We start from the raw sequence: 72,089 nt of genomic DNA on the forward strand, positions 1-72,089 counted from the left end.
GCAGATCCACTGATGACAAGTTCATTTGCTTTCTTTCATCTGGGAATGATTTTATTTCACCTTTGTTCCTGAAGTATATTTTCACTGGATATAGAATACTGTGCAGACACTTCCTTTCTTTCAGCGCTTAAAAAATGTGTCACTTTTGTACGGTCTCCATGGTGTCTCTTGAGAAATCTGCTGCCCTTAGAATTGTTGTTCCTCGTAGATAACACGTGGTTTCTCTCTGCCTGCTTTCAAGATTTTTCTTTGTCTCTAACTTTCAGAAATTTGATCAAGAAGTGTCTAGGCAAAGATTTCTTTGGTATTATCCTGTTTTCAGTTTGCTCAACTTGTTGAATCTGTAGGTTTTCGTTTTATTTTTCACCAAATTTGGGGAGTTTTCAGTCGTTGATTCTTCAAATGTTTTTTTCAGATCCATAGTTTCTTTTCTTCTTTTTCTGGGACTCTGATGAACAGTTCGTTTATTAAGTTTTTTATTATTGTCTCACAACTCCCTGAGGATCAACTGATTCTTTTTCAATCTATTTTCTCTTTGTTATACAGATCACATAATTTTATTGCTCATTTTCAAGTTCATTGATTGTTTTCTCTGTTGTTTTTCATTCTAATATTGAGCCCATCCAATGATTTTTTTAAAATTTTGGTTATTGCACTTTTTAATTCAAAATTTTTCGTTTGATTCTTTTTTATGTCTTCTATTTCTTTGCTGAGATTTTCGATAGTTTAAATTTGTTTCAAGAGTGTTTGTAATTGCTCATTAGAGTACTTTTAATGACAGCTGCTTTGAAATCCTTGTCAGAATACTCCAATACCTGTGTCATCTCAGTGTTAGTGTTCATTAACTCTTTTCTCAAACTGAGATTTTGTTTGGTATGATGGTCACTTTGATGTGTTAATTTGACTAGAGGATAGTCCTCAGTTATTCTAACAAACACTTACCAAGGTGTTGCTGTGAGTATATTTTGTAAATGTGGTTCAAGTCCACAATCAGTTGACTTTAAGTAAGGGAGATTATTTTAGATAATCTAGGTGGGTCTGATTTGATCAGTTGAAAGTTCTAAAAAGCATGGTTGAGGCTTCCCCACAGAAAAAATTTCTCCTGAGGATAGCAGCTTCAGCCCACACCCAATAGCTCCAGCCTGTTCTTCCTGACAGCTTGTCCTGAGAATTTTAGACTTGTCTAGCCAGCCTCCACAATCAGGTAAGCCAATTCCTTGTAATAAAATTCTTAATATAAATCTCCTACAGGTTGCTGTCTGGTTAGATCTTGCCTGAGATACCTATTCTTAGAATGACAAGCAATTTTGCACTGCATCCTGACCATATTGTGTGTTATGTTATAAGACTATGGTTCTTTTGTGAATCTTCTATTTTAGTAAATACCTAACTTGCTTAGGTTCAGAATGCATTTCCTGGCTCACTTCTGTGGGTTATAGTTCAAATGTGGGTGGACTGCCATCTCATAACCAAGTGGGGTGGAAGTCGGAGTACCATTCATAGGATCTGCTGGGGAGGGGCAGACAGAAAATAAGTTATAATGGAAGGAAATAGAAAATATCAGGAATTAAGAAAGAGTAATGGAAAAGATAAACATATAAGTAAATGTAACAGACTATTCTCCTCTTGAGATTTTAAAAATGTGTTTGACAGTTAAAAGCAAAAATAATTATAAAATGGTTTACTCTGGCTCTCAATGTATGAAGAGGTATATTTCAGATAACTGTATCATAAAGAATGGACAGTAAAGGAATGTAGTAGTAATAAGGTATCTGCCCTCCATTCGAAGTCATAATCTACAATCTTAGCCATCACACTACTAGATATTTATATAAGTGAATTTAAAACTCATGTTCACACAAGAACCTGTACATGCGTGACTACGGCAGTTTTATTTACAATCTCTAAAAACTGGAAGTAACTAAGATTTCTTTCAACACGTGAATGATGTGTGGAATAGTATCCATACTCTTCAGTGATAAAAGGGAATCAGCTACTGATGCAGGATGGATCTTAAACACATTTTGCTAAAATAAAAAAGCCATACCCTCAGGCTACGTGTAGTATTAACTCCATGTACATGACATTCTGGAAAAGGCAAAAACAATGGGAAGGAAAATAGTTCATTTATTTTTTTATTTTATTTTTTATTTTGGAGAAGTCAAAGGGTTTACTACAAAAGAAATGTGCAGGGAAATGTTGAGGGTTCTGTATTTCCTCTGTATGGTACTGGGTTGGTGCATCCATGACTTTTTGCATTTGTCAACATCTGTACAATTTTATATCACAGACTGAAATTTAATGCAAGAGGAATTTAAAGTCAAGTTGGATGTTGGACAACGCCAGAATGGAATACAGACTGTTATAAATGTGGCGTATATTAGAGAGGATCTAGAAGCAGTGCCACCTTAGTAGAAATAAGCACAGCTGGTGCTCAGGTTTTAGCTTATAAAGACTCATTCTCCAGGTAAAGGAACCAGGTATTCTTGCCGAAATTACTAATACTAGGCCTGGAGCAAGGAAAATACATAATGAGCTGGAGCACTTGATAGTGCTAGAAGTTAATAAGTGCTGAAGCAGGAAAAAAAAAAAAAGAGAGAGAGAGATAGGTACACATCTAAAGACACAGAAAGCAACATGAAGGAGCTACCCAATGGCCAAAGCTGCAACAATTGGGCACCAGAATAAATAATAGAGTATTGGATTATAACTCAAAAGATTAAATAAATATCAATGAGTCCATATTGATATACACAAATGATTGAGTAAATAAATAAATGGTGGAGAGAGGGCAAATCTTCCTTAAAGAAGAATTCCAAATAATATATGCAGATACTCCTCCCACCAGGAGGTAGAATTTACTTCTGCTCCCTGTGAGTGTGGATTGGACTTACTAATTTCCAAATAGACTACAGAAAGGAGAACAGAGTAACTTTATAGTGGAGAAGTCTGACAGCATCACCTTAACCAAGGGATCAAGCTTACCGTCACCAGTAGTACTGTTGACATCGCGTGGTGCGTTAAGGCAACCTCCCCGTTGTGGTATTCTTCTTCAAAATCCATAACTCCGGTCCAATCATGAGAAATCATCACTCAAACTCAACTTAACGGACATTCTACAAAATACTTGGCACATATTCTTCAAAACTATCAAAATATTGAAAAACAAGCAGAGTGAGACACTGTCGTAGACATTGTTACTGTTCCCCGAGGACCCCGTAGTCTCTTTATTATTATATTACATCAGTCAAGAACTCTTACTAACTCTAAGTTAATTTTGCCAGGAAACACTTTTGTGTTTCTCAGCCTAGTATACTGCCTGGAATAAGTACTTTTTGTTTGTTTTAAATTAATGTATTAATTGCTTTTGATAATCAAAGTTACATGTTTGCTATTGATTTTGCATTCAGTCCCTGTCTACTTTTTCCTCTCAATTTACTGCTGTTAACCTTCATCTTGCTGCTTGAATTTCACAACTTGGTGCTGTAGTTTTTTCAACATGCGTTAGTGTTATGTAGGCTTAGTATAAAAGAACATGGAGTACACCAGGCATGCAAGAAACACACGCATACACACACTTTAGTATTCTCCCCATTACCTTTTCATCACTAGGTTTTGACAATCACCTTAAGGCAGAAGTGTTAGAGGGCCTCTGGCGTCTGCATATAGACTGTCCCTCGGTTCCTCCCATTATTCCAATTAATCATCTAGGGACACCTCTGCTAAGCCCTAGTCTGTATTGCCTACAGGCTTTTATGAGCCCTTAGATTTGTTTCTGTTATAACAAAGCAATTTAGAAACTTCAAAAACAAACTACTACCGTGGTTCTAGAAAATCAAGAAGATAAAAATATGTAAAAAAATGATTTTTTTCTGGAAAATATTGATATCAAAAGCATCATCTTTTTGTCTATGCTGAGGAGGTTTTTCTATAATTTACTTAAACTTGGGCAAAATATTTCCCGTAGATACAAGTCTGAGGTAAAGTGTTAACCAATAGTGTGCTGGTAAACCAGCTCCCTAAAACAAACCAAAAAAAGAAATGAACTGATTTGCAGCATTTGCAGATGTTAATGGTGTAAATACTCCATAGTGATGAAGTTCAGGCAACCAACACAGCATCACTGAATTAGAAAGAAAAGCAACAAATCAGTTATCACGAGCCAGTGTGAGCCAGCTCCAGCGCATGTGGGCACTACTCATTACATTGTCTTGACATGACAGAAATAGCAAAATGTCCCATGTTCCCTATGAACCCTGAGAAGACTGTGTGCTGGGGTGAAAGGATCTCAGAGCTTGTATTCAGCAGTTTGGAGAAAGTCTGTCCTTCAGTTAAACCTGAAGCTGGGCACTGTCAAGCGATCAGATTTTCCAACTGGGTGTTCTAGGTGAAAGCGTTAAATGTTAAATTTCGTTTAACCAAAATAACTGAATTTTGTTTAAATTTTAAAATGCCTTGTGCTGATTGAAGATATAATCAGGTTTTGCAAAACATGTTTATTTATTCGGCAACTTTAAAAAATTAATAGACTTTATTTTTTCAAAAACTTTTAGGTTTACAGGTAAGTTGCACTGAAAGAGCAGAGTTCTGATATACCCCCTCACTACCACCAGCCCTACACACACACACACACACACACACACACAAACACAGTTTCTCTGATTATTAGTATCTTGCATTAGAGTGATACATTTGTTACAATTGAAGAGCCAGTATTGATACACTATTAACTAAAATCTATAGTTTATATGAGGATTCACTCTTGGTGTTGTACAATATGTACACATGTATGTCCCATATATACACATATGTATATTCGGCTTTTGACAAGTGTATAATAATATGTATCCACCGTTACAGTATGGTACAGAATAGTTTCACTGCCATAACGATCCCCTGTGCTCCACCCATTCATTCCTCCCTCTTCCAAACTCTTGGCAAACACTGATCATTTTACTCTCTCCATAGTTTTGCCTTTTCCATAATGTCACATGGTTAGAATTCTACAGCACATAGCCATTTCAGATTGACTTCTTTCACTTGGTTATATGCATTTAAGTTTTTTCCATGTCTTTTTATGGCTTGGTTGCTCATTTCTTTTTAGTGCTGAATAATATTCTAATGTCTGGATGTACTACAGTTTATTTATCCATTCATCTACCGAAGGACAATTTGGTTGCTTCCAAGTTTTGGCAATTATGAATAAAACTGCTATAAACATCCCTGTGCGTGTTTTTGTGTGGACATAAGTTTTCGACTCCTGTGGGTAAATAGCAAGGAGCACGATTGCTGAATCATATGGTAAGAGTGTGTTTAGTTTTGCAGAAACTGCGACACTGCTTTCCAAAGTGGCTGTACCGTTTGGCATCCCTACCAAAAACGAGTGAGTGTTCCTGTTCCACATCCTCGCCATCATTTGGTGTTGTCAGTGTTTCTGATTTTAGTCAGTCTAATAGGTATTTAGTGGTGTCTCCTTATTTCAATTTGTAACTGTCTGATGACATATGGTGTTGATCATCTTTTCATATGCTTTTTTGCCATATGTACATTTTCTTGAAAACTACTTTTGAAGCAAGAACTTACTATGGAACTAGTTTAGTCTAAGTGTCAGGAATAAATGGAGAACAAATTAGGAAAATGTTTGGAATTAGTGTTGAGCTGGAGTAAGTGTTGCTGATGAAGATTACATGAAGGACATCTAACTGTTTTATGATCCTAGGACAAAGAGGTCACATTTTATTGATCTTAAGACAGAATCTAAGAGAAACTATGCTTAACATATCATAGGTGAAGTTGTGAAAGAGTAAAATCTTGCAGGCGCATATACACTGAACTATTATAATGAATGTTTATTCCCTCCCATTAGTCATCTGTGGTGATTAATATGATGACTCACATGAAAGAAGTAAGTTAAGTGATTCCTGATTCCATCTTATCTAGTATCCACATACTTTCCAGAGGTCAACTCCACAAATATGTTTGGAATTTGCACTGAAAATTCCTAGTAATTTTATTTTTTCATATTTGTAAAATAGTGAGGCTAAATCCTATCAGAGACCTAAGGGGAAATAACAGGTATTCTAACACATCAATTGTAGCAACAGAGAATACAAAGGAGCAGCATGAGAGCCACTGTGGAGTTGTCTGCTAGTCAAAGCCAGCGTGGCTATTGGACAAGGAGCCCTGTGGCAGACTCACATTCCCCCTGCTCCTCCAGTTTTTTTTGAATAAATAATTTTTTTAGGATGCTTTCTATTCCACATTTTTAAAATAATTAATTCAAAAGAGTATGTACATGCAGTCATAAAAGTAGAGTAATATGAAAACAGACACGAGAATATATGAAAGTGAAAATTAAATACCAAGTGACTCCAATAAACTTGAAGAGGATGTTGAAAAAGAAGGGACGATGTTGGACTGTTTTCACAGGAGAGAACATCAACTAGTGAGAGAACTCGTGCAGGTGTGGAAGCACCCCCTTCCTCAGAACATCCAAGTGGAGCAGTGATGTGGGCTACTCATAAAATCGTGAGCAAACTGGGAAAAGCTGTGAAAACACATAATCCTAGTCCAGTCTGTCACCTAACACAGATATTTACTCAGAGTCACACAGAAATCAAACTGCAGTTTTTGATCTAAATACAGAAGAATTAAACTAGTACTTGGAATTGAAACAAAAATTTCAGGTTGAAAGATTTGCTCAAAGTCTATGTCGAAGAAGAAAATGGTGCATTCGAAGGTGTACTTTCAATTATGTTAACAACATAGTCACTTAGAAGGGGAAAATCTGTTTATTCTTAACTATCCATGATTATCCGCAAAAATGAAAACATAAAATTGCATGTAGTGAATTTCCAAATGTGGAAGTTATGTTTGTGGATGAAGGATCAACAACTCTGACATTGTTTGCAAATCATGTTATTTTTAAAGTACATAATATTCAGTGTTCCCATGAGCATGACATTACAAATATTTCACAAGCAAGCACAGTAATAAGATGATGTGGTACAATTTTCAGAAAGGGCGACAAGAAAATAGACTCCATATCCTGGTGTTCTTGTTGGCCTATTTACTGCAGTAATCACAACAGGACTTCACCTGGAAACAATCCTGTAAAGTCTTATTATTTTACTTTCTAAATAAATTCACCAGAACGGTAATTACAATGTCATATTGGTGTGCTGATCTGAGACTTCTCTCTTAACACATGCATTTATTTATTATTGAATTCGATTATTTGCAATACAACAACGATACGAGATAGGACAAAGAATTTTATTAAGTATATATGAAGTTTAAATACAAATGCATGGAGAAAAAATTGACAAATTATGATCTATTCCAACTAGCGCGTAGTTTTAGCGTTCCTCACTGACCATGACTTACTGGTAACCCAGCACGTCTTAGCCTGCCGAGGAATGTGCATTTGTCTGGTCCCTCTCTGGTCTTTAGCCTCTTCTCCTTCACGCTGATTTAGTGGATCTTGCACCTGCATCTGACAAACATTTCTGCTTCTTGACCCTGGACAGTTTCTTCCTGATGTTAATGTCAAAATACTGAATCACAGAGCTCCGAGGCTCTGCCTGTCGCCAAATCTCCCAATTTCAAACATAATTTCAGAGATATATTGTTCATGGTCAGTTTGAAACTCAGTTAAACTCTTGACTCAGTCTCACTAAGATTAGAAACAAGGAATAATATCAGTTAGTACCTCTGTAATTTGACGTTAATTTATATGCTCTTTTAAAAAATGCAGTGAGAAAAGAATACGGGATTAAGTTTATATCTATTGGAAAAGAAGGTCCCAGTCTTCAGTGTTATATCTTGGTTGTCTATCTAAAAAAAAAAAAAACAGAACAAAAAGTGCAGCTCCTGAAGAGCGATCAGGAAAGACCCCGCAGGTTATAAAGCAGCATATTGTAAGATGCTTAAAGGCTTTCCCGCTCGGCAGCAACGACGGGAAACGGGGGTGAAGGCTGTGAGCAGGCCTGAGTTCAAGCCCACAGACACAACAAGAGGGAGAACACGCATTCTTTGAAAATCACAAACTACATTAGGTTTCAAAAGACAAAGAAAATAATTGCACAGGTCGTACACAGTATTTTAGTTGTTAATTTCACGAACGCTCTTATTTTACCTAAAAATTGGTGAGATTTAAATGCTTATGCTGGAATCATGGGTCAGCCATCTCCACAGAGGCATCTCTTAAGCTTAGATGTAGGGTACTCTTTGGTAATAAAATTTGATTTTGTTTTTTGACTTTAAAATAGTTTCCATAGACAAATTATTTCAATATTAATCAAGTAGTAAATAGAGAATCTGGCATAGGATAGATCATCTAGACAAGTTCCTCAATACCGACACTTGTACTAGGAGGGCAAGACAGAGATAATGTTACGTATACAGGAGATACAATAAATATTTACTGTAATTAACCAGGGGCACAGACTTCTAGTTGTCTCCTAAATCTGATTTCTCCTCTTCCATAGCATTAGATATTTAGCTGGTTACATGATTTTCCAGAATAAAGATAGCATTCCCAGTCTCCTGGCAGCTAGTATTAACTCCTAGTCAGTGATGTAAGACAGAAGTGTTATTTGGCAGCTTCTGGGAACCTTCTATCCTGGAAGAGAGGGTGGCTCCAGCCTGCTTAGATTTGCAGACTGCTTCCTCCACTCCTCGCTTCGTGATCTTTCTTGTTACTTAACGTCTCTACACGTCAGTGCCTTCATTTTTAAAATGGCAATATTAGCGTGAGCTTCCTTACCATGTTGTGCAAGTGTTAAATGAGATAACACAGGCAAAGTCCTAGTACAATGGCTAGCACATACTTGGTGCTGAGTAAATTTAGTCATCATATTGTAAAGGTCCGACTTCTCACTTTTGATGAGTTTGATATTTTTTTAAAAAAATGTTTAAATAGTGCAGCCTTTAAAAGAGTTATAACATTAATATCCTTACAGAACCACGACATAAAGAGGTCATATTATTCAGATGAAAAAGTTCTATTCTGCTGCCGTGCCTCCAAGTTCTGCCAGTAATCTCCAGGGCAGAATGACAATAAATGACTACAAGTTTTCACAATGGCCTTCCTTCGGTGTTTTCAATCCCAATTACTTGAGTTAGAATGTCTACGTTAAAAAAACAAACAACAAACAAACACCTAAAACTAAACAAAAACAAAGCAAAAAACAATAGCAATAAACCACATGTAGGCTTTTCATCTAGCCGTCTAGTTTGGAGTAGTTAGTCCATTCAACGCTCACAAATATCGAAAACCCTGTTGTCCTTGGGAGAAATGAGGATTTCTCTATTCCCTAATCTGATGTATTTAAATTTAGCTTTAGAAATTTTAACATTTAGAATGCACAGTGAAGGCCCTTGCTCAAGTGTAATCATCCGAAACTGAATTATTTTAAGCTTATTTCTTTGAAAGCTTTTCCTCATGCAAAATGCTCTCCTAAACGTAACTGGCTTGCTGGGAAGCATGGCCCTGGGCTGCTGGACAGCACCGCCCCTCGACTTCCACAGTTTGTCCTCTTCCAGGGCTTGGCTTTCTGCACCCACCTCAAGCCACAGCTTCATTGCAGCATTGGAGACTAAAGGGCACCCCCTGGCCTCTGTCTCAGGGTCTTCATCAGGGTCTTCACCAGGACGCCTCTCCCTGACCCTTGCCCAGCACTTTCAGCTCCAGTCACCTCTCTCCCCTTGTCTGTACCCTGAGACACGAGGTCTTCTACAGCTTCCGTGACATACAGAAGCACCGTCGTCACGCCAGGCTCAGACCAGATTGTCCCGACACAAAGCACAGTCCCTCCTTCACCGTGGCCCTGCCGCCCTCTAGGCGTCAGCTGTGAGACAAGGCGTCCGACCACGTCCAGGGCTCTACCAGGGAAGCAGACTCCTTCCTTCATAATCCGCCACTGCCTTACTTTACTCACCCACATTCTCTTGTTTTCCCACGAAACTAAGAGAATATTCTCCAGCCTCCCTAGAGCACGTTTCCCAAGCTCAGCACTCTTGACATTTTGGGCTGGATAACTCTTAGGGATGGAGGGGCTGTCTCGTCCATTGCAGGATGTTTACCAGCACCCCTGACCCCTATCCACTAGATGGCAGGAGTACCACCCCAACCAAGCTCAATGGTGACATCCATGAATGTCTCCAGATTTTGCCAAATGTTCCCTGGGGGCACAAAATCACCCCCAGATGAGAAACACTGCTCCAGAGAAAAGACACAATCCTCAAACCTTGCTCTTGAAACATTTACATATGCCAGGGCCCCTCTGAATTATTTAAAGCGCTTTAGTAGTTTGGAAACAAAAGTTAGTAAAGACTTGCAGAATATTTTCTGTTTTCCATCTAATTCGTATCCCTTACCCCGAGATAATGATTCCAAAGCTGCTTAATTTTTTTTTTTTTAAATGACAGAGGAGGGAGAGAAAAGGAGGCAATTTCAAGAGTAAAACAACTAATATTTCAAAAATATGACTCCTGTCACATGTATCTGTTGTCCTCACAAGTCGAGTCTTCTGCATTAATGGGAAAACAAAGGGTCTTTACGTTATCTGCGCTGGTTGGTGCCGAGGATCACGGGGTTACAGAGTCCGTCTCCTCTCCCACTTCTTTCTTCCATTTTAGTGACTTTTCCTTCCCAAGGCTCAGCTTCAGATGGGATCCTCGGTCATCTCGCTGACCCCGCTCCTCCAGCTGTGCATACAGCTGCGCCACCTGACCCTGGAACAGCCCTGCCTCCGCTCCATCCCTGATGCGCGCAGCTGTCGTCTGCCGAAGACCCCTCTGCGCCGCCTTCCTTTCACTGCCCGCAGGAGTCCTTGTCCCCCTCCTTCTCTTTTCCAACTTGTGAGGGTTTCTCCTCGCTTCATTAGTCCTCTATTGCTATCACCTTCCTCTTACTTTTTATAGTTTTTGGGTATAATTTTTGTTCCTCATTTTTATTTTTTTATTTACTTTATTTGTTCCTTTGAGAATCATCTGAGGTTATCCCAAAGTTTTAGTTCTTGTGTCCTGTAGAGGATGGTTCTGTTTTAGGATTCTCATTAAATTTGATTTATAGTATCTGGTTTCCATTCAAATCAATTTTTCTTTCTAAATTTGTTCTTTTGAATCTACAGGATTATTTTGCTCAGGAAATCATGTTAGAGTCATTCTTGAATCTTTTCCCTTACAACCTACCTTCAATCTGACAGAGAATTCTGATGGCTCGCCTTCAAGATGTGTCCACAAGCCAGTGACTCCAGTTTATTCTCCAAATTTCACAAGTGCTGTCCCAGTGTCTGGAAACAGTAGGTGCTCAGCAATATTTGTTGAATGAATGAACATATGGATGAAAATAAAGATGTTGTTAGCCAGGTACACTACTCAGTTTACATAGCTACTAAGCAAGTGTGTGCAAAATCAATAGCAATGCTAATTATGCAAGAATTTTACCTATAAGAAATAACAAAAATATTATAGTCATATTAACCACCATTTTATTGTTTGCTAAGACAATATTGGTAATATCATCAGATAACCAGCAATTATGGTTATAAATTCAAATATTTCCTTATCTCTTAATGAAAAAAATCTTACTTGTATACTGAAGAGTTCATCAAATTGGGCAACTGCTGCTGTAAAAACACAATTTAACACATTCTTCTCCAGGGTTATTTTTTATTAGCTTAAATAGAAGTGACCATTGTCCTTTCCAATGTTTTTTTGCTTTGAATATAAAAAGTGTGCAATTAAGCTCTTCTTAAGATTTTTTATTGTGACTCCATATAGTTTTTCAGAGTTACTTTTTTTTCTATTGTTTGTACGTATTAAACAAAAATCTGAACTCGGAGAATTTTCTGTAAAAATAGTGGTCTTGTTAAGCATTTTCGTTTTCTTTTTTTTTACTTTCCCCTCAGAAAACATGTTGCCTAAAACCTGGAAGGAAATAAATAGTGTTTATTAAATAAATTAACGAATCAGTACAATATGTGATTGACAAGTCAGACTTACATATTTGTGTACTTCTAGATTCTTTATTTTCCCTTTTAGATATTAAACATAAAGGCTGACAGATTGTTTCTTTGAATTATGCAAAACACTTTTCTACAACCTGGGTATATTTTTTTCTGCATATTTTTGCCCTTTTCAGTGTCATGGTCACTTACTCATAGGGACCCACTCTATCAGTTACATTTGACCTAATACTTGTTTTGGTCAGAGTGTGGTCCAGTTTGTCAGATCCCTCGACGTTGACATTTGCCTTGTCTATAGAGGATGCACTGGTCAACAAGATTAATCAAGCATCTGCTAGGTAAGCTGCTTTAGCTGCATGAGTGTCTTGGCAGAAGTCTAAGTGGGCAAAGTGCTCATTTGGTCCTCTTGGATTTGGCCCATATTGAGAACTGCATATAGAACTGATCATCTATTTACTTCATCAAGCCAGGTGGCTTATATATTCCTCAGCTTGTGCTATGCGTCTTACTCTCTCCTTCTATTCTCTGCAAAATGAACTTTGCCTCATTAGTTCTGTTTGCTTAGAGAGCTAGACACCTGTTAGGTTTCCTACATACTCTCCACTCTCAGCAAGAAATAACTTGATCTAATTGTGTATAGTTTCCTGTCCTGTTTAAGTTGTGAAGGTATTCTCACTAGCTATAGCTTTATCTAGGCCCTCAAGTAAATGCCAAGCTAAATTACAAACACAATTAAGTTTGCATTAGTAGTAACTTTTAATGAAAATTTCTTTCATACAAATATATATTCATATATATTAATCATAAAAATAAGACAATAAAATGATCAAATATCCTTTAGAATTAAAAAATATGCTAGTATTAATTATAGTCCTTAGGTGCTGAGGGAATTTAATCAACCAAGGTGCTGGAGAGGGAAAAAATATAACTGGAATAATTGTCCCACATTATTAATTAGAAATCATTTAAATAAGCAAGTATATAAAATGTAATCAAAATAGTTTAACAAGTGCTTTAATACTACTGAGAAAATTAATGACTTCAATGAGAACTGGTGATCTAACTTGCTTTTTCAAATATTTAAAATAAGGTTTTGTTCTGCATCCTCCAAATTCCAGCTAATATAAAACTGCTTCATTCATAACATTAAATAAAGTGCGGCTTATGCATGGTGATTAAAATACACAGATACATTTCCTAAGGTAGAAATATAAAGACCTAGTAAGAAAGAAAAGAAAATGGGCTTCCATTTGGGTATATGGGTTGGTTCTAACCCAACTGGAGCATAACTGTATGTTGTTTCTTTAAAATGGGAATAGCTTCCATAAGAAAGATACTTAAGGAGTAGATATCTTAAAGGTGAATAATGTTACAGTTAGTACAATAACCAATCACAGAAAGAATCAGAAATAAAGGTGAATTATTTTTCTTCATTAAGATGCGAGCAGTGCCCCTGGTGTTAATACCTAGTTAATACACGGCTGCATGATACTGCATTTTGACTTCCAAGCTCTATTTACTAAAACACACACAGTTGCTTATAAAATCTTCTGCATTTAACCATTATTTCATACAATGATATATATTTAGAGGTTTATTTTTGTTGAAGTGCTTTTCACTGCTAATTTTCAGTTTTTTAAAGGATATTCTTTTTAAAGGATTTTAGTTGTTACATTCTTCAAGATATTCCAGGTTGGTTCTTTCTGAGAGGAAACACAGTTGACAGGAGATGCTTCCTCTAAATAGCAAGGATGAATTCAGAGAATTTAATATCAATAAACATGAAAAAGACTAAAATCTACATCAATTTAAAAGGAAATAAAGAGAAAATTGTCCAAATGATTCAGAGCAAAACAGGACTACTATCAAAATAAACCTTTATTATCATTTTTGCTCATTTTTAATTTTATCAAATTGACAGTTTTTACATAACTTATACATATGCAATAAATATATCATGCTCATAAAGTCAAATTTGCTGACCTGCTAGAGTCATCCCATATACTTTTGGAGACTATTTGAAGTAGAGATTTGGTTATCTTTATATTTTGAAAACAAAAGAGGAATATGTAATCAGCATTTTGTATAATACAAAGAGAAGAAAGAAAAATATTTCTTTAAAGAGCACTTATAAGACAGTTTTAAAATGTTCAACAAAATATAAAACCCAAAAATACCTTGCGTAATCAATTTTTCTTTTTCCTCATGCTTGAAATAGAATGGTATCCCTGGCACAGGAAAAGATTTATTTTCTATGAAAGCTTTGCTTAAAGGTAAATGGTCCCCACACATTGCATGACTATTCTCATTAAATGTCTTAAATTATTTTGATTTTGACACCTCTTTTCACAATCTGAGGGTAATTCGTAATAGATTCTGGAAGAAAGTAATGAAAGGGAAAATTACGTATTATATACTATTTCTGAGTCACAGATCCGTGACATAACTCACCACGAACACACTTCCTGGAGTGGCAGTGGTGGTGGGATGAGGGGAGGTGAGAGACACAGTTATAAGCTTTAAGATTGGCTAAGAGTGTGTTTTATGGTCTAGCTATGTATTTGTGTGTGTGTGTGTGTGTGTTAGTGAATTTGGCTCCAAATCAGTTCAACAAGTTTTCATACATCAACGGGGATTCAATAGTTTAGCTACAGGACATAAAACTACACACTCTCAGGCAAAAAGAGAAGATAAAAGTAAAATGATGTGAATATTATTGAAGGAGGACTTGATTTCTTTAGTGGCCTTTCAGTAAGCAGACCGCTGAAATGTTGTACTGTCATATACGTGTAGATGACAATATTGAAATATTGACTTTTCATACTATTAGCCAGGAAATATTGCTATGGTTTCCTGAACAGAAAAAAAAGAGCTGCCCAATTAAGCAGGAAGTCCACAGAAAATATTTTGGGTTATCAAACTGTTCCGAGTGGTTAAGAGCCTGGGTGTGGAATCAGAAATTTCGACTTCTAATTGGCTCTCTGAAAATTGAGAGCTGTATGATTATTTTAGGAGATAAGTCAGTTCATATGACTTTGCTTTTAAAATATTAGCCTGTTTCAAACCTTATTATGTTAGACTTACAGTAAAACTTCCTTCAGTAATTTTACAATCAGGAAAGTAAGCCTCCTTTTGATAATTAACATAAAAATATACCTATTTTCACATATGGTAATTGGCATATACAAATTCCCACTTACAGTAATAGCAGAGTTATTTGTTGTGGAAACAATTCACCCACCAACGAAAGCTGAAGAAACTTTCAAACAAACAAACAAGCAACACCTGTTTCAAATTATCAGTGAGCTACCAAGCCATCCAGATGAGGGGGCTCAAACCCCAATGAAAGCTATGTGCCTCTAGATGAGCATGAAAGTTTGTCAATGATTTTTTACTTTGAGGGATTTGCTGATTTGTCACTGATATTGTGTCCAGAGAGTCAGAATCCAATAAACAAACAAACAAAATAACAGAGACCTGAAAGTAAGTACAGTCATTCTTCACTTAACAGGGATATGCTCTGAGAAATGCATTCTTAGGTGATTTCGCCATTGTGCAAACATCTTGGAGTGTACTTACCCAAACTTAGATGGTGTAGCCTACTATACACCTAGGTTATATAGTACTAATCTTATGGGACCACTGTTGTATATGCATTCTGTCATTGACTAAAACATTGTTATGTGGTGCATGATTGTCTACATTTCAGTAATTTTACAGAACTGGGTGACAAAATTTGGATTTCAGAGATTGACAAAGAGGGATCTTATAATACACTTATTTCTAGTAAATACCTTAGAAACACTATTACCATAGAAGTTAGTGCTGAAGCAGAAACTGGTCGTCTCTTACAAAGAAAGAAGCTCAATTTCAAACTATCTAAATCCCATATTACATTAAATTTATATGCAACTATTCTAATTTTCTATTATGAAGGAAAAAGAAATCCTCTCTGTTAGATGGTAACACCAGACATATCTCCAAATGAGTCCTATAAGTTTTTACATACAAAGTTATGAGTTCAATAGAAACATATGAGGAATGTCATAAAAACAGGACTAAATGATCAAAACCTGAGTGAAAAAACAAAAACAGTAGAAACAAAAATATAAGTGATTTAGAAACTGGAGTAATCAGACGAAGACTTTAAGTATCTTGATAATCATTCAAGATAGTGGTGAGTAATTTCTTCAGATATTGCAATCTCTGAGAAAAAACAGTCAAATGAAAATTCTGTAATGTAAAAATACAATGAATGAAAATAAGAATACAAGACTTAAATTTAACAGTAGATCAGACATAGCTGAAGACAGAATTGGTGAACTGGAAGATGAGAAACACAAAATTTTTGACTGAAGCATGAAGAAGGAAAAAGCAATTCAGAAAAGAGAATAGACATATGGGGCATAGTGAAAAATTGAAAATAGTTGATTTGGGGACCAACCCAGAGACAAAGAGAGTGAGGCAAGGGTGAGATTTGAAGAGATACTTTGAGAATTTCGCCAAACAGTAGACAACATCAAGCCTATAAATTCAGAAGCCCTATAAATTCAAGCAGGGAAACACACACACACTGCACGCACACACACACACCTTCAAAGGAGCAACTATAAGTCTGGCATCTGACTTTTTGAAAAAAAATATAGAGGCTAGACTAAAATGAGATGATGTATTTTAGTGCTTAAATAAAACAACTACCAATCAGTAATTCTAAATCCAGTGGAAAGAATGCAAATATACAAGTGGAATAAAGACACTCTAAACAAGCACAAACTAAGAGAAGAAATCAGCAGTAAATCAAATTGTCACAAGTGCTGTAGGAGGTTCTTTAGGCAGAAGAAAAATAAACCAGATGGAAAATAGCATTGCAGAAAGGAATGAAGAACAACAAAAAACGTGAATATTGGAGCAAATTTAAGCAAATATCAACAATTTAAAATAGCAATAATAACCTTAGAGGACTGAAGTATATGTAGAATTAAATACGTGAAAATAATAGTGAAATGTAACTGGTATTAAAGTGTTCTCAAGGTCATTCCGATGTTTGAGAAGTAATAAATGTACTAATGTTTATACTAATTTATATCAGACTTTAACAAGGCAAGGGTGTATGCTGTAGCCACTTGAGTAACGTGTGAAAGAAGAAATAATGTATAGTTCATATGCTAAGGAAGTGGAGGAGAAATTATAAAATAAAATTAATTTATTGAAAAAGCCAAAAAGGAGGAAAAAATGAGCAAAAGTCAGTTACTATGAATAGAAATCTAAAAGTAAAATGGTATATTTAAACCCAAATATATCAGTCATTATATTAAAGGTAAATATACTAAATATTCAAAATTAAAAAACAATGTTCAGATTAAATAAAAATAATCAATATATAGATTGCTTACAAAAGGTACACATTCAATATAAGTATTCAGAAAGGTTAAAAGTCAAAAACTTGGCAAAAGATATACCAAGCATATTCTAAAAAAAGAGAAGATGATATAGCTATACTATACTCATATCAGATAAAATAGACATTAAATCAAGAATCACTACTGGAAAAAAGAGGGGCATTTAGTAATAATAAAATGATCAATCTATTAGCAAGATGTAATGTTTCTACATTTGTAAATATCGTCTTAACAAATTTCAAAGGCCTTAAATAATACAGTATATATTAAGTTAAAAGCAATTATATTAGAAATAGTTAGGCCAGAAACAATAGCGAACATCTCCAATTTGAAGGAAATTAGGAAACACTCCTAAATAACCTCTGCATAAAACTATGAAAATTATAAAAAATTAAACTGAATGATAAAAATATAACATTTTAAAACACGGGATGTAACAGAAACTACAATTGGAGAAATAAGCAGTGTTAACTACCTTTATTAGAAAAAACGAAATGCTGAAAATCAATGATATATTCAATATAAGAAATCAGAGACAAAATTAAGCCCAAAGACAACAGAAAGAGAATAATAACGACAAGGAAAACACTTAACTACATATAAAACAATCCTTTAAGGAGAAAATTAACCAAGATAAAAGGTGGTTATTTGAATTGACTGAAAATTTTGATAGGTTTTGCAAGATTCATCAACAAAAAAACTGAACAAGGAAAAAATACTAATAAGAAAGTCAGAAAATAAGATATTATAACCCACTTTATGGCAATGAACTTGAGGTTTTAGGTAAAGGTAGACAAATTTCTAGAAAAACACACCTTACTAAATCTAACCCAATAGAACACAGAAATCTATTAAATAATTTGCTTCCATAAGCAAAAACCTTCCCATAAGGAAAAATCAAGGTTTAGGTAGTTTACCAGTGATTTTTATTTCAAATTTAAGTTCAGCTTAATGCCAGTATTACAAAATTTCTACCAGCACATAGAAAAAAGAAGGAAAATTTGTTGCATAATTTTAACATATATTTAGCGTAGAGGCTTACATACACTTTACATGAAAGGAAAATTACAGGACAATCTCCCTTGCAACACTGACACAAACCCCTGCATAAATATTTGGAAAATGAATCCAGTGATATATGTGAACAAAAAGAGATGGAGAGTCGGGGCTGGCCCCGGTGGCGTAGTGGTTAAGTTTGCGCCCTGGCTTCAGCGGCCCAGGGTTCTGAGGTTTGGGCACAGACGTGCACGCTGCTCGTCAAGCCATGCTGTGGTGGAGTCCCACATACAAAATAAAGGAAGATTGGCACAGATATTAGCTCAGGGCCAATTTCCCTCACCAAAAAAAAAAAAAAAAAGAAAAAAGATATATATAGAGAAACCATATCAAAGCATATTAATAGAATTATTAATAAAAAAAACTTTAGCTAAACAAGAGTGGAAAAGACCTTTCTCAGTCCAATAACTAGTAAAGCTAAGAATTGAATTTGTCTATAGATGGATACAAAATCAGCATGCAAAATTAAATCACAGTTCAATATCCTTGAAAGACTGAACTAATAAAAGAAATTTTGCAATTGATGTAGTTTGCAGGGGCATCAAAAACAGTTTAATACTTGCAAATAAATCTATGAAAAATATGAAGGATCCTTACAAACAAAACTACAAAGCACTACTAAGATAAGTTAAAGAAGCCTAAATAAATGGATGTATCATGTTCATAGGTTGGAAGATTTAATATGGTGAGCAATTTGGGGAGATTCTATATGTTCAATTATATTCCAATCAGAATCAGCTGATGCTATTTTGTGGAAATTGAGACACTAATTTTAGAATTGATATGGAAACAGAAAGGGCCACAAGCCACTACTACAATTTTGAAATATATAAAAACAAATTCAGAGTATTTATACCAGCAAACATTGAGACATTAAAAATTTACAGCAATTAAGAAAGTGTGTTAAGGTACATGGATAGAAAAACTGACCAATGAGAGAGAACAGAATCCAGAAAAAAATCCTCACAGATAGGGAAACGTGATTTAGGCATTAGAACACAGAGGATAACAGATAGTTTTGTTTTGGTTTTTCAATAAATTGTGCCGGATCAGTTGAAGTCCATACAGAAAAGAAATGAATCTTAACTTCCTACCTCACACCAAACATAAAAGTCAATTCCAAATGGCTTGTGGATCTAATGAAGAATGCTCTAAACGGTAATATAGTAGAAAGATTTTTGATCCAACATAGAAAAATATCATTTTATAAGCTGGGCACAAAAAGCATTAGCCATAAAGAAAAAGATTGAAAAATTGAACTACAGAAAAAGTAGGAATTTCTGTTCATCAAAATACACTTTAAGAGACTAAAAATACTATCCACAGAACTAGTAATACTATTTGCAATACAAATAGCTGACAAATAACTTGTATTCAAAATAAATAAAAATCTCCTACAAATTCATCAGCAAATAAAAAATCCCATCAAAAATTGTAGAAAGGTTTTAAAAATGGATTCTTCATAAAGAGAATATTCAGATTTCCTATAAATATATCAAAAGTTTCATATCATTAGTCAGAGAAATGCAAATTAAACCATAAACAATTATTGCCACACATTTACTAGAATGATTAAGATTTTAAAAGGCTGACAATAGTGTTTGGAGAAACCAGAGCTGTCGTATACTATTGGTGAAAGAGTCAATTGATACCTGAAATATTGGAAAACTGACAATATTCACTAAAGCTGATAATTCACCTTATAACCAACAATTCCAATCCTCAGTGTATAGCCAACAGAAATATGCATATATGTGAACAAGAAAAGGTGCAGGAATGCTTATAGCAGAACTATTAATAATATCCAATAAAGGCAAACAACCACTGTCCTTCAACAACGAAAAAGAATAAATACATTTGATGTATTTACACAATGGCACACAAAACTGCATGAACATGAACCACCTACTGCTGCACACACACAAATGAATCTCAGGAAAACAATTTTGAGAAAAAATAGTTTAGACTCCAAACAACAATTGAAGTAGGAATAAGTAGTTGTTCGCTTGGGGATTTATTAAAGAAGTACAAACAGAGAGCGTGAAGGGGATTTCTGGAGTGAGGGTAATCTTAAATCTCTTGACCTAGAGGTGGTTATATCAGTGCGTCCCTTTTGTGAAAATTCGTGGGCTGTATATTTATGATTTGTGTACTTTCGTGTATGCATGTTATACTTGTACATATAGGCTTTATTTTAAAAAATAGATATTCAGTTACCAGAAAGGCAAAGAGCTGTACAAGATCACCTTAGACATAATGATGCCAGGGAGCTACAGCACTGGATTGTTGACAGCTGTGAATAGTAGAACAGCAAGAAAGCATCCTATGTTAATGCCCATCCATGCTAATAGGGATTGTCTTGGAAAAGCCATCAGGATTTAAGGTAATGGGCACTAGTATGTGCAGTACTTAACCTGTCTGCAGAGACGAAGACATAACGTTAACCTGTCTAATGTCATTAAGCCTTTGGTCTACCTTATTTCCTTTTTGTGAATTCATTTTTACCACAAATCTGATTGTGATTTTACCTCCAACACGAATCTCAGATACGCACCAGGGAATGTATGGCCCAGGAGCACCTGTTCTGCCTGAAAGTTCCCCACCCATCATGCATCTCTGTTTTATCTGAAAGTCTAATTTCTCATGCTAAATTAATACATTGATATTTTGGTTTTATAAATTAATCTCAGAAATGGACACTAATGTGAGGGTACTACTTGGAACTTATTTTACTTCCAGTTTGCTAATGTTCTCAGTTTTCTGAGTCCACAGATCAATGTAAGATTTTTAACTTCTCTCTATTCATCACGGTCATGGGAAGCCCAGGAGGCGTCTAGGTGCAGAGACGTGGAGCTGCCTCCACTTAATCATACCGCCAAACTTCTGTGTGACAAGACAGTTTTCTTGTATTTCTGGAGTTGCTGCCTGCAAAATCAGTGTGAGGAAGAAATGAGTAAAATATAAAAATATGAGATCTGTCCCAGCATTCCAATGTTCTCCTCTCCATCTCCTCCAACCCTTACCACACACGGGTCTCCTTTTGTTTCCTTAAATTCACCACTCCTGCCTCAGAGCTCAGGCGCTCTTATTACCTGAGCTTACAACTCGTCCCTCCAGACACCCACCTGGCTCTCTCTCATCTCCTTCAAGTCTGTTCAGAGGTCACATCCTCATGAGGATTAACACGCTCGCACTATTTGAGTTGCAATCCACCCTCCAGCACTGCTACTCTTCACCTAACTGTATTTGGTTTTTTCTCATAACACCTATCACCATATAATGCAGTATTTATTATTCATTTACTTTTGTCTGGCTCACCTGACTAGAATGTAACCTCTTCCAGGTGAAGAGATTTTGTTTGTTCTGTTTGGTGATGTGTCTCTAGGACATAGAAGAATGCCTGGCGGACACCTTAGTAGATACTAAGTGAGTATTTTGTGAGTTGTGAAAATACCATGAATATTATAAAGTATTACAGAAATATATTCTAACATAATAATTAAAATAATATTAAAAATATAGTTCCAACCTTTGTATGAATTCTTTAAGTATTTTCAAGCTACATAAGATAAACAAAAAACAAAAAAGGGTCAGAAGACAAACATTGTATGAAGTCACTCATATGTGGAATCTGAAATGGTTAGACTGGTGGTTTAAATAGTAGAATGGTGGTTTCCAGGGGCTAAAGGGAGGGGAAAACGGGGGGGAGGGTGAAGGTCAAAAGGTATAAAGCTTCAGTTATGCAAGATAAATAAGTTCTGAAGATCCAATATACACCACAGTACTTGTAACAATACCGTATCTTATACTTAAAAGTTGCTAACAGGGTAGATCTTAATGTTAAATTTTCTTACCACAAAAAATAATACTTATAATTATAATAGGGATTAGGGAGAAAACTTTGGGAAGTGATGGCTATGTTTATGGCCTGATGGCAGTGATGGTTTCACAGGTATATACTTATCCCCACACTCATCGAGTTGTATACATTAAACATGTGCAGCTCTTTACGTGTCAATTATATCTCAATAACGTGCTAAAAAAACCAAACCTTGTGACATAATTAAATAATTGCTCAGATGGTGACATTCATTTTTTTAAAATGGACATTTTTAGAGTATTTTATAGGTTCAAAGTAAAATTAAGCAGAAGGTGCAGAGATTTCCCATATATGTGTTTGTGTGTGTGTGTGTGTATACCTTTGTCTGCAGATAGGCACAGCTTCTCCCACTATCAACATCTCTCATCAGGGTGGTACATTTGTTACAAGCAATGAACTTACATTGACTCATCATTATCACCCAAAGCCCATCGTTTACATTAGGGTTCATGCTTGGTGCTGTACGTTCTCTGGTTTTTGATAAATGTATGGTGACATGTATCCACCATTATAGTATCATACAGAATGGTTTCACTGCCCTAAAAATCCTCTCTGCTCAGCCTATTCATCTCTCAACTCCTGGCAACCACTGATCGTACTACTGTCTCCATAGTTTTACCTGTTCCGGAATATCACATTGTTGGAATCATACAGTATGTAGCCTTTTCAGATTGGCTTCTTCTACGTAGTAACATGCATTTAAGTTTCCTCTATATCTTTTCATGGTGTGACAGCTCATTTCTTTTTAGCATTGAATAATATTCCATTGTCTGGATGGAAGAGTTGGTTTATCCATCCACCTACTGAGGACATCTTGGATGCTTTCAAGTTTTGGCCTTTATGAGTAAAGCTTCTGTAAACATCTGGGTGCAGGTCTTTGAGTGAACATAAAACGATTTGGGTAAAACTTCATTTGGGCAAATACCAAAGAGCGTGATTTCTGGATTGTATCATAAGAGTATGTTTAGTTTTGTAAGAAACTGCCAAACTATCTTTCAAAATGGCTGTACGATTTTGCATTCCCACCAGCAATGAATGAGAGATCTTTTTGCTCCCCATCCTTGCCAGCATTTGGTGTTCTCGATGTTTTCCATTTTAGTCAATCTAATAAGGGTTTGGTTGTGTCTCATGGTTGTTGTAATCTGTAATTCCAAAATGACATATGATGTTGAGCATCTTTTCATATGTTCATTTGCCATGTATATCTTCTGTGGTGAGGCATCTGTTCAAATCTTTTGCCCATTTTTTAATCAAGTTATTTGTTTTCTTATTGTTGAGTTTTAGGAATTCTTTGCATATTTTCGATAACAGTTCTTTATCAGACATGTCTTTTGCAAATATTTTGTCCCAGACTTCTCATCCTCTTGACAGTGTCTTTCATAGAGCAAAACTTTTTAATTTTAATGAAGTCCAACTTATCAATTCTTTCTTTCACAGATCACGCTGTTAGTGTTGTATCTAAAAAGTTATTGCCATGTCCAAGGTCCTCTAGATTTTTTCTTAAGTTATCATTTAGGGTTTTTATAGTTTTTGTTTTAAATTTAGGATTCTAATGCATATTGAGTTAATTTTTGTGAAGAGTGTAAGGTCTGTGTCTAGATTTATTTTTTATATGTGGATGTCTAGTTGTTCCAGCACTATTTGTTCAAAAGACTATCTTTTCTCCATTGTTTTGCCTTTGCTCCTTTGTCAAAGATCTGTTGACTCTATTCATGTGAGTCTATTTCTGGGCTTACTATTCTGTTCCGTTGATCTGTTTGTCTATTTTGATGCCAATTCCATAGTGTCTTGATTACTGTATCTATGTAGGAATTGTTGAAGTTGTTCAATATTGTGTGGGCTATTCTGAGTCTTCTGACTCTCCATATAAATTTTAGAACCAGTTTGTAAATATCCACAAAATAAATTCCAGGATTTTAATTGGGATTGCATTGAATCTATACATCAAGTTGAGCAGACTGACATCTTGACAATATTGAGTCTTCCTCCAATCTGTGAACGTGGAATATTTCTCCATTTCTATATTACCTCTTTGATTTTGTTCATCAGAGTTTTGTAGTTTTCCTCATATAGATCTTATACATACTTTGTTAGATTTATACCTAAGTATTTCATATTTAGAATGCTATTGTAAATGGCATTGTGTTTTTAATTTCAAATTCCACTTGTTCATTGCCAGTATATAGGAGGGAAACTCTTTTTTGTATATTAACCTTTTATCTCAAAACCTTGCTATAATTGCTTGTTAGTTCTAGAAGTTTGTCAACTAGTTCACATTTTCTCTAGACAATCATGTCATCTACCAAAAAAGACAGTTTTATTTCTTGTTTGTATATACCTATAATTTCCTTTTTCTTATCTTGTTGCATTAGCTAGCTCTTCCAGTATGATATTGAAAATATGTGGTGAGAGGAGACATCCTTGCCTTGTTTCTGGTCTTAGCAGGAAAACTTCTAGCTTCTCACCATTAAGTAAGATGTTAAGTATAAGTTTTTTGTAGATGTTCTTTATCTTGTTGAGGAAGTTACTCTATATTCCTAGTTTGCTGAGTGATTTTATCATGAATGGGTGTTGGATTTTGTCAAATACTTTTTCTGCATCTATTGACACGATCATGTGATTTTTCCTCTTTAGCCTGTTGATGTGATGGACTACGTATTTAGGTTTTCTAATGTTGAACCTATCTTGCATACCTGGGATACATTCCATTTGGTATGGTCTATAATTCTTTTAATATATCGTTAGATTCCATTTGCTACTATTTTGTTAAGTAGTTTTGCTTAATGCAAATTTCCATGGAATTTGTAGTGACATCTCCTCTTTTATTTCTGATATTAGTAATTTGCGTTCTCTTTTTTTTTTTAGCTAGCCTGACTAGAGACTTGTCAATTTTATTGAGCTTTTCAAAGAACCAGCTTTTGGGTTTGTTAATTTTTTCTATTGATATCCTGTTTTCAGTTTCACTGATTTCCTCTCTAACTTTTATTATTGCATTTAAAAATTTTTACTGTGTTAAAATACATGTAAGAGTTACCATCTTAACCAATTTTTTTTTGCTGAGGAAGATTCACCTTGAGTTAACATCCATTGCCAATCCTTCTCTGTTTTTATTATTATTATTTTTTTTGCTTGAGGAAGATTAGCCCTGAGCTAACATCTGTGACAATCTCCCTCTGTTTTTTTGTATGTGGAACACTGCCATAGCGTGGCTGATGAGTGGAGTAGGTCTGCACCCAGGATCTGAACCCGTGAACCTGGGCAGCCAAAATGGAGAGCATGGAACTTTAACCACTCAGCCACTGGGCCATGCCCCCATCTTAACCATTTTTAAGCATACAGTTCAGTAGTATTAAATATATTCATAATGTTACACAACCACTATTCTATGTTATGTCTCTATGATTTTGACTATTCTAAGTATCTCATAAATATGGAATCAAACAGTATTTGTCTTTTTGTAACTGGCTTATTTCACTAACCCTAATGTCCTCAAGGTTCATCCATATTCTGTGTGAGTTTTAGCTCTGACATGTACTCTGTCTAAATATAGCTACTCTTGCTTTCTTTTGATTAGTGTTAGCAAAGTATATCTTTCTTCATCCCTTTACTTTTAATCTATATGTTTCTTTGTATTTAAAGTGAGTTTCTTGTAGACAATATATAGTTGGGTCTTATTTTTTGATCTACTCTGACAATGTCTGTGTTTTAATTGGTGTGTTTAGGCCATTGTCATTTAAAGTAATTATTGATATCATTGGATTAATATCTGCCATATTTGTTAGTTTTCTATTTGTTGCCCTTGTTTTTGTTCTTTCTTTTTTTGCCTTCTACCCTTTTTCTGCCTTTTGTGGGGTAATTGAGCATTTCAAATGATTCCACTTAGAAAACAGGAGAAACCATTCCATTATACTTTTTTTACTTCTTTTTAGTGGTTGCCCTAGAGTTTGCAATATACAATTACAAGAAATACAGGTGCACTTTCAAATAGCACTATACTGCTTCACAGGTAACGCAAGTACCTTAACATAGCAAAATATTACTAATTTCCCCCTCCTTGTCCCTTGTATCATTGCTGTTATTCATTTTACTCATACAATAGCATGCATAAGCATGTATATACATAATCAAATACATTGTTATTGTTTTGAACAAACTGTCATCTATTAGATCAACGAAGAACGAGGAAAATGAAAGTTTCATTTTACCATCACTTATTCCTTCTCCAGTGCACTTCCTACTTCACGTAGATTTGAGTTTCTGAGCTACATCATTTTCCTTCTTTCTGGAGAACTTTTAAAAAATATTTCTTGTAAGTCTGGTCTACCGATAACAAATTCTCGCAATTATTATTTGCCTGAGAAAGTCTATATTTCTCCTTCATTTTAAAGGATAATTTGGCACCATGCACAATTCTAGGTTGGTGGGCTTTTCTCTCAACACTTGAAATATCTCACTCTTTGCCTATTTCCTGAGGAGTCAGATATAATTCTCGTTTTTGCTGCTCCACAGGAAAGCTGTTTCTTCTTCTCTGGCTTCTTTCTGATTTTTTTTTTTTCTTTTTCTTTGATTTTCTGCAGTTTGAATATGATATGCCTAGGTGTTGGGTTTTTTTTTTTTGGCATTTATACTGCTTTTTGTTCTCTGACCTTCCTAGATCTGTAGTTTGGTGCTTGGCATTAATTTGGAAGAAATCTCCGTGATTATTGCTTCAAATCCTGCTTCTGTTCCTTTCTCTCTTTCTTCTCCTTCTGCTTGTCCCGTTATGCCTATATTAAACTGTAGTTGACCCACAGTTCTTTGCTATTCTGTTCTATTGTTTCTCAATGTTTTTCTCTTTGCTTTTCAGGTTTAGAAACTTGTACTGATATCCTCAAGCTCAGAGATTATTTCTTCAGCTGTGACTGTATTAGTCTACTAATGTAACCCTCAAAGGCACTCTACATTTCTGATACAGTGTTTTTGATCTCTACAATTGTTTTTGATTCTTCCTTAAAATTTCCATCTCTCTGCTTACATTGCCCATATATTCTTGCATGCTATCTTCTTATTCCATTAGAGAGCCCCTAGCATATTAATCATAGTTGTTTTAAATTCCTAGTCTGATAAGTCCAACATCCTTGCTATATCTGAGTCTAGTTCTGATGCTTGCTGTGTGTCTTGAGACACAATCCTTCTTTTTTTTTTTTTTGCCTTTTTAGTACGCCTTTAATTTTTTGGTTAAAGCTGGATATGATGTACTGGGTAAAAGGAACTCTAGTACACAGGCCTTTAGTTTGGTGGTGGTAAGGTGTGGGAGGAGGGGAAGCATTCTATGGTCCTATGATTAGGTCTCAGACTTCTAGTGAGTCTGTGCCCCTGGGCTGTGAACTTCACAAATGCTTCGTTGTTTCACTCCCTTAGGTGGTACAGGATGGTTGGCAGGGCTGGAGTTGGGTATTTGCCTTCCCATACATCAGTTAGGCTCTGATGAAACTCCGATAGGTTAGGTTCTGATAAAATAGTTTCTGTTGAAGGCAGGCCTCGCTAAGAAGAACAGAATGCTCTGGTGCGTTTCAAAATGGTTCCTTTAGTCCTCCCTCTCTTCACTGGAAGCACAAGGAGACTTTTAGATCTTCACTGTGAGAACCTGGTAGAGCTCCAGGAGATAAAACTCAAAAGTGTGGGGGCCCCCTGTGACTGGGCCCCCTTGGAGCTTTTAACCTTTAGACGTGGCAACACTGAGCCTCCAGGGACTTGTCACTTACAGTTTAGGTTTTCCTACCCCAGTCCTGATCCTCAGGGATGTTTCTGCTCATGGGTTTCTGCCCTGGTGAGTTATGATTCCATTCATCCACCTGTCTCTCTATTTTGGGGGCAGCAGCTTCCCCTGTGACTCCACTTCTCTGATGCATCTGAGAAGGGTTGCTGATTTTTTAGTGTTCTACTTGTTGATAGGATGGAGGGATGACTTCCAAGCTCCTCATACACCAGACTGGAAACCAGATGTCCACTTGTTTTTCACAAAATTGAAGTCCTGTGTTCTCAGGGAAAAAAAATCAGTGATAAGTAAGATTCACTCTTTTTTCCTTCCATGTTCATTGCCATTTTTCTTTAAAGGAATAGTGAATTGCTTGCCGTTTATAACAAAATAGGCTATCAGGATTTGGTAATATTTCTGGGAAAAAGGATACATCGTGAAATGGAATTATGGGTAGAAGAAATTTAAATAGCACCATGATTTTCGTTTTCCCCTTTGAGCTGAAATTGAAAATATTCAAGGCACTGTTGGCTATCTAGGGGTAGGGATAGGGACAGGTACCTTAGGTGGAAGTCAAGAAAGGCTTTCAAAGGATCCCTAAGCATTGTAGGGGCTAGACGTAATGTCTGTGGATGTGTTATTGGACATGACTGTCATATGGCACAATTTGCAACTCCTTGTTATAAGGAAGTGAAGGGAGCTGGGTAAGTACTCAGCACTAAGTGGCACATAGTGCACCCTGCATTTTCAGTATTCAACAAAATCTTAGAATCTCTGTCTCCTCCTACAAGCTTTTCTGTCTTATTAAGTTTCCATTTTCATCCATTAGCACAGATTTCATCACAAATTCAGTATATTCAGGAAAGAACTTCCTGTCATTGGGATAAAATGAGTTATCTCTATTAAAATTTGATTGTGATATGGAACCACAGGAAAAAAACTCACTTAAATAGTCCAATGGATCTTCATGATGTAGAATAATTATGGTGACTTACCTCTTTGTTGATGTGGGCAAAATTTTACGGAAAACATATATTCATTTAAACAGGTTTGAAACAACATAGCAATACAGTTTTATTAATCATTTTTCAATATCTGGGTTACCTTTTTAATACCTTATTTTTGCTTCTACATGCTTTCTTTATGCAATACATCTAACAATTTAGCTTGATTCTTTTTTTCGTTGTTAAAACTCTCCTCCAGTGCCTTCCAAGGCTCAGCTGATAGAGATGTCCGTCACAATCTGCTCACTCCAGCATTTCTCTAAATAGGAGATGAAGTCTGCGTGCTCTCTGTTCTTCTCTCCCAAGTCAGTGATTTATCTCTTCAAGGACAAGGGCACATTTACTGAAGTGCTGACTTTAATTAAACATTAACATTGACTTATTCCAAGAAAGGATGGGTGCCCCAGTTTAATAAATAAGAACTATTTCAAACCTCTATACAGTTTTCAAATTCTGGAAATAAGTTTTTTAAATAGAAAATATCAGGATTTTGTATATTATAGTGTGTGTTATAGTATGAAGTTCAAGAATGTTAACATAAATTTTGAATTTAAACAATGTAAATTAAAAGTATATATATAATATATAAATCATACTTTAAACATTGTAACCTATAAAATACATGTAATGAGTATTCATTTATTCTCTATCATCTTTCAATATAATTAATGTGTATTTGTATAGTTAAACTATCACCAGTTATATTTTATAGTTATAAATTATACATATGTAGATATATCTGATATGCATGCATATATTTATGTGTATATGATCTCATCAATATATTTGTATTTTCTGGTCTTATAAGTTTTTTGTAAAAAGTTACTTTATCATAGTAATATTTTCCCTCAGAATCCGTTAAAACTACATAATAATTCTTTGCAGTGATCCACTCTACATGTTGAAATAAAAGGTAGATTATTTTTAAGATGCTTCCATGTTCTTTTGTTTTATTCTTATAATAGAGCTTTATTTTCAGATTATACGTATTTCCTGTCCTATAGTGCTACGTTTATATTTTATAAAAATATTAAGATCATTATTTACATATTTTACAGTTCTTCTCAATGGAAAATTTATTTTTTGGAATAAAATGGAAATAGTATGTCATTGTTGCTTTAAATATATTTGTAATTATATCAAAATAACTGATAGAATCTTTTTTAGAAAAAGCAAAAAAAAAATATTGAGTTCAAATGTCCATAAATTACCCCAGGGAAAAACAGAATTGAAAAAAACAAGATTCATACCAAAGTGAACATCAACAGTTGAATGACTAACATTTCAAAAATTACTTTTCAAAATAGCAGGATGATCAGAACAAGAGACTTTATTTTAGTTAGTTTCTAAAAAAGTATTTAAAAATGTTTTTGCAATTAATTTTATTGAGTGGATAATCCTGATTTCAATTCCCCCCCAAGAAAATCCAGTATGATATATAGGCCGAAATAAATCTTGAGAAATATTCTACTCAAGCAGTGTCTTAAAACTATGAAAAGTTTTACTCAAGTAGGTATTTGTCCTACACTCCAAATTTCTTATTGGGTAGATTTTAAAATGTGTGATTTATACTGATTTGTGTCTGTAAGTTGGAATGCAGAGAAACTAACTAAAATTAGGTCAGAAGGGCACCAAATAATAAAAATGTAAGTGGTTTATGCCTAAAACAGTAATAAGGAAAGATTCAAGGACAGACTCCCAATTTTTCTTATTAATAAGATATGTATCTCTGTTCAATAACTTATATCATCTATAATGTGATTAGCAGTACAGTGGAAACATATTTGGCTACATCCCATTCTAATTTCCTTACAAGAAAGAGTGAGTTGAACATTAGTTCACCAATGTGTCTATAATTTAATCTTTAGTTTTAAGAACTATTATTTTGGGGCCCAGCCCAATGGCGTAGTGGATAAGTTTGCCCGCTCCCCTTCCATGGTCTGGGGTTCGCAGGTTCAGAGCCCAGGCCTGGACCTACACACCACTCATCAAGCCATGCTGTGGTGGCATATCATACACAAAATAGAGGAAGATTGGCACAGATGTTAGTTCAGCGACAATCTTCCTCAAGCAAAAAGAGGAAGATTGGCAACAGATGTTAGCTCAGGCCCAATCTTCCTCATCAAAACAAAAAAAGAATTATTATTTTGATTGTTTTCAATGTGCTCAGGTTGTACTGAATAACAAGTGGTAAGAAACTATCATGTTTTGAAAGTTGTCCATGAACTATGCACATAAGGGCTAGTATTCCCAAAAAGACACTCGCAATTGGTTATAAGGTAACAAAACATTTTAAACTCAGTGGTGAATCTACACAGTAAGTTCACTTACAGTGAATATGCACAATTAGTTGACTTAACCCACCCTTTAAAGGTAATAAATATTAATCTGCTTCTAATAACCTCTACATAATCTTACTCTTTCTGCCCTAAAATAAACTACAAAAATTTGAAACCCAAGTATATTTAATATGTTATCTAATGTGAACAGAAATAAAATTTTCAATTTTTTTCAGTTGTTGAAAGAAAATGAAGAGGAACACTTTTTGATTAGATAAAAAAGTTGTTTTGTGTGTCTCTCTAAATAAGGACATTGTGTAGATATTTTTTGTTAGCAGTTTTACATACATCATGGCTGATGTTTGTAATTTCTAGCGTAGAAAAGGGTTTGATTTTGGTTTCCTCAACTCTTTAAGAATTAAAAATTTTGGGCCGGCCCCGTGGCTTAGCAGTTAAGTGCGCGCACTCTGCTGCTGGCGGCCTGGGTTCAATCCCGGGCGCGCACCGACGCACCGCTTCTCTGGCCATGCTGAGGCCGCGTCCCACATACAGCAACTAGAAGGATGTGCAACTATGACCTACAACTATCTGCTGGGGCTTTGGGGGAAAAAATAAATAAATAAAATTTAAAAAAAATTAAAAATTAACAGATGGATTTAAAACATATTTAGATTAGCATATGATTCTAAAGTGGAAAATCAGTTGCTTATTTAGGACCTTCATCCCAATCTATATAGCAACATATCTTCATATAAATCAAAGCAAAGAAAGAATTAATTGAAGCTATGCAATTTTTCTCATTGATCACCATAGAGTATAAAATTGGACTACTAGGGAAATTCTTCTTTCCTTTTGGTAATCTTTTCTTATTAATATTAATAGGTAATTAACAAAGAGTTGGTAAATGTGAGCTTGAGCAATTAACTGATTTAGAGTAGACCTATTATATGTCTTCTTCTCAGCCTTTTTTGTCAACTCGTTTTCCTTGACTTGACCTATAAATTCTGGAGATGTTCAGGGGAAGTGTTATAGTCTCCTTCTGTCTCACTGTCTTCTTTCCCCACTCTCAGCCTCTTACTCCCGTCATGATCTCATCTATTGCCGTAGCTTTTCTTACTGTCTAGATGCTGATAAATCCTAAATATGCAACTCAGACATAATATCGCCACAAATATAGTTTCTAATTCAAAACTTCTCAATACTTCTTTGGCTACTTCCTCTCCCTTGTCCCACGTATTTAATCTAATATGACTGTTAATTCTACTTTCTAAATCTCTCTCACATTTATCCTCTTTCCTGATCTCCACTGCTACACTTCTAACCGAAACTACCATTCATCTTTCTCTTGAACTGTAGCAATACCTCCTAAATGATTTTGCTATTGTGGTAAAAAACGCATAACATAAAATTTATCATCTTCACCATTTTTAAGTGTAAAACTCAGTAGTGTTAAGTATATTCGCATTGTTGTGAAATAGATCTCTAGAAATTTTTCGTCTTGCAAACCTGAAACTCTACCCTCTAAAAACAATTCTTCTTTCTCTCCCTCCCCTCAGCCCCGAGCAGCCACCAGTCTACTTTCTGTTTCTATGAATTTGACCACTTAGGGTATCTTATAGAAGTGGAATTATATAGTATTCATCTTTTTGTGATTGGGTTATTCCACTTAGCATAATGTCCTCAAGGTTCATCCATGTTGTGGCATGTGACAGGATTTCTTTCCTTTCTAAGGCTGAATAATCCATTGCATGTACATACTACATTTTATTTATTCATTCATCTGTTCATGGACATTTGGGTTGCTTCCACCTCTTGGTTATTTTGAATAGTGTGTTATGAACATGGGTGTACAAATATCTTTTCAAGATCCTGCTTTCAATTATTTTGTGTACGTACACAGCAGTAGGATTGCTGGAACAAATTGTAGTTATTTTTTAAGTTTTTTGAGGAAGCTCCATACTGTTTTCCATAGCAGTGGCACCATTTTACATTCCCACCAACAGTGCACAAGGGTTTCAATTTCTCTACATCCTCACCAGTCCTTGTTATTTCCATTTTTTCAACAGTAGCCATCTTAATGAGTGTGAGGTGATATCTCATTGTGGTTTTGATTTATATTTCTCTGATGATTAGTGATGTTGATCACATTTTCATATGCTTCTTGGCCATTTGTATACCATCTTTGGAAAAATGTCTATTGAAGTCATTTGACCATTTTTTAACAAGGTTATTCCATTTTTTATTATTGAGCTGTATGAGTTCTTTATACATTCCAGATATTAACCCCATATAGATACAGATTTGCAAGTATTTTCTCCCATCTTTAGGTTGCCTTTTCACTGCCATTGTGTTCTTTGATCTCACTGGTTTTGTAGTATCCTCTTTTATACCTCCCCCAATTCATTATCCATACTCTTTCTAGAAAAATGGTTATAAAGCCTAAATATGGTCATGTAATTTCACAACTTTATTTCTTCCCAAAGCTCTCAGGATAAAATTCAAAGTGCTTAAAATTGTGCTATATAATCTACCATCGATCTACCTCACCAATATATTTACAGTCATGTGTCACTTAACAACAGGGATATGTTTATTGCTCTGATCTTAACAGTAGTCTTCTGCTAAATGTTTTTCAAAGGTTTAAAGTAGAAATATGAAGACATTAACTTCAAGCGGCAGTTTTACTTTCTGATTGTGACTATTATTTTTCTTACTCCAAGATAGTCAATACTTTTTCATAAATAAGTGGAAGAAGAAATTTTAATACTCTTTTCCAGGTGATATTTAATATATTATTGTATGTGCGGAGATTTTTGGCCTGACTATTCCATAAAGATATCTTTTACCCTTTGAAATGCCAGCATCTGACAGTTGTGAACTCCTTACTTTGTTGAACAAGCTCTAATTCAGGGAAAATACCAAGAGTATACCGGTGATTGACCTTTAAACAAGCCTTGAGGTCCATTGGAATTTTTAAGTCTGTGGCTGAGCTCCTCTCAAAGGAATTTTTTCTCTTATAAATTATCATACAAGTAATATTTAGTTTTTGAATTTTCAAATAATGTAACAGTCTGTTTATATCAAAATATCAGACTAAGATGTAAAACCTTGAGTGTTCCAACAGTTACATCATCACTTCGTCATTGTGTAGGCACGATGGGGTTTTCCTTTCCCATGGTACTCTTTGTTTTGATCAATATTAGTTGCATGTAAAAGCAAATTGACCAAATTCTATGCCTTATATTTCTTTTATTTTATCTATAATATCTATTAAGTATGTGTCCTTTTAGACAAATCAGTTTCCTTCTCTGTGTCCCAGGTTCCTGGCAGTGAAATGATGGGTTTTGTATTACAGCCTTGTTGATCTTCCTTCCAATGTGGTCACTGCATGTTATATTTTCTCAATGGAGAGGATTTGAACTCCAAGGATGGGAAAATTGTTTCTTTGGTAGATGGCGTCTTAGACATTATAGTAATCTGTGGGCCTTCAAAGGGCCACCATATATAAACAGATATGCAGTAAATCTATGGTATTGAAATTCCAGGGAAGGAAGCAGTGATTAAGAACAGTATGCCTAGAAAGGTTCCTTAGGAGGTGATAATTTAAAAAAGAAAGTTGAGAAACACTGCTCCATGCATTTTTATACTTCAATTCTTGGGCCCAGGATAAATCATTTATATAACTCCCATTCTTTTTCTATTGACACATATAACCATTATGTGGGTCGTACATATGGGCGTCGATGGTGATTATTTTCTGTCCAATGTTTGTTTGTATGTAGACATTGCTCGTATCTTTCAGGCCATTGTTTCCAAGAAATGACTTGAACCCTAAAGAAAATTCCCCTCATGAATAAGTTTATACACGTAGAGAAAATTTTCTTGTTGATAATAAATATTTTCTTTGTGCAGAGAATGAGCGAATTATGTTAGCTCTGGATTATAAGTCATGATTTTTAGAACAGAAAATTGAGCATGCTTTGAGTTACTACTTAAATAAATATTTAGGAGCAGTTTCCTCCACTTTTAAATATTAGATACAAAGTATAACAATAAGTGAACGCTCTTTCTTACTATGTCTGAATCCAACATTTTGGAGACAAAATAAGCATATGTATTTCCTTAAATAATTTTAGCACTGAAAAAAGTTTTTTTTTTAATTTTCCTTTGCTTTCTATGAGGCAAATTTGAAAAATAAAATGAAAAGCAAAGTAATAATGTGGCAAATGACCCAGGAAAATAACAGATTTGTCACCAAAATGTAATCAGTTTTCACAAAGGCTTAAGGAGATTCCACTCTTGAAAATTTTATACTTTAAACCAGAGAAGCAGCTTAAGTATTCAAACCACAGAGTTATTATCAGTGTGGCTCTTGAGAGCTTGGGCAAGTGAAGAAGCCTCTATCGGCTGCAAACCCTGGCCCGCAGGTTCTAAGTAGCTGGCCCGCACAGATCATCACTCCCCCCACCCTGCAGGGAGCCGCATTTGCAGCCCTCGCACTGCTTTGCTGCTGTTTACTGACAAAATGGCGATTTCCAACTAAAACCAATTCATCAGCGGTTAATACAGGTAACCTTTTCTAGATCTTAGATTAAAAAACAAAAATGTCTAAGGTGCAGTCAATTCAGTGAATAATTAATTTCTCATTGTTTTGTGATTGTGATGATATTTTGCACATTCACATACACACACATACAGGTACAAAATACCCAATATACATACATAATGAGCGTGGTGGGCAGAATAATGGCCCCCAAAGGTGGATGTATTCTAATCGCCTGAACCTGTACGTATGTTATGTTACATGCCAAGGGGGAATTAAGGTTGCAAATGAAACTGAGGTTGCTAATCAACTAACCTTAAAATGAAGAGATTATCCTGGACTATCCTGTGGGCCCAACGTGGTTACAAGTGTCCCTAAATGGGGAAGAGAGAGACAGCAGAGTCAGAACTTGAGAGATGGCATCATGAGAAAGGTCAACTAGCCATGGCTTGCTGGCTTTGAAGATGAAGAGGAGCCGCAGGCCGAGACTGAGGGCAGCCTCTAGAAGCTGCAAGGGCAGAAAAACAGATTCTCTCCTGCAGCTTCCAGAAAGAATGCAGCCTTGCCCATTTGATTTTAGTCCAGTGAGACCATTTTAGACTTCTGAGGCCAAAAATAAGATAGTACCTTTGTTTTGTTTTAAGCCACTAAGTTTGTGGTAATTTGTTATAGCAGTAATAGGAAACTAATACAATGAAGTAAAATATTCAAAGACCAGAAATGTATTCCTAAGGCCAAATAAATTGCAAAAATGTCAGAAATTATGCTTATTGCTTTAAAAGCATTATTTCTGCAGAGAGGTATTACAGCAGAATAGTTTGTCTCTAGAAGTAACCTACTTTATTTTAAATCCTAACTTTACCACTTTCCAGGTGGGTAACACTAGAAAATTGCTTAATGTCTGTGGTTCCATTTTCTCATCTTTATGGTGGATGAAATAATAATTGCACCTCAAAAAGTAGACTAAATAATACATTTGATACTACAATCAATAGTACCTGGCACAGAGTAAGTCATATTATATCTTTCCTGTTATTTTTACTATTACTTATTATTTGCTATTTGTGCTATTATTATTATTATTCTCTGAGAGATAACACTATAGCATCCAATTTAGTTTTTGTATTCTATCTTATATAGCCATAATTCTTTTAGTTTTAGTATTATACTTCAAAGAACTGGTATAAAGTTTTAGCCCTTGATTATTTTTATAGATTGATAGAGGGGGATTTTTTTAAGGGATCCTTTATATCAACCTTGTTATCATAAATGAAGTATGAACTTTCCCAAGTATCCTTCTATGACTGGCCATATACACGGTCTGAATCACTAATATTATTATCTTCAGCATAAATTTTGTATATCAGAAATAAATATGGAAATGATAGTTTTTAAACCACTTGGTTGTGGGCATTTCAAAGGTGAATTAGCCCATCTAGAGGATATTTTTTTTAATTTTTTTTTGTGAGGAAGATTGGTCCTGAGCTAACATCTGTGCCAATCTTCCTCTATTTTGTATGTGAGCTGACACCACAGCATGGCTTGATGAGAAGCGTGTAGGTCTGCACTTAGGATCTGAACCAGGGAACCCCAGGCTGCTGAAGCGGAACGTGTGAATTTAACCACTACGCCACCGGGCCCCCACCCAGGAGGATATTTTTATTTCTTTGCAATTAAATAATTATTTTATAGATTTATTTATTTATTTATTTATTTATTTTTTTTATTGCAGTAACATTGGTTTATAACATTGCAAAAATTTCAGGTGTACATCATTGTACTTCTATTTCTGCATGGACTACATCATGTTCACCACCAAAATACTAATTACAACCCATCACCACACACATGTACCGAATTATCCCTTTCACCCTCCACCCTCCCCCCTTCCCCTCTGGTAACCACCAATCCAATCTCTGTCCCTATGTGTTTGTTTATTGTTGTTATTATCTACTACTTAATGAAGGAAATCATACGGTATTTGGCCTTCTCCCTCTGACTTATTTCACTTTGCATTATACCCTCAATGTCCATCCATGTTGTCACAAATGGCTGGATTTCGTCGTTTCTTATGGCTGAGTAGTATTCCATTGTGTATATATACCACAGCTTCTTTATCCATTCGTCCCTTGATGGGCACTTAGGTTGCTTCCAAGTCTTGGCTATTGTGAATAAGGCTGCAATGAACACAGGGGTGCATGTACCTTTGCAAATTGGTGTTTTCAAGTTCTTTGGATAAATACCCAACAGTGGAATAGCTGGATCATATGGTAGTTCTATCCTTGATTTTTGAGGAATCTCCATACTGTTTTCCATAGTGGCTGCACCAGTTTGCACTCCCACCAGCAGTGTATGAGAGTTCCCTTCTCTCCACATCCTCTCCAACACATGTTGTTTCCTGTCTTGTTAATTATAGCCATTCTGACGGGCGTGAGGTGATATCTCATTGTAGTTTTGATTTGCATTTCCCTGATAGTTAGTGATTTTGAACATCTTTTCATGTGTCTGTTGGCCATCTGTATATCTTCTTTGGAGAAATGTCTGTTCAGGTCTTTTGCCCATTTTTAATTGGGTTGGTAGTTTTTGTTGTTGAGATGCATGAGTTCTTTATATATTTTGGAGATTAAGCCCTTATCAGATGTATGGTTTGCAAATATCTTCTCCCAATTGTTAGGTTGTCTTTTCGTTTTGTTGATGGTTTCCTTTGCTGTGCAGAAGCTTTTAGTTTGATGTAGTCCCATTTGTTTATTTTTTCTATTGTTTCTCTTGCCCGGTCAGATGTGGTGTTAGAAAAGATGTTGCTAAGACCGATGTCGAAGAGCGTACTGCCTATGTTTTCTTCTAGAACTTTCACAGTTTCAGGTCTTACATTCAAGTCTTTAATCCATTTGGAGTTAATTTTTGTGTATGGTGTAAGGTAAGGATCTACTTTCATTTTTGCATATGGCTATCCAGTTTTCCCAACACCATTTGTTGAAGAGACTTTGTTTTCCCCATTGTATGTTCTTGGCTCCTTTATCAAAGATTAGCTGTCCATAGATGTGTGGGTTTATTTCTGGGCTTTCGATTCTATTCCATTGATCTGTGTGTCTGTTTTTGTGCCAGTACCATGCTGTTTTGGTTACTATAGCTTTGTAGTATATTTTGATATCAGGGAGTGTGATACCTCCAGCTTTGTTCTTTTTTCTCAGGATTCCTTTAGCTATTCGGGTCTTTTGTTGTTCCATATGAATTTTAGGATTCTTTGTTCTATTTCTGTGAAAAATGTTGTTGGAACTTTGATAGGGATTGCATTGAATCTATAGATGGCTTTAGGAAGTATGGACATCTTAACTATGTTAATTCTTCCAATCCAAGAGCACGGAATATCTTTCCATTTCTTTGTGTCTTCTTCAATTTCTTTCAGAAATGTTTTATAGGTTTCGGTGTACAGACCTTTCACCTCCTTGGTTAAATTTATTCCTAGGTATTTTATTCTTTTTGTTGCAATTGTAAATGGGATGGTATTCTTAATTTCTCTTTCTGCTACTTCGTTGTTAGTGTACAGAAATGCAACTGATTTTTGTATGTTGATTTTGTATCCTGCAACTTTACCATAGTCGTTTATTACTTCTAAAAGTTTTCTGGTGGATTCTTTAGGGTTTTCTATATATAAAATCATGTCATCTGCAAATAGTGACAGTTTCACTTCTTCCTTTCCAATTTGGATCCCTTTTATTTCTTTCTCTTGCCTGATTGCTCTGGCTAGGACTTCCAATACTATGTTAAATAGGAGTGGTGACAGTGGGCATCCTTGTCTGGTTCCTGTTCTTAGAGGGATAGCTTTCAGTTTTTCACCATTGAGGATGATATTAGCTGTGGGTTTCTCATATATGGTCTTTATTATGTTGAGGTACTTTCCTTCTATACCCATTTTATTCAGAGTTTTTATCATAAATGGATGCTGGATCTTGTCAAATGCTTTCTCTGCATCTATTGAGATGATCATGTGATTTTTGTTCTTCATTTTATTAATGTGGTGTATTACGTTGATTGATTTGCGAATGTTAAACCATCCCTGCATCCCTGGAATAAATCCCACTTGATCATGGTGTATAATCTTTTAACGTATTGTTGTATGCGATTTGCTAGTATTTTGTTGAGGATTTTCGCATCGATGTTCATCAGTGATATTGGCCTGTAATTTTCTTTTTGTGTTGTCCTTGTCTGGTTTTGGTATCAGGGTAATGTCAGCTTCGTAGAATGAGTTAGGAGCTTCCCCCTCCTCAATTTTTGGAAGAGTTTGAGAAGGATAGGTATTAAGTCTTCTTTGAATGTTTGGTAGAATTCACCAGGGAAGCCGTCTGGTCCTGGACTTTTATTTTTGGGGAGGTTTTTGATTACTGTTTCGATCTCCTTACTGGTGATTGGTCTATTCAAATTCTCCACTTCTTCTTGATCCAGTTTTGGAAGGTTGTATGATTCTAAGAATTTATCCATTTCTTCCAGATTGTCGAATTGGTTGGCATATAGTTTTTCATAGTATTCTCTTATAATCTTTTGTATTTCTGAGGTGTCTGTTGTAACCTCTCCTCTTTCATTTCTGATTTTACTTATTTGTGCCTTCTCTCTTTTTTCTTGGTGAGTCTAGCTAAAGGTTTGTCTATTTTGTTGATCTTTTCAAAGAACCAGCTCTTGGTTTTATTAATTTTTTCTATTGTTTTTTTGGTCTCTATTTCATTTATTTCTGCTCTGATTTTTATTATTTCCCTTCTTCTACTGATTTTGGGCTTTGTTTGTTCTTCTTTTCCAGTTCCTTTAGGTGCATTTTTAGATTGTTTATTTGAGATTTTTCTTGTTTGTTGAGATAGGCCTGTATCGCTATAAACTTCCCTCTTAGAACCGCTTTTGCTGTATCCCATAAATTCTGGCATGTCGTATTTTCATTTTCATTTGTCTCCAGGTATTTTTTGATTTCTTCTTTGATTTCTTCGTTAACCCAGTCGTTGTTCAGTAGCATTTTGTTTAGTCTCCATGTATTTGTGGCTTTTCTGATTTTCTTCCTATAGTTGATTTCTAGTTTCATACCGTTGTGGTCAGAAAAGATGCTTGGTATTATTTCAATCTTCTTAAATTTATGGAGACTTGTTTTGTGGCCTAATATGTGATCAATCTTGGAGAATGTTCCATGTGCATTTGAAAAGAACGTGTATTCTTCGGTTTTTGGATGGAATGCTCTGTATATATCTACTAGGTCCATCTGTGCTAGTGTGTCGTTTAAGGCCAATGTTTCCTTATTGATCTTCTGTTTGGATGATCTATCTGTTGGTGTAAGTGGAGTGTTAAAGTCCCCTACTATTATTGTGTTACTGTCTATTTCTGTTTTTATGTCTGTTAATAATTGCTTTATATATTTAGGTGCACCTACATTGGAGTGCGTAGATATTTTCAAGTGTTATATCCTCTTGTTGGATTGTTCCCTTGATCATTATGTAATGCCCTTCTTTGTCTCTTTTTACAGTTTTTGTTTTAAAGTCTATTTTGTCTGATATGAGTACTGCTACCCCAGCTTTCTTTTCATTGCCATTTGCGTGGAGTATCTTTTTCCATCCCTTCACTTTCAGTTTGTGAGTGTCTTTAGGTCTGAAGTGTGTCTCTTGTATGCAGCATATATATGGGTCTTGTTTTTTTATCCAGTCAGCCACCCTATGCCTTTTAATTGGGGCATTTAGTCCATTGACGTTTAAAGTAGCTATTGATAAGTATGTACTTACTGCTATTTTTAACTTTTTATTTTTTTCCTCAGTGTTTAAGTAGTCCTCCTCTGTTCCTTACTTCTTCTATACAGAATTGATGGTCACTTTAGTTTGACCTCTGTCTGAAAGTTGTACTCTTTAACTACCCTCCTCCCTCCTTTTATGTTTTTGATATCATATCTAACCTCTTTTTTGTGCATTTGTATCCATTACGTTCTAATCGTGGAAATAGATAATTTTTCCTATTTGTGGTCTTCTCTTTTCCCCTTAAATCAGTCCCTTTAACATTTCTTGTAACACTGGTTTCTTGGTGACAAACTCCTTTAATTTTTGCTTATCTGGGAAAATTTTGATCTCTCCTTCCATTTTGAACGATAACCTTGCTGGGTAGAGTATTCTTGGCTGTAAGTTTTTTCCTTTTAGCACTTTAAATATATCGTGCCATTCTCTTCTAGCCTGTAAGGTTTCTGCTGAGAAGTCAGCTGATAGCCTTATGGGGTTTCCTTTGTATGTAACTTGACATTCTCTTGCGGCTTTTAGGATTCTCTCTTTATCTTTAATTCTGGACATTTTGATTATGATGTGTCTTGGTGTGGGCCTCTTTGGGTTTATCTTGTTTGGGGCTCTCTGTGCCTCCTGTACCTGGATGTCTGTTTCCTTCCTTAGGTTAGGGAAGTTTTCATCTATTATTTCTTGAAATAGATTCTCTGCCCCCTTGTCTCGCTCTTCTCCTTCCGGGACACCTATAACACGGATGTTAGTGCGCTTGATGTTGTCCCAGAGGTCCCTTAGACTGTCCTCACTCTTTTTAATTCTTTTCTCTTTTACCTGTTCACCTTGGGTAATTTCTTCTAGTCTTTCTTCCAGCTCACAGATCCGTTCTTCTGTATCCTCTACTCTGCTTTTGAGTCCCTCTAATGAGTTTTTCATTTCCAGTATTGTATTCTTCATTTCTGATTGGTTCTTTTTTATATCTTCCATTTCTTTGTTGACATTCTCACTGAGTTCATCTATTCTTCTCCCCAGATCAGTGAGCATCCTTAACACTCTTAGTTTGAACTCTCTGTCAGGTAGGTTGCTCATTTCTGTTTCACTTAGTTCCTTTTCTGGGGTTTTGTCCTGTTCCCTTACTTGGAATGTATTCTTTTGCCTCCTCATTTTGCCTCTTTCCCTGTGCTTGTGTCTACGTATTAGGTAGGTCAGCTACGTCTCCTGCTCTTGGATAGGTGACCTTATGTAAGTGATGGCTTAGGAGGCTTCCAGTGTGCTTCCCTCAGTTCTCAATGTTCCAGGGGTGACCCCTATCTGGGCTACATGTGTCCTTCTATTGTGGCCTGTTAGCTCTCCCTATAGGCGCCCAGGGAGGCCGAGTTATGCTCCTGGCCAGCTGTTGTAATGCTCAGCTGCTTGTAGTTGTTGTGGGCCCTTCAGTCTCTTTATCAGGTGTGGGGAGCCCCAGCACAGTTGGCTGTAAGTTCTAATACCACATTTGTGTTGCAGTATTTCTTTTAAGTGAGTAGGCCCCCAGTGTGGCAGGTTGTTAGGCTCAGGGCCTTAGAATTGCTGTAAACCTCTAGCCTATTAGGTCTCTTGTCAGCTCTCTGAGGATTGCAGCTGGGTGGGGCTGGCCTCAGGCACAGGAGCACCCAATTGTTTCAGGCTTTGGAAGGTGGGGCAAACCTCCTATGTGGGTCTTTGAGAAGCACAAGTCTTCTGCAGCTGACAAGCCCTGCCGCCCAGAGGTCCACACACACAGTCAACACAGTCCTGCCCCGTGTGAGCGCCCCGACCTCCCCAAGCGGACCCAGTCTCTCCACGGTGGGAGCCCCACACACTCCGCCACCACCCCACACTCTCCACCCGCTCCTTGTGCACACCCTGCCCCGCTCAAGTCAGCTCAGTTGCCAGGCTGCAGAAAATCCAGTCACCAATCTATGCAGGCCCACACGTTGCCTGAGGGCTTGTTGTTAGGTGGGGCCAGTCTCTAGGGTGGGCTGCCTGCCATGGCTGAGCTGGATTAAATCGGTGCTCTAGCGGGTGGAGCAGACCCTGGGCTAGCAGGTCTCAGGGAAAACTCCAATGGCGTCTGTGTCAGCACGCTCACACCAGGCCCCAACAATGGCCGCCGCCAATGTCCCAGTCCCTGGAGAGGTCTCACCTCACCGAGATGCACTCAGGGCCTATTAGGTGAGTCTTTTGTCACCAAAGCAGTGTGCACCTTTCTTTCTGGTGATTTTAGGATGCTTTCTGGAACGGGTGAGTTTGTGCACGGGCCCTTTAAGAGCCAGTTTTAGTTTCTTTGTGAACCGGGTTTTCTGGGGGTGCTCCCCAATGCTTTAGTAGCAGGCAAGGTCAGATATTATGCCACTGGTGTCGATTGTGCTGGGTCCACAAAATGCCCACAGCGGGGGCGCTCCCCGGCTCAGGGCCCCACGCCTCCAGGGAGGCTGCATACCTGTGAGCTGCTCCCGGCGGCCGTGACGCTGGCGGCTTGTGAAGGCGGCGTTTTCCTCTCCGGAAGGGAGTCTCTGCCTCTTCCACCCCAGTTAGGATTGTCCGTTGTTGCAGGAGTTCCTCTCATCCAGTTTTCAGTTCTGTCTCAGGGGTAATTTTTCCACAAGTAGTTGTAAATTGGCTGTGTCCACGGGAGGAGGTGAGTTCAGAGTCTGCCTACGCCGCCATCTTGACTCCGCCCCCCTATAGATTTATTTATATGTATATATATATATATGCATGTACTAGACACTTAAAATTTATCAACTCTCTATTTTTGTTTTATATTTTGGTTAAATAGAGATGTTATGAAAATGAAACTGTTTGTTTTGGGGTGCATTTGCTTGTGTAAAAAGGACAATTTCTCTTTTATTTGTCTTCTCATTATAGGGAAGTGTTGATGTTAGCAAATTTTAAACAGCGAAATATCCATTCCCCTTAATATATTTGTGCCACCACAAATTCACTTATATCAGACAACCTCAAGGAAAGGAGAACATACTGCACATTGCTTAAAGCTATACAAAACCACTGAGATGTAAAAAGTTATCTGAGAGTTTTTATTTTAAAAATGAAATTATTGTTATATAGAGAAAAAAAGAAACCCAGCACTGCAAAATCTTAGGGGTTTTTTTCCCTCCACTTCTATAAAGTGAAAATAGGTTAAACATTTCTAGCTTCACCTAGTGAAGCCTGTTTTTATTGTACACAATGGAGCGATGTTTTGCAGTTATAACCACGTCAAACACTGAGAGGTGACACTTTGAAAGACTCAGCAACCCTTGGAGCTAGAAGGATTTGGAAAGTCATCAAATCCACACATACTCAGCTAAAATGCAACAATACATTGCAAAACCATTAAAATGTACAGTACTCTTCATTCGTCAGGGTATTAGAGATCTCATACATTTAGACTATGATATAAGCCCTTCAGTTTGTCTACTTATAGTTAAAGTGAAAAATACTAGATTGTTGTTTCGCTTTTTTTGTTTTTCATAATAAAATTTCATAGCCTTGAACACTATTTTAAAGCTTACCTTTTTCTGTTCCTTTTCTATTAGAGAAGAGGGATACTGTGCTTCTTTGTTCCTTAGGCTACTATGTCCAACATCGGGGCTTTCCCACCACAGCCTTCAAGTTTACTCCAAGTTTCTAAAGAATATATTGACTACAATTTCTGTAATTTATTTTAAAGGCAAAATATCTGCTTGTATTCTCTTTGGATACCAGCACTTCACAATGAATATGAGAAATCAATCTTGTCCTCGTTGAGTGCATGAGGTATTCAACATCCAAACCTAATAAAAACTATGATCTCATAAAGATGAGAAAAAGAAAATTTTGTTTCCTTTAGACTGATAAATATAGCCAAACTACAACTGAGATGTCCATTTGTAGAAGGAGTAAAAGCTGTTTGTTTATTATCAGAAACCGAGTTGTCACAGCTGAAATTCCCCGTGCTTGAATTTCATTGAGATATTTTTTAAAATAAAGTTGACTTTAAAGGCAAAAAAATTCAACTTTCTTTAAACATATTTTATTGGGAGAGATCAAGGAAGCATAGGTGAATATCACTTTGAAAATCTTGTGATACTATCACAGAAAATAGGATATGAAAATGTTCTTTCAAAAGAAAAAAAAGAAGTATTTCTATTCAGGAAGTCTTAGGAATAGAAAAATAGGAGGTGGAGGGAGAGGGTAATGTAAACTGAAAAAATGCATTAAAACCTCTTTTGTGTCCTGAAACCTGGGGGCTAGAGATGTCTGTATCCTAAACAAAATGATGCCGATTCAGCTTTACTGTGGATGTATATGATATGGGTTTTTTAAAAGACATTCATGATTGGAATTAAAAACATATGCAAGAGTGCAAAGTAACAAAACATCTTCATTAGTATCTCTCTATTTGTTGTCCAGTTTGAAAACATGGCACAAAAAACTAATGTATGAGTGTAGTATAATATATTATATACGCATATATGTTTTACTAACGTGAAGTTTGACAATTGGCATGGAAGTCATAATGTTCCCTTTAATCTGGGATAATCATGAATTCAAAGAGTATCTTTTAATATTCATTTTATTAATATTGTTGAGGCTTACAGTGCTAACATGCATCCTTCGTGGACTATACGGCACTATAAGAGGTAGGGAGATCTACAAATAATTCTTTTGGACACCACAGAAAATAAATAATAAAATAAAGCATTATTTTAAAATGCTTTAATAACAATGATTATAACTATAAACTAAGTAAGCCTGCCTTAAGTAAGTGTTACTTTTGCTTAAATTTAATTGTTAAAATTTTAGAGAAGCAATGCCAAATAGGAACTTACAGACTCTTAAATTCAATACCCCTAAAACACAAACCTGAATTATTGTCTGTAAATTGGCAACACCTACTGGCTAATTCACTTAAAAAGTTCTTATCTGCAGATTTTTAGGAAAGACAATAATGTGACACTAAGCACCAACATACCCAATGAATTACAGCCAAAAAAATCTGTTATGTCAAGTCAAAACAGATGCCAAACACCACTTCCCAGTGCCTTTTTTCCCCAAAAATTCCTTGGGAAATTATGTACCTTCACATTTTATAATCTGACGTTTCTTTAAAGGGGTTCACAGGCTGCATGGCTTTGGAGTTAGGAAGAAATCCTTTATTACCATTCCCTGTTTTCTATTTTGAAAATATGTTTACTCTAGCCAGAGTTAGTGCAAAGAAGAAGAAAATTAAAGTAATAATATATTACCTAAGTGGACCTTTCACCTATATCTGAAAGAGGTGGAGACCCCATAATTGACAGGACGCACAGTCTCCGCAGGGTGTGCTGACATGACATACAGCAGGAGAAAGAACATACCATCAGAGAGGGTCTGATAGTTCCAGGTGCAGCCTCAGGTTCATTTCTCAATTGCAGAGGATGTTCTTCGTCTTTAGATTATAAACCAACAAGACATGTGTAAGGCATCTTGTTTTCCGGGTTGCCCCGTCAAAGTTTATAGCAAGATTTTTTACACCTTACTGGTTATGTAGCTAAAGCCAGCCTATGCAGGTTGAACCAGGTTGCACCAAGTATAAATCATCAATCCATCCCTAAACCAGGTAGAGGATTTGGCACTGGGCACCTGGAGGGGAGTTTCAAACTGTAAACTGCGCTTTATCAATAACAAACATATCTCACTCTTATCTTGGCCAAATGTCAGTACCAGACTTCCAGGCATTCCTGGAGATAAGCACAGAGCTGACCAACTGCAGCTGTAAGATAACCTATCTTACACACAATGGTATTATCTTCATTTCATGGAGGAGAAAACAGAAAGGCAGAACCAATAATCAGTTCTCTCAAGTTCATTGTTGAGAAAGCGAGAATTGGAGTCCATCAATTGATACCTACCCCTGAATCTTCTAATGGAACACACAACCTCTTAGGAAAAAAGTCTGATATTTTACATTTGATTGGAATTAAACAGCTTACCCCACTGAGGGCTGTTTTGGCCAGAATGATAAATGTTTGCAAAGAGAGTGAGGACCTTTGTGCTTTTTCCATTATTTCTGAGAGCACTGAGATCGCATAGTGATCTCAGACATGGATGAAGAGGAAGAAAGAAGAAGGAGAAGGAGAAAAGGAGACGAGAGAAAAGGGCAGAAGGAGAGAGAAGGAGAGGGTAAAAGAGAGGAAGAAGGAGAGGAAGAAGAAGGAACTAATTTACGAAAATTGTAAATAAAAGACTTGTTTTTGGCAATCTCCCCAAGTGGGTGCATGTCAAAATGGGAAATAATCTTATAAATTCCAGGAATGATTTACTAATGGTAGAATATAAGTTATCAGAAAAACACAAGGATAGTTTTCATTGGGGCTAAAACAACAGTGGGAACTTCAGTTTACAAGAGCATCCAACTTTGCCTCTGTAGAGCTCATAGTTTAAGAGGGTATAGTGTGCATACAGGTACTTAGTAAATAGACAATTCTTGTATGTGTGTGCTGGGGGTGGGGGGGTCTGCACATTTTAGAACTCCTTGGCCTAATTGGATTCTTAATTTTATGAAAGGGAAAAAAAATCGTAGGCAAAATCATGATATCAAGGAAGCAAAATATTTGCTAATTGTAAATTACTAATCTCTACAGCAATCATTTAAGCCAAGCAGAGAAAACATCTTTCCAGACCCTGTCCACGGCTTCTCACTTTTTCATTTTTCATTGCCTTATTCCAAATAACACCACGTGCTTCCAACATAAAGCCATTTGTTCCTTGCTTTTAAAACCTGGAGGCCTTATTTGCTCTTGATCTCAACTCCATAGAAAAAGAAATGTACTTGCTGTGGCAGGTTTTCTGGGTCATTGAGAATCCACAGTGTTCCTTGAGCAAAAACTGAAAAGAGCACACATTTTTACTCTAAGATTGGGGAAAATGTGATATAAACGCTTGTCTTTCACTTTTCCACTTTTGTGTGTTAGCTGAATTAAAATATCCTCCTTATCATTATAAGACATATACACCATCATGTAATGGTACTGCAGTGGTGTAGCCACGTACATTTGCTCTGGAGACAGCCTGGCCTGACATGCCTCTCATCTTGTGATTTTAGCACAAGTTGGAATAACTGGTGTGAAGTATCACTCTTAATTGAAAGCACCTCATGATAGAGCAGAGGGAGCTTTCTCATCACGCATTTGCTATGGACATCTTCCTTAAATCCCTGTCTAAAAGATGCGTTCAAAGGACGGAAAGGAATCAGAAATGTGGCGTTCCAAAGCAGGTATGTTTACAATGTGGTCTGTCTTTCTCTGGGCTATCTCAAGTCTAGTTTCCTACTTCCTCTGTGTTTCTAGTGCTGACCATTCCTTTTCCTTCCCAGTTTCTGTTATTAGTTCTCACTACAGAGGAGGGTCAAGACCATCAAATTTATTTACTCTTCTCCTGGGTATTGTTGATCTTGAGGAAAGAGTCTCAATTTCTTTCAGCTAACTCACAGTGGAGCGACTATGAGGAATAGAGAATTCTAAGAATAAGATCTCCTGCATTGACACAGTGTCTGCTACATCCAGGGGTAGATTATGCTGGATCACAGCAGCAATTCACAATTTCTATTCCCGTTGGTAGTAGATCTTAATAGATGCTCGGTGCATCTCAGCCGTCCATGGATTCATCTGTCTGAATCCCGACGTCAGGAAGCTGCAGAGCATCCGAAGTGGGAGATGCCAAGAAAGGGGAACCTCCAAGCGTCCGTGGGATTTCCGATAAATATTAATCCCAACTCCTACACACCAAGACAGCCTAAGGGGGTAGGAGCATATTATCTGACATTAATTCTGTTATTTCTTTGTTCATTTATCCATCCAACACGTCTTTATTTAGTGCTTCCTATGCAGCAGGCACTGTTACAGGTACTGGGTTTACAGTGTCTTCATGGAGCTTATATTCTAGTAACGGAAGACAGTCAATAAAAAAATACATATATAAGTGGAAATAATGTTAATTATTACAGAGGAAAGTAAAGTAGAGAAGAGAAACAGAGAGAATTGAGATGGGGGATTATTAGTTATTGAGCAGGAAAGGCCTTTTTGAGAAGGTTACAATTAATAAAATATCTGGTCGGTAGGGACCAAGATGAGTAGTTTTTGGGAGAAGAGCATCAGACAGATGGAACCCCAGGACAACTTTGCTTGGCTCAAAGTTTATACTTTCTCAGCACTGTTGTTGTTCTGCCTAAGTCAGCAATAGCATAGTGAGCTATGAAATCTTGACAAAGTTCTTCATAGGAGTTTTGCTTTTTTAACCATTTTTAATCTTTAAAACTATTTGAACAAAACAAAATTAAATTTTAAAACTATTATTATTGTAAAACAATTCACATCTTCAAAAAAGTAAATACAATGTCCTACACATCCATATACTCACCACCTGAGTTTAAATTTAATGTCAAATTTCTGCCACGTTTTACAGACATCTTTTAAGAAAGCAAAGCATCAGAGAGACAGTGGAGATATTTATTTACCTGCATTATTTAGGGCTTATTGTTGCAAGTAACAGGAAATAGTATGAGGACCAGATTGTTGGCTGCTGTTAGCGCCAAGAATGTGCACGTGGTCTTAGCATACACAAGATCCACAGTGAGTAGAAACAACCGATCCAGGGTCAGCATGAAGAGAGTTCCCACAGTGAAGAGGACAAAGCTACCAGGGAGGGGATACCCTAGAAAAGAGCTTTGAATTGCTAGGGATTCAATTTGCTACACAGGTAATCCACAAAAGTACAGAGCTAGCAAAGAGCAAAGACTACAATGGTCGCCATGTTCTCTGATGACAGAACGAGATGCCAACACACAAAGGAGAGCCTCATCCACAAAATGGTACTCAGGCAGGAAACAGCAGAGCAGGCCACAGAGATCCACGGGGAGAAATGTCCTGTGAGCACCTGCAAGAGTCCGTGGAAAGGGGCTGAGCTCATCAGGAATATGTAAACTTCTTCCAATGAAGAGACCATGTAGAAACATGGAAGGACGTATTTGGTCAGCAATATATGGAACCAGTGTTTGCTGCCTTAATCAACATGTAGTAGTTGAGCAGAATGTGCAAGATGGCAATCCCTTTATTATCTCAGAATACAGCCGCAGATCGGGAGATACATTCAGATACGATTGCAATTACGGAAGCAGCAAGGAGGCAGCCTTTGCCTCCTTGAGCTCTTTGAAAGGGTGGTACTTGATGAGAGTGAAGGAAGAGAAAAGAGAGGCCAGGGCCATACAGACGTTATGAATGTTGATTATAATGTGGATAAAATGAAGTGCATGGTCAACTGCAGCAGAGATAATCATTAAGCCTGGGTAAAGGCGTAATGTCCCTCCAACGATTTAGTGTCCCTCCAATGACTTCCAGTTCCAAATAGTACCAGTCCTGGCCATCACACCCATTACAGAAATTATAAAACCCCTCCTCAGCCAGGAACTGGGGAGCCCAATAATTAAACTTATTAATTAACTTATTAATTAAACAGATGAAACTTATGGATAACATTTTCAAATCTAAGGACAGCAAAGAGACAGGTGAAGAAAGATAATACAGTGACCACTGACAAGATGAGAAGCTTCCCCAGTGCATCCTGCTTCTCACAGGACCACTGCAAAAATCTCCGCTAATCACCTTGACGTCAATGGTTGGCAACAGATGACACTCAAATGAATAGTTGCACAGCATTCCTCAGGAACCCACTCCTCTGGGACAGGATTTTTAAAAATGTATTACTGATTAAATTTTTTAAAATGGCAAAGTACGCTTAATTGGGTAAAGTGAAGTTAAAAAATAAATAAGAGAGCCACAATTACTGAAATGAATAAGAAAACAGAGTAGGGAAAATTAGGGATGGCATGAAAAACTTGCCACTAACTCTGGAGCCTCACATCAGTCTTAAACCTACAGCACCACTGACCCAGAAAGGAGGAGAAAATGGGATTGTCTAGCTTCCTTTGCAGACAATGGCCCAAAGAACCAACGTAATTAACACTTTCCAACTCAACTCTGGATCTGTGCTTTTCTTACGTAACGCTTTGAAAATCTTTTAACCTATTTTTTAAAGAACTAAAATAGTGATGCTATTAAAAATTTAACTCTAATTGTCATTGGACTAATTTACCTAGCTGAGATTTCATATTTTCTTAATATATGATCAGAATGCATGATGAGACAAATAATTTTTTTAATTGCAATTGCCTTTGATTTGCTATTATAATTAGATCTAACAGGGTTTCTCAAACTCTAATGTGCATATAAATTACTTGGGGATCTTGTTAAAATGCAGATTCTGTTTCAGTAGGCTTGAACCCAGACCATGTCTGAGATGCTGCAGTTCCAACAAGCTCCCAGGTGAGCTGTTGCTGTTGATCCCAGGATCATACTTTGAATATCGAGGCCTTAGACTTCGCCTTACCATGCAAATCAAACTTTGCCCAGCTGATCGCTTTCCTATTAGTAAGTGAAATCATGCCTGGAGACAATGTCAGAAACAAATATGAGATATTATCATAGCTTTAAATAAACATTATCTCATGCCCTAAACAAATTGAAGAATTTTTCCCAAACAGTGCTTTTCTTGCAGCCAAACTCTTAGATCAGTGGAGATGTAAATAGATTATTCTTTATATGCCATAAGCTTGTCTAAAACACTTTGTAATATTTTTTTAATTAACATGTAGCAAGAAATAGGCCTCTGAAAGTTAAGAACCACAAAACAATAAAAGAAGTAAACTTTTTTGTGGAAAAGCTCCAATTCCCATGTTAACGTCTCATTCACAGGCTAATTGTAACCCAATTAGGAAAATTAAGATGAGTAGAAACAGCTGGAACAGAAGGCACTCTGAGTGAAGTGTACCCTCTGCTCTCATTATTTGATGGAGTTCATTACCCAGCTCTACACACAGTGCATGATATTTAACATGATTGAGCTAATTTATTTCTGAAAAGAATAGAGCACCTTATGTAAAGAAATGGACTGACCTATTAGCTCTGATTCTTTAAACACTCTATTATCTCATGTTTCAAGTACAGTCATGTGATAAACATAGGAAATGTTGGTCCTCTTTCCATATCTCTCCACAGCATCCCTCTTTTACCTTTGGGTCATGGCATATTCATACTACGGTGTTGCAACCGAAGATTGCGACGTCCAGTGTTCAGTTTTACATGTGGCTAGTGTTAAAGAGAGGATAAAGGCTTGGTTTGAATTTTACATTGGTAATTACATAAATATAGTCTTGCAATTCAAGGAACTCGCACATTGAGGAAAATCCCACACTGTTACAGTATGTTGCTTGAGAAGACAATTTATGTATCACAGGAGAAATTTTTTCTTTTCTTTTTATTGTGTCTATATGAGATGATGGACGTTAACTAAACCTATTGTGGTAATCATTTCACAATACATATAAATCAAACCATCATGCAAAAAAAAAGAATGCAAGTTATTCAGTTAAATGTAATGACTTTAGCTCTCCAAGACTTACTTTCTTCTTGTGCAAATAGGCAGTAACAGCACATATTGTCACAGGGCTGTGGAGAGGATTAAATGAAATAATTCACATAAAACACTTGGATTGTGCCTGGGCTCTGCAACCACTCAGTAACTATTAGTTCTCTTTGTGTGTTGGGACCCAGCACTTTGATTATTATGATTCATGATCTCTCCTTCAAGATCAACTCCTAGACAAGTGAAATACATTGTCATTTATAGACTGTCCAGTGTTACACACGAGATATTTCACCATCCCAGCAGGCCCACCTACAATTATGTTGGGAGCTCATGAAAACAAGTAAAATACTTTTGATATGTACATAAGCCATATGAATATAAGCTAAGCTATTTTGAAGACACAGCTTCAAATTCTCTTGGTGTGTTTCCACTTTAAATGGAAACGCAAAGACATTACATTTTCTTGCCTGATATCACGTTTAGCTGTTGTCTATGGCTTCTGCATTTTGAGTGAATAGAGTAAGCAAACATAATAGTGTAATATAATACATGATATCTATGGACTACAAACTCCAGACCCCCTACACACACACACACACACACACACACACACACACTATACCACACATCCAAATACATGCTTATGGGAAATACGGCCATCTAAAAAGGGTCTTGGGTAAAGTCTGGTAAATTTGAACTTTGTCTACATAGTACTAACATGACTCTTCGGTTTGATAAAGACTGAAGACAACCCATCAATTTGTTTCATGGAATTAGCCAGTGGTTCACCAAGCTCACAGATCAATTCAGTCAACTTGTTTGATCTGGTAACCCTGGAGAGGGAGCTTGCCAGGGTCAGTAGCCTTAAGCACTGCTCTGGCTTACATTGGAATAATAGTCTGTTGGTGGTATAACTATTTCCGAGCAGGAGAGAGTTCACAGATTCTATTAAAATAATGAGCTATCGGCTACATTTTGTAACACCAGAAAAAAGGAACAAAAAAAGATATGCTTTCTGGTACATATGTAATGTGTTATATCCACAGGATAAATGGGCTAAAATTCCATTTCTCATATAGCAAACTCAGAGTCAGAAGAATAAAAATAATATATTCATGACTGTGACCGGATTTGCATTAGCATAGCTAAAGGTAAAATTTTACCCCTTGTGTTTATGCTTCTAGACAATCTGGTACTTAATTTTTTGGGGAATTTCTATTTTCAATATCCCCAGGGAATATGCATCTATAGAAACATTCAGCTACTTAAAAATGACATGGAAGCAATTCTGCATATCTTTCATGACTAATGAAAATATAAAATAAAAAGGAATTAGTTTCTAACTAGCTAAGCCTGACAAGTTTAGATTTATAATCCAAAAGCCTGATTATTTATAGCCCGTTTATTTCCATACTAATGATAGAAGAACCAAATAGTCAATGAAATTTGACTATTTTGAAGATTGGTAACTGAATTAGTTTGCACTTCTTGTTTGAATTGATTTTTTCCCCAATGATGTTAGTATTTTTTTAAGAATCTAAAGAAAAATAATAGAACATGTGTAGTATTAAATAAATAATGTTCTTAAGGAAGAATAATCTTAAAGAACATTAGAGAATTTGAAAATAATCGGTGCTTTTTTAAGGACTGACGTTCAACAATTAAATATATAAATCAATCATTATTGAAGTAATATAGGATTACTAGGAAAAAATAAAACAATAAAGGCTCTGTCAGCAAGTGTTTTCATAGCAACTCTCAAAGTTTCATGATATGAAACATGTGTCCATGCACCCAACCTTGTAACAACTTTCCTGCTCCCTGCCCCCCCCCTTTGCCTGGGGTGCGAGGTCCCAGCTCCCACTTGAAGGCCCATCTGGGGCGGTGGTGGAAGTGTGGGGCCTGTGTAAGCACCATGAGCCGTGAAGAATGGGCACAACAGCAATAATTCCGGATGAAAAGATGTCACAAATCCTGCTGTGGAAAGAAATGTGTTGGCACACGCCATGTTGACAATGTGAGAGGCTGGGCATCAAGCCAAGGTGTTCAGCCCCTCCCCAAATCCAAACACTTCTAAATTTGCTAAGAAATATGGAGACACCAAGAAGTGTTCCAGATGTGGGGATTCTGCATCTGCTGGCGGGAAGATGATTGGAGCTGGAAAGCCCTGTCACAAACTGTTTCTAATGTGACAAGTGTGAGCAAGTCTCGAGTCAACAACTCTGACTGAGAAGAAGGGGAACTCTGCTGTCAAGGATGCTGTGCAAAGACCTCCGGGCCCAGCCATCTGGCTGTGGCCAAGGAGCAGGAGGCCTCGTTCATGCTCAGTGAAGGTGTGAGCCCAGAACGAGATCACACACTCGGACTCTCTAGGTAATCCAGGCACAGAGAATCTAACACTAACTATGGTGAACTTCTACCCGCACTTAAGTACTGCGTGTTACCCTGTACCCGGTTAGGCTGGCTGATGACTAGCAAGAGAGCACTGTATCCTTCTGCTTTATTCATCAGCATCTTCGAGAACCATTCCTTTTACATTTTCAATAAAACTTCAGCTTGAAAAAAAACTTCCCTATGAAATATTCGCTATTCAAATATAATATTTCAAAAGCATTTAAATTAATATTAAATAAATATAATATGATATAACTTCTATTCCATTAAGTTTCAAGCTCATTTGCATTGTTTTGTGGTTAGAACAAGACCATTAGTTCCACTAAAGCTCTTAGCATCTGTAAGTTTTGTCTGGTTTAGTTATCCTGTCGACTTTTTAAAATACTTATAGGCTATGCAAGACACCAAAACAAAAGTCTGCACCTTTTCTAAGAGGTCAAAAGCTGGGTTCAGGAGTCCTAACAGATTTTAGTTGCCATGGGCTCTGGACAGGAGTGGGGAAGGTAACGCAGAGATTTCCAAGGAGCATGTGCTCTCTAGGAAATAGACTCTGACTCTTTCCAACACAGGCTTGTCGTTTCTTCCATCCCATATTCCCTCAAAAACTCCACCAATTCTGTTCATTGTCTTCAATATGTGGTTAAAAACCTACCCTTCGGAGATTTCTCTGTTGATTTTATCAAACTCGCGTCACTAATTGTGTGTTTTCTCACCCAGTGATGGACTTTGAAATCTATCCCTTTGTTTATGACACCTGCTTTGCTTAGAACAGTCTGCCCTGTCCATTCTTCTGATTAACTCCTACTCATTCTTTTTGTTTTTTGTGAGGAAGATCGGCCCTGAGCTAACATCTGCCAATCCTTCTCTTTTTGCTGAGGAAGACTGGCCCTGGGCTAACATCCATGCCCATCTTCCTCCGTTTTACATGGGACACCGCCACAGCATCGCTCGACAAGCAGTGCGTCGGTGTGCGCCCGGGATCCGACCCTGTGAACCCCGGGCCACTGCACTGGAGCACACCCACTTAACCACTTGCACCACCGGGCTGGCCCCACCTACTCATTCTTTTAGACTCAGTTTTGATCTCCCCTCATGTAAGTAAGGATAGCCACATTACACTGCAGTAAGAAATAATCCTCAAATCGCATGGCTAAAAACATCAAATCCTTATTTTTCCTCCATACTGTACATTTGATGTGGGTTGGCAGAGGTTTTGTTAATTGCAGGCCTTTAAGGCTGGCAAAGCCCTATCTCACCCTTTCATGATTATAATATACAAATATATTACCTATATAAATATATTATATATATATAAATATGTAATACATTAAATAATAATTATTTCAAGGAAATAAATAATAAAGGAACACACCAGGCACTGGTTCTTCGGGCTTCCACTCACCTCTGCCCACCCTTCATAAACTGAAACAAGTCACCTGAGGGCACCTAGCTCACTTGGGAGGATCAGCAGTGCAGTCCTACGGTGTGCCCAAGACAAGGAGCAGGAATTTGTGACCATCCCTGTTGTCATCAAAGGAATAAAAATTGTGCCATATTTACCCTGATATGTCCTGGTTACTCAGCTGTTAGATCCCCGTATATCCTGCGTGCCTATTCTATGTCTAACAACGTCTAAGCTATTTATTACTAAGAAGTATAAAACACTATCCTTGCTCTTGAGGAGAGCAGGCGATCAACCCTCCAACCATTAGTTAATCAGCCACTCAGTCTCTAACTTGCAAAACCAGAACATGATGGAAGAATAAGTAGGCCTTTGAGACGATTTTTCTTTCTTTTTTTTAAACTTCAAGGGAAAGCATTCAGCAAATAGTGAACTCTTATAGTCAAGGGTAAAACAGCATTGAAAATAAGTGGTAGCGGTGAGCACAGGGAGAGAAAGGTCTACTGCCTGGCTAATTAGCCTTCCACTTTCCGAGGCAGGGATATTGTCAGACAAATCGGAAACCTTGTCATAACATTGAGGAGGAACCTAAGTTTTCACACCAGATCATATAAAGCATAAATGAGATCCCAGGAATAATTTCCATTTTATTCTTGCCTATGGCATAGCAAAACCTTTAGATTCCCCTTAAGAGGGAAACGCTGTCTTCTCTGCCCAAATGCAGCAGGCTGTGGCGGTGTTAATGACAGATCTGATTATGCACCCAGAGAATAGTAGCGTCTGCAAACAGACGAAGACTCCCAAAGGCTGACTGACACCTGGGCTCTAGCAGATAGTACTCGGAAGGGAAAAATGAGCTTCTGTTATCACTTGTCATCGCTTCTCTAACGAACGCCGTCTGGATCTGGATCTCGCTGGCAATGCTCCCCCAGCTATCTCCAAATCAGGTTGTATGGTAATGCTGGGGAGTGCGTCTGTCCTTTGTGCCGGTGCCATTTCTGTGTCCAGCATTCAGACCCTTTCTTCCAGGGGCTAGTCACGTGATCACATGATTTTCTTGGACTTCTAACTGCATTATTTTCAATTGGTTTTATGTTTTATTATTGTGCATTAGTTTCACTAAAGCTCCCTCTGTCTGTAAGTTTTTATCCAACAATCTTCCTGCTCGCTTCTTTAAAGATTTTATTTATTTTATTTTTCCCCCCAAAGCCCCAGTGGATAGTTGTGTGTCGTAGCTGCACATCCTTCTAGTTGCTGTATGTGGGACTCGGCCTCAGGATGAACGGAGAAGTGGTGCCTCAATGCGCACCCGGGATCCGAACCCAGGCCACCAGCATCGCAGCGCGCACACTTAACCACCAAGCCACAGGGCCGGCCCCCTGCTCGCTTCTTTAAATATCTGAGAAATGCTCCTAGGTTAATGGACATACAGCAAAACCACTTTGCAGGAAGATAAATGAGGAATCTTAAGAAAGCAAAATCATGTTTTCATTTGCATAACAAGGAAGAGAGTTCTGAGCTCTTCTTTAATACAATTTAAAATAAAATTAAAAAACTGTAAATTACTCATTGAGATATTGTATTGAATGTTATCTATTGCAATTCCCTTAGCATCTTGAGCATAGTGGATTCTTAGTAAATACTGCTTCAGGAGAATGATGATCATCATTCAGTGAATGATGACAAACAAGTCCAGATAATTTGGCAATGCTGCAGCCAACTCAGGTCCATCCTACTGCCCAATACCTCTGGAGAACTTGATGGAGACAGGCATCAGGAAATCATGTGGTGGAGAAGTATTTCCCACCCTGATCCACTTTAGACATTTGCAGCAGCTCGCTTCTCATTGTCTTCCTAGCACGTGTGCCATGCTGCTACCTCGTTGACAAGAAAACATCTTAGGACCTCTCTCTCCTCTATGCTTTTGTGCTAACACCATTTCCCCTACTGTCTTTTATTTACGTGGAACAAATTGAGGTTGTTTGGACAATCATAGTAAGACAGGAAAATTGACCTTCAATTTTTCACTTCTTTTGGTCTTCATCACAGGGTTTAGCTAGCAACAGGCTTGCCCTTTCAGAATAGTGTTAATATTTGTGTAACTATAAAAGACCATCCCTGTAGAAGTCAAAAAAGAGAGCAGTCAATGATGAATGCTGTAATTTTAAAGACTTGTGCTCTGATTTGAAAAATAGTTTATTTTCTTGCAATACTTGCAGAAGTAAAATCCAAGACGCTAATGTCTCTCTGAATTTTGGGAGATGTGGAAATCCGACCAATAGAAATATAAACAGTATATTTTATTTGCTGGCACAGGTCCATGTTAAGTAGATAGTTTTAGCATTTACATGTTTATTTCTATTGAAAAATAAGAAAAAGAAAAGAAAGTTACTGTTTATTAACCATCCATAATTAAGTATTAAGTACATATAAATATCCATAGAACCATAGGAACTTTATAATACACTATGAATAAAGTAGTAAACAGTGGCCTGGACCTCAGCATCCTCTGGAATATACAGAAAAGCAAATCATAGTTACTATAGAGGGAGATGAGTGTCACATGAGAGAAGCAGAGACCTTGTGATTGGGACCAGCTCTGGCATGAGCAATGATAGCGGCCATAAAAATGGAGTGAATTACAAAATTTCAGGATGTAGGATTTAAAAGGAAGAACACAAGAATTATGACAGATTGATGGGAGAAATAGAGGCAAATTCAAGAATGAATTTCAAGTCTTATGTTTGAGTATAAAGAATGCAAGAAATGGAAAACGATTAGGGCATAAAGTACTATCACCATCCAATTGAAAATTACAGTAATCAGTTGTATTTATGATATGAAAAAAAAAGATCTATACTAAAAATAGAAACTAGAAAGTCATTGGTATTGCTAAGAGAATTTGAAATGATGGAGTTTCTGAAACAACTTAGAGAGATTGTATACAGTGAGTAGAGAACAAGGCTAAGAACAGAACCTAGAGAAAAACTAACAGGAAAATAATTAAGCAGAAAAAATTCCTGAAAGTAGACTAAAAAAGAATAAAAGACATAGGTGGAAAACTAGAAAATAGGTGTCATGGAAGCCTATGGAAATGCTTTTCAAGAAGCTATGTGTGGTCAATGGTGTAAATGTTGCTAAAAGGTGAACTAAAGTAAGAACTGAACAGGATTTGGTGATTAAAAAATTCACAGTGGCCTTGATGGAATTGGTTTTCATAGAATGGATGTGTGTCATTGTATGTAGGATGATGAGGAAAAAAGTTGTGTAGATGATTTAAGAAGATTGGCTCTGAAGAGGTCAGAAATGAGGTGATCATAAAGTAGGGTTAAGGATAAGAATAGGAAAGGAATGAGCATTGAATAGTGTAGATAGGAAAGTGTGGTAGACAGATTAATGGTCCCCAAAGGTGTTTATGTCCTAATCCTGAAACCTGTGAATATGTTACTCTGCATAGCAAAAGTGACTTTGCATCTTTTCATGTGCCTCTTGGCCATCTGTAACATCATTAACTATTAGGAAAATGCAAATCAAAACCACAAGGAGCTATCACCTTACTCCCATCAGAATGGCTATAATTAACAACACGGGAAACAACAAGTGTTGGAGAGGATGTGGAGAGAAGGCAACACTCATACACTGATGGTGGGAGTGCAAACTGGTGCAGCCACTATGGAAAACAGTATGGAGATTCCTCCAAAAATTAAGAATAGAACTACCATATGATCCAGCTATTCCACTGCTGGGTATTTATCCAAAGAACATGAAAATACAAATGCATAAAGATACACACACCTCTATGTTCACTGCAGCATTATGCATGATAGCCAAGACTTGGAAGCAACCTAGGTGCCCATCAAGGGATGAATGGATGAAGAAGACGTGGTATACACACAATGGAATACCACTCAGCCATAAGAACCATGAAATCCAGCCATTTGTGACAACATGGGTGGACCTTAAGGGTATTATGCTAAGTGAAATAAGTCAGAGGGAGAAAGTCAAATACCATATGATCCCATTCATAAGTAGAAGGTAAAAACAACAACAGACAGTCACATAGAGACAGCGATTGGATTGGTGGTTACCAGAGGGGAAGCGGGGAGGGAGGAGGGTGAAAGGGAAGATTAGGCACATGTGTGTGGTGATGGATTGTAATTAGTCTTTGGGTGGTGAACATGATGTAATCTACACAGAAGTTGAAATATAATGATCTACACCTGAAATTTATAAAATGTTATAAACCAATGTTACTGCCATAAAAAAAACTTAAAAATTAAAATAAATAAATAAATAAAAAGCTCCTCGACCAAAAAAAAGGGAAAAAAAGTGACTTTGCAGACGTGATTAAGTTTAGTATCTCGAGATGGGAAGAGATTCCTGGATTTTCTGGGCAGGCTCAATATAGTCATAAGGTTCTTATAAAAGGAGGACAGGAGTGTCAGAATCAGAGAAGAAGATGTGAGAATGGAGGCAGAGATTGGAATCATGTGATGGCTAACTGAGGGCTACAAATGAAGAAATCCAGGCAGCCTCTAGAACTTGGAAAAGGCAAAGAAATAGGTTCTCCCTTTAAGCCTCCATGAGGAACAGAGCCCTGCTGACACCTTGATGCAGCCCTTGAAGACCAATTTCAGACTTCTGATCTCCAGAACTGTAAGATAATAAATTCATCTTCTTCTAAACCACTAAATTTGCGGTAATTTGTTACAGCAGCAATAAGAACATAATGCAGGAGCTATTAGAACAGAGAAAAAAAGGTAAAACATAGGAGAAGAGGGGAAATCAATGGAGGGATAGCCCCGAGAAGCCGGTGGACTCCGAAGCTGGTGAGGAGAATGGAGCCTGGGCAGGAGGCACGGAGGCGGAGGATGAAAACGCACAAAGCCTGGGCTTGAAGAGGCTGGAAGAAGCTGGTAGAGTGTGAAAAGAAGACGGAAAGTGGTCATACAGGAGGTTTGAGAAGAGGAATAGAGGTTTGAAGTAATTGGAGAAAGGGCTAGAAAGAAGCCTTGGAAAATATAGAGAATTTCCAAGAAGTGTTGAAGGCTTGTGGAGATGGATATAAAGCAGCACCTGCCTGCTTGGTTATGTGTTTTCGTTTGTAATTGCTCATAAGTTCAGAATCAGAAAGTCAGAAGCTTGGGCTGATTTTTGGGTGGGACATTTGAGCAAAGGAAATGATTCCATTGGCTAGAATGTGGCTAAAAGGATTGGCCATGGGTTCTAAATCTATCTGCTCTAAACTGGTGCTGGAGAAGCTCAGACATTTACCCAAGGAAACACAGCTAGTAGAAAAGCCCAGTCTTGCCCCCAAACCCCATTCATCCTGATCTCAAAGTTCATATTCTCAGCTACTTCATCATGTATCTATCCCTATATAGCAAAATTAGTAGAAATGTAGAATCTAGTGGTGGATAACAGGAGACTAACTGGGAAGAAACAGAGAGATGGGAATAGCCAAAAACTCAGTTTTGTTCCTCCAAATAATCTTGACTTAATTATTTTAACACCAACTTAGAATTATTTCCCAGCTCATAAATGTAGCTCTTGCTCTCTACTTGGCATGCAATGCCACTCAGCACACACAGTACTATGCGCATATTTCATTCATTAAAATAGATTAAATACTTTGAGAAATACGTTCTACTCCACTGGTAATGACTAAATGCAGAAGAAACTTCCAAAGTTTTATTTATATATATATTTTAACAGAAAATTATAAAAATGCATTATTTGAGTTTCCTCAAAGTGGTTCATGTGAAGATTTGCGCTGGGGAAGGGCGAGAAACATTCATCTCTGGTCTGCTCAGCCTCCCTGTCTTTAAAGATCTAGTTCACCATTATCTTGCTCACTCACTGGTTTTGGTGGGTGAACACACCTGCCAAGTGCCAGTGGCAGGCTTGAGTGCATGTCTGATTAATCAGAGCTCTCCATTCCATGGACAAGTAATTAGTCCAAAATCAGTGTATGACCCAAGCTGGGCTAATAAGAATCTTTGTTGGGGTTTCACTGGAGATATCTGGAAAAACACATGCTTTTTATTTTTCTCTCTGACGTGCCAAACTCCAAGGAACACATAAAGTGGCAGTTGCCTGGGGCAACTTGTTGCTTCCCTTGAACAGTGTCCATCTGAGAATGAAGTCAAATAGAGCCTAGAAAGAGGGAGATGAAGCATTCTCACGACCCTGAATTCCTGGAGCCAGCCATGCCTGAAGATACTGCCATGCTTGGAGTCAGTAAGCTCCTTTTGTGCTGAAGATAGATTGAGTTGTGTTGTCATTTGTAACCAAAATAACCATGGCTGAAACAGGAGAGTAGTGTACTTTCTACCTTTAATAAGGTTAGTATTCAAACTCAGCGGACAAATTCTATTAGTTTGCTTTCTCTCTATGAAAGTCCTAATCTTGCTACCATTTCAATGATGTTTGAGTGTCAGAGATAATTTTTACACAGTTTCAAGAGCAGTGCAAACTTGTTTAACAAGGAGAATCTGTGTCTACTCAAATCTCAATGCAGGAGACGCATCCAATAGATTATGTTATAAAAGGACTGAAAATATGAATTTAGAAATCATGAAGTCAGGAAAATATAAGCACAAAGCCATAATTAGAAATTTGAGAAAATGTTAGTTTTTACTCATCAGGATATGGCTAATCTGTCTGTATAGCCACATAATCCAAAAAACATAATATGATGGAAATAATCAATTTTGGAATTTTTAATCCTGTTTGTTAAATGTGAAAATTTAAATTTTTCATACAGTTTTAGGAATTTATGTTTCTATAGTTAGGTATTTCTTGTAGGTATTTTTCTCTGTATATCTGTCTAACATCTACAAAGTAAGTTAACATTTAAGAGTGCAGACTATAATTTACGTAATATGTAAAATTTATGTAGTGCGTAAAATCTTTTTAGAATATTAAAGGTAAAATGTTTACATATTTCACACCAAATAATATTTATGCTCATGTCATTCTTGCCTATCATATGAAGAATTAATATTAATGCTAAATAATTATGATTTAATATCCCGATTAATAAATTTACCAAAATTTATTCTAAAACAGCAGAATATCAACTACCACATTTAGTTTTGTCAGAAAAACTCTCCAACCTCCATGACCCGCAGATCCTTAGGGATTTCAAGGATTTTGAACGGGATAAATTCATTGGTTGCTGATTTGTGGTTCAGCTGACTTCCATTTTCAATGATGGTTTTTGTCACTGAGAGATGTCAGTTTGGGATGACAGTGGAAGACAGTGGAGGACAGAGCTATGATTAGTGCAAGACGGGACATGCTCACATGCAACTCAATCACTTGTAACATGGAAAATATAGTATACATGGTAAAGGTTCTACTAGGTGAGAAAATATACATACACATAGGCACTAATAGAAAAGTATGAAAGGAAAGTTCCACGTAAATGTCCTCCTGAGAGTCAGGACGCAAAGGCATTATATAATTTCCTGAAGGGTTTTTATCTATATATTCTCCTTTGCATTTATTTATTGCAGTAATTTTGGTTTGTGTTTATATTTACTATTACTATTAATAATTTTCTAAAATAATTTTATTTTCAGTAATCTATTATATTTGATATTGTCATCTGTGAATATTAAAAATAACTAAAGTCTATTTTTTCTATTTATTTTTATATTTATATTTCATCATGCTTTAACTAGATGCATGATATTCGTACTGGGTAGAATGAACAAGTAATGTTGGCTGTCAATCATGGACTTACATTATCCAGTATACCTTCTATTCAATTATTTTCTACTCACTTCTTATCATTGATCAGGCATGAATAAGCAGATGTTCCCTTATTGTTTCTGGATCAGTTCTAAAAGAGTAAATCGTTCTTATTTAACAAAGAAAAGAGTGTGTCAACTGAAGAGATCCTTCTGGCCTCCCAACCTGGCCCCCACAACCTACAGACAGCATTTATCTCAGTGATCTCACCACTGTCTGAAATCTGACAAAGACTTAGATGTGCACAGACTAACTTGCGTGGCACGTTTTAGAGGTATCCATATCTCAGAGCTGGATACACGTTTACTAAGCTCAGGCTCACTGATTGAGAAAGGCCCAAAGGCTAATATGCTAATTTACAGTAAAACCCTCAATGGGACAAGAACGCTGAAGTTAGTGCTTTTTCTTCTTGCAGCCTAGTAACATATAGAGTTAAATTATATTCCAAATAATATTTTATAAAATGTACAATGATGTGGACTATGACTCATATTCTCCCTCACTGAAGGCAAGTTATATCAAGCACCACATTATCAAATGTTTGTTTGGTGATCCTGGATGCAGAACCAGGGAATTAGCAGATACTAAGTCTCTTTTAGCAACGGATACTCTCCCTCACTTTGGGAAGCCTGACAAAAAAAGGTCGTGTTGGATTTTAGCATGCACAAGCCCCTTCTCCATGATCTACCTTGGAGAGACTCTGCTGTCTTACTTCCACGTATATTCCACCCCAACATGTCCAGCATATCCTCAAGAGGCCATCTTTAGTGTGAAACTAAATTATGTCTCTTTTATAACACTGGAGGAGTTTCTTCAAAGCATTTAGCAAAATGTTGAATTTAAATAATTGCTTAGTCAATGTCTATTGAACTGTAAGCTCCAGGCAGTCTGGGCTCTTACCTGTTTTGATTATTATTTTATACACACTGCTTGACACAAAGTAAGCATTTGGCAAATACTTTTTGTACGTTACAATTGACAAACAGGTTTCAGTCTCTAAACTTGGCTTGTGCTGTGGTCTGAATATTTGTGCCGCCACCCTCAATTCACATGTTGAAATCCTAATGCCCAGTGTGATGGATTAGGAGGTGGGGCGTTTGAGGAGAGATTAGGTCGTGAGGGCGGAGCCTCACGAATGAGACTAGTGTTCTTATAAAAGAGACCCTATACGCATCCAGGGAGAAGGTGGCTCTGGCTATGAACCAGGAAGAGGATCTTCATCAGAACATGACAATTCTAGTGCCTTGATCTTGGACTTCAAGCCTCCAGAACTGTGAGAAATAAATGTTGTTTATATGCTACCTAGTCTGTGATATTTTGTTATAGCAGCCTGAATGGACTAAGACAGTCTGATATATGCTTGATCAAATTTTTGATTTATCAAATTAAAATCTGGCTGCCCTAAAAATGCTGTCTTAAGATTACTGTGATTTGCATTCTGGGTCCTCTTACACATATATGATCTAATTGCTTACTCCCATAGGTGGCTAATTTACTGTATGTGAGTTTTCTAGTGAACCCTCAGGACAGGAATATATTTTGAAGGTCTTAGGTGGCCACTCCCGTTGTTCCAATGTACCTTCCTCTGAGGCACCTAAATTCTAGCACAGAAAATATTTTGTTTGAATGTACACACAGCAGTTATTTTTTAAATTTTTTAAAATTTGATGAGTTTTGGAACATATTTTTAGTCAATTAATTATGAATATCAAGACATATAGTGAGTCCACATGGGAAGTTATATATAAAGGGATATGTATGTATTTCTGGGCAAATAAGACTGTTTTTCTATCTGAAGGCCTAAAAGCACAAGTTTATGCATCTCATTCAGTTAGAATTCTTCAAAATGAGTGAATACATAGGTAAGCAAACAAACCAGGGAGAGATTGTGACAGTCAATATAATTATTTAAATATCCATGCCTCACGAAGCTCTGAAGAACTCCTAATTTAACGACAATTTAGTTTGTGGTGTATTTCAACTTGTGTGTTTCTAAGTGAGTTTGCTATGTAACAGAGACTGATCTTTCATTAAACTCCCTCATTCTGAGATTTATCCAGATTTTAAATGCACAGAAGCTATTAAATATACAATACTTTGCTCAAACATGCAAATTTCCCCAAAGTGATTTTTATCACAGCAAACCTATTAGTATTTCTGTGGGAACACATCTCCAATACAATAAGAGAGACACTATCTCTATTTCCCAAGGCTGTTTGCTATACAGACATCCTCAAAAAGAGAGTTTAGAAAAAGGGCAGTTAGTGTCACACCAGCAAGACATGCAGAAACATGAGAGATCCATAAAGAATTGTCTCCCCATAATGACTCTTCAAAATAATTGAATAAGGATCACTATCGGGCATCTGAAAAATCAATTTAGATTCCGGAATAATCAATATACCAGCACTTATACTTTTGGATAATGAAGGGTGACCATTGTGAAACACACCCACCCATTTCTTGAGCTCTGTTTTTACCTGACCACTCTCTTAACAAAACCTCCATCCATTCTCTAGAGCGATTTTTTGCTTTCAAAGTAGGAACAGAATTTAAAGGTTTTGGACACCAAAAAAGGAAGAAGTCTATAAAGGGGTGAAAGGAGATTAATGGACTTAGAGTTAAAAGCATAGCAGCATCTCTGAAATGGATTACCTAATCCTGAAAGAAAACAGAAAGTCCATTAATGTAACTATCCCCATCCCATGTGCTATGTACCTATTCAATCAAACCAGAAGTTTAACGTACAGAATGTGGCTCTAGTTACTCTTTTAAGAAACATAAGAGGCTCCCAAAAATGGTAAGAAAACTGAATTTTAAAATATTAGAATTTCTGAAGTAAGAAATTACTTTTTTGGAACTTTCAAGTCTTACTTCTAAGACTCTTGTTATCCACATTCGGCACTACTAGCTATCTCTGTTGGTACTCTAGAAATAACAACATCATTATCATGTTTATACAAGAGTAATGCTTTTGAAAATTGCAATGGGCTTTGAACTTTGGGTATTACAGTCTCTTTTCTGTATTCTACAGTCTCTTTATATTTCCCTGATGATTCTGGGACATGACATATTCATTGACACATTCTTTTTTTTTAAAGATTTTATTTATTTATTTTTTCCCCCCAAAGCCCCAGTAGATAGTTGTGTGTCATAGCTGCACGTCCTTCTAGTTGCTGTATGTGGGACACGGCCTCAGCATGGCCGGAGAAGCAGCGCGCCGGTGGGAGCCCGGGATCCGAACTCGGGTCGCCAGCAGTAGAGCGCGCTCACTTAACCACCAAGCCACGGGGCCGGCCCCATTGACACATTCTTTAATTTAAAAAATAATTATTGAGCACCCACCATGCACAAGTGACTGTTCTAGGCAAGAAAGCTCTAGGTCTCATCTTGTCAGAAGAGACAAAATCCTTGTCCTGATTGAATTTACATTTAAATGGAAAAGGAAAATAATATGATAAGATATTTTGAAATAAAATGAGTGAACAAGATGACATGATGGAAGAATGGGGGAGGATGCCTACATGGTGTGAAAATGAAAGGCCTTTCTACAGAGGAGAGACAGGAGCTGAGAAAAGAGAAACAGAAAGGAATCAATACTGTGAAGTCCCTAAGAAAAACAGTTCAGGCAAAGAATGGAAAGGAAAAGTGCTAAGGCCCAGAGGCCAGGAAGAAGAACAAAAAGAAAAAGTCTGTGTGTTTGTCGGATATGAATGAAGGAGAGTTAAGAATCAGGCGAAATCAGATAGCTGGTAGGCCTGAGGCTGTAGTAAGAAGTCCAGATTTTATTTTTTAAAAAATGCAAAGTTCTGGGGCCACCCCGTGGGGTAGTGGTTAGGTTCTGCGCTCTCTGCTCCGGCGGCCCAGGTTCGCAGGTTCAGATCCCGGGCATGGACCTACACCACTTGCAGCCATGCTGTGGCAGTATCCCATATACAAAATAGAGGAAGATAGGCACAGATGTTAGCTCAGGGCTAATCTTTCTCAGCAAAAACAAACAAACAAATGAATGAAAGTCATTGAAGAATTTTTACAGCTGGAAAGGGGCGTTATTTGATTGGATTTTAAAAAAATACTGTCATTCTAATGTTGTATGAAAAACTGATCGAATGGGGTATATTTAGAAATATTTGAGTTATTCCTGAAAGCACTTGATGATTGGTTGGATGAAGAAAACCTGAGTGAGAAAAACACAGAGTTCTGCAATGCAATTTATTGAGAAGGGGACTCCTAGGAAGGGATACAAGTTGTAATGTGTATTGGATATGCTACATTTGCCCGTTAGATATCCAACTAAAGATGTATAATAACATATGGATTAACCATGTGAATATAGACATTAGTAATTGCCACATGTAAGTGTTATTTACAGCCATGGTATAGGATGCAGTCACTCTGTGGAGAATAGTTAGAAACCAAAAACAGACTCTAGCTTGGCCTCTGGGACATGCCCACATCTAAAGTTCTAAGTAGGTCTGTCATGGAAAGGAAGAGGGAAAAGGAGACAGGAGAGGAAAGTCGGCGAGGTGTAATTTCAAGGAATCCAAGAGAGGAACTATCCCAGAAAATATAGGAGGTCAATAAGATTTCAAGTAAGATGAGGCTAAAGAAATATTGATAAGTTTGGCAATGTGGATTTTTTTTATCACCTTGGTTAGTATAGTCTCAGTAGTTGTGGGGACAGAAGCCCAACTAAAATTGGTTGACAAGTAAATAGAAGGTGAGAAAATCAGACACAAGTTGTAGAAGATGCTTTGAATATTTTTCTATGCAGAGGAATAGGAAATGGCTCATCATTAGAGAGATTGTGTCATCAAGGAGGAATTCATTTATTTGTGTTTTGGACAGTGGAGTTTTAATTCATTTAGTAGGAGACACTGGATTGGCTAATGTTAATAATCCAGTGGAGCGGGATAATTTGATGATTCAGAAGACAGTGATGTACAGTGAGTAAGCTAAAATTTTGAGTAAAATCCAATGAATATTATCCGGAACCAAGGAGAAAGAAGAGACTGATTAGAAGGGAATAAGAGAAAAGACAGATGAAGGATACAAATTTATATTGCATTATAGATGTATTGGTGGAAAAAACAGTTCTTTTTCTGTGTAGATTCTATTTTCTCAGTGAAATAAGAAGTGACATTGTTACCTGAGAGTAAAGGGTGGTAGGGAAGGGAGGTGGTGAGAACTTGGAAAATAAAGAAAAGATACCAACAAAAAATAGGTTTCCTTTGCAGTGTTACTTATTTGTGTTTGTAATTGTGAACTAATAGTGACACTGATCACCAGGCTTGTGATACGTTTCCCAGCTACATCCAGCAGTTTGGGAGCATGTGCACAGATGGAAGACTCTGCCTTTAAGGATGATGGAGGGTGAGTGGCAAGAGAGTTGTGAGTGTTTTCAATGTAGTCATTTTAATAATAGGTTAATACATACAAATCGAATGAAAATGGAAGTGCAGACAAGTGGGTGCTGATGACTGAAGAAAATGAATACAGTAGGATAAATAAGCTGGACCAATAAGAAGTGATGGTAGGAAAGTGAAATGCTGAAAATGAAGCTTTTGCAAGTGGAGGACATCCTGTCCTCCCCTAGATCTGAGGGACGCAGGCAAAGCATTATCCTCAGCAGACAGTTAAATCTTAGATAAGGTTAGAAGGTGAGCAGAAGTAAGGGACTGAAGATTTATGGATTGTTAATTACTGATTCAGAACTTCCAAGGGCACAGTGTTTTAATCTTGGCCCTCACAAAGGGGATGAAAGATAAGATCAGATTAGGGGATGTCCCATATGGTAAGGAAATTAGAGCTCAGGTGATAATGCATAAACTGGGATGCTTGGTTTCTGGATATTACAAATATTTCCCACAATAAACAATGGGATTTGAAATGACTGTGTCATTGAGAAAAGTGGGCCATTAGTTCAGACTTGGTGTTATGGGTTCCTGTAGACATTAGTTTGTTTTCTAGCTGGGAACGACATAACGTTGTAGAATAGAGATGTGATAGCAGAAGTGTTCCCCCTAGATGCTGAGGCAATGTGGTTAAAACCGTAAAATCAGAGTAAAATAGACATGGCTTGAAATCCTAGCTACACAACATAATTGCTAGGAGAATCACATAACTTTAAGCTGAGATTTTTCATTTGTTAAGGAAAAAAATAAAGAAAAACCATAGGGAAGGTAGGTAATCACTGCTATATTGGAGGGGGGATGTGAAGGTTAAAGACTAGGAGAATGAGGTGGAGGAACACACCTCCAGGAGGTCTGACCGCTCTTTTCCTCTCTTACCTTTCTCCTATGAGACTGTGCCTCCTCCATGCCTCGCCCTCGCCCCACTGCCACATTAGCTGCACACATTAATGTGTGGCTCTGTCACTAGCTAAGGATTGATGATGATTTTAATAATTGACAGAGACGATATTCATTTTTTTGATAGCCTGGCTCATCATTTAAGTTTCCTAAATATTTACCTATTTTAATTACTAAAATGTATAACCGTGTACGTGTTAAATCTTCAGATCCAATAATTGCAACTTTTTCACGGAAGTTACCCATATCATTTCCATGAGAAAGATTTTAAAATTCTTTGATAATTTAGATAGACAACTGTCAGTACTTTAGTTTCTTCTACTTCTTCTTCTTCTTTTTTTAACAGAACTTTACAGCATAAAGTGATTAGAAATTCAAGATAGAAATATCCACTTGTCAAAAGAGTCAACTTGCACTTGAAACAGGATTACCCGAGTAACAGAGACAGCCCCACGTAGCCGTATTTAAATGCCAGGGCTACTCCAGTTTCTGCTGTATGTCACCGATGTGTGTGATACTGTTCTTCTGCTTTGCAAATCCTCATCAGCTCCCTTGATTCATGTTTGCTGAGCTCCCACAGGAACATGACACTCTGCCTGGCCTCGAATCTAATCATTTCTTCAAGCTGATGCATCAGCACTGCTGGATCAAAGGATGACCCAAAACACGAGTACAAAGGAAAAAAAGCTCTCGCTCGAGATAATTCATTCTCCTTCTCAATGCCTTTGTCTCCCGGTGCCGCAAGCGGGCATCGTCTTTGCTTTGCCTCACCTTCATGACGTGCTCCCGCGCACTGCTGGGACCATTCTTGCTGTTTGACTTCTCTTGTTCTTTTGCTGCCTTTACTTAGAAATCATAAATGGATTACTTTCCCCCAAAGAAGAGGGTTGATTCTTCCCTTCTCTTGTTTCAAAGGAAAAACTGATAATCTTATAACATTTTTATAAAAGCATTTTTGGAATCCAGTCCTTTCTAAATCCTTGCCAGAAATTCAAGCACGAAATTGCTTTAAAAGTTGGATCACCAAATATTAGCATGTCTTCATTTTAATGCCTTCATTTTGCACAGAAGGATCATCCCTCCTTCTGCTAGATACTTGATCTATACCTGAATTCAATTTAATTATGTAAAAACAATCTTCTGATATCATCTGCAACCT

At 36.9% G+C, this 72,089-nt stretch overlaps 1 long non-coding RNA gene across 1 annotated transcript; it reads right to left on the minus strand.

The window, feature by feature from the left end:
- Positions 1-19,949: 19,949 nt before the first annotated feature.
- LOC147917395 (uncharacterized) lies at positions 19,950-44,292 on the minus strand. Its single transcript, XR_015551693.1, has 3 exons — positions 44,061-44,292; positions 36,186-36,244; positions 19,950-21,352 (listed from the first exon to the last, which is right to left on the minus strand). It is a non-coding gene; the product is annotated as an uncharacterized LOC147917395 (long non-coding RNA).
- Positions 44,293-72,089: the final 27,797 nt, after the last annotated feature.

The sequence above is a fragment of the Ceratotherium simum genome, chromosome 3 (genome assembly GCF_057802395.1).
Source record: "Ceratotherium simum simum isolate JZ-2026a chromosome 3, ASM5780239v1, whole genome shotgun sequence".
Lineage (NCBI taxonomy): Eukaryota > Metazoa > Chordata > Mammalia > Perissodactyla > Rhinocerotidae > Ceratotherium > Ceratotherium simum.